Genomic DNA, 60948 nt, shown 5'->3' with positions numbered 1-60948 from the left:
TCAGTAGTTCTATAACAATTCGAACGTTCCACCGTTGTGTTACTATAATTTGTTTGTGGGGGAGTGGGGACCTTAACTTGCCGTTTCCGGATACATCCTTTCTGCCTTGGTCATACGCCCCCATGTACCCGGAATGGCTACAAAACGGTGTTCATTATGTTATCCTGCCCGAGCTCACCGATCGAGATGATACTGATTAGGAGGAAAATTAATCAACTAATCAGCATCGGAAATGGGGTTGTGAGACCATGGCATTCATGCAACTATGCAAAGAGATATAGTAAAATGGAGCCAGCTTGTTCCCGGTGACGTACTAACGTGATTTCTTTCGTCTTAACAAAGTACTATAGTCCATTATTGCATAGTAGAAAATAGGAGTATTCTAGTGTAGGGATACAGAAACATGTGGTACTTGTAGGCGCTAAATCCACTTGTCGACGTGGATGCTCTATGTTTCTCCCGCGTGCCAGTGAATAATTTAGCTACAAAAAAAACGCTAGCGATCCAATGAGACCCACTCCGTTTTGCCGTTGGGCTAGCTTAGCTTGTTTTTTTTTTCTTAATCTTTGGCTCTTTTGGTTTCTTCCCAAAAGGGTATCAACTAGGAGGAGGAGGAACTCGGTGGTCCTCGCTCTCGCTGCCGCTGCATGCTGCAATATACAAATAATAATGATTGTATTAACAAAGATATCTGGTGACAAAAATCTAGTCGAAAACCCAGACGATTAGCTCGTGGTTAACGAACTATGGCCGCGTTTAGTTGTTTTAGAAAAGAAAAACGTATAAAGACACACATTTGAAGTATTAAATGTAGACTTATAACAAAATAAATTACAGATTCCGCACGTGAACTGCGAGACGAATCTGTTAAGCCTAATTAATCCATCATTAGCAAATATTTACTGTAGCACCACATTGTCAAATTATGACGTAATTAGGCTCAAAAGATCCGTCTAACAATTTACATGCAAACTGTGCAATTGATTTTTTTATCCACATTTAATACTTTATGTATGTATCTAAATATTTGAAATATTTGGTGTGATGGAAAAGTTGAAAGTATTATGTTTTGGAACCTGAGAAATCTTGTGGTTTTCAACCGCGACGGTGTTTGCCGTATGGGTGGTATTCGTGAGCAGCGAATGCGTCCAAGGCGGAGGCGACAACGAGCAGCAAACAGCGCGCGGCCACCGTCGTCAAACTGATGACGCGCGCCCCCTGAAATCCCTGCGATGAAATCCCTTTTCGCTGCCCATATCTGAACCCCATGCCCGTGCCTGCTGCTGCAACCTTGCACGCGCGGTGCTCCCCTCCCTCCTCCCCTCTCCCATCTGCATGCGCGCGCGCGCGGCTGGAAGCTTGGATGGATTAGCGGTAGCACATGGTGTCGCGCCGGCGTGTCCCTGGCTGGCCCGCGGCGCGCGGTGCGTGCGACCAAACCCACACGCGCCCCCGGCCCGCGCGGCATGGGATGGGAGGAGCCAGCCAGCGCCCAGCGACACGCAACGTGCGGTGGGAGGAGGCAGATCTTCGCCTCGCCCGCTCGGGAGGGAGAACGGACTGATGCTCCGGAACTGATCAACCATTCACAACCGTCTCGCTCGTCGTGGGGATAAAGATTTGCAAAAGCTTACGGTTATCTTAGTTATCATGTATGATAATTTTCTTAATTATTAAGTATACTATGATAACTATATGATTTTCACGGTAACCAATCATATGGTTACTATGATAACCGTTAAACCGTGAAGGACGATAACCGTACCTAAAACGGATTAATAAACTATGCTATTATTATAGTAACTATTAAATCTTGGAGCGACGGTAACCATAACCGTACCTAAGACGGTTTAATAAACTATGGTATTATTATGGTAACTATTAAGTCAGTGACGGTAACAACACCTAAAACTATTTGGAAAACTCTCGTTGGAATCTAGGAGCAGCACGGTAAAATATTTTGCCACGAAGCGGCTTTGTCTGATCCGGATGGTGAATTGGTGGTGGTAAAAGCAGGCATCGGCAGCGGCAGCAGGTGAGCTTTTCGCGAGGTGGAAAGACGTGCTGCTGATTGATGAACCGGCCGGCGACCTGCAGCGGCAGCTGGTGAGCTAGTGCGACCGCCTTTCGCCGCGGATGCCCTTTGAGTTTTGACTCGGATGGGAAGGGAGGCAGGTACTAGTACTAGCTCGGTGTTGACCGCTGGTGACAAACATGAGCCACATGGGAAGTGGTTAGTACTAGCTCTAGCTCGGAGAAGTACAAAGGGCTTGTTTGGTGAGGCATCTATAAATCGGGTGCAGACTATTATTTCATCAAGTAAATCGAATATGTTTTACTAAGTAGATAAAAATATTTTAGTCTTTTAAAAAAACTGAAACACAACTAGATCACCTCATAGAACATTTTGCTACAACATATAAAACAAACAGTTTTCAAGAAATCAGATGTTGTTTTAATCTATATAAAAACAATGTTTTAGCAAATTGCGAAATAATGTTTCAATTCACTGTAACATTTGATTTTACATAGTGAAACATCACGAGTACACTAGCTAAAATATTGTCGGTGGAAAAAAATAAAAATGGATTCCCTTAATTAATAGAGTGTTTCCGTAATATACAGGTAATCTGTTGCAAAGGTGACTGTGGTGGGGGCGCTTGGTGGGGGGCGGCTCACGAGCATGGGAGACGCGGCAGAGCGCGGGAGGCGTGGGCACCCAACTTTCTCTGCTGCGATCGGGCACGGCGCGTAGGATTTTCCCTTGTTTGTTTGCATTGCAGCCATGTTAAACTATTGGCAATGTTAAATTATGGACAAGTTTTTGCCAATATTAATATTTTGATAATATTTGTGTGCTATTGATGAGTATCGATAGTAAATCAAACATTACTAAAATTACTGTTTAAAATACTAATATTTTTGGTATGGCAAGTTTTTTCTTCAAACCAAATCAGCCCAAAATGACTGCTACTGTTCTAGCGTGTCAAACTGTGAAGCGTTCACTATCAGTCACAGATTCCAGTACTAGAAGTACCAAGTACCAACAAGATGGATGGAAATGGGGTAGAAATCGTGGCCGACGGATCACGCATTCATGCACACGCAGCTGGAAGGTTGGAGGGTAATAGTTCTAAACAGGGCACCTTTTGGAAACGAAATTGTTGACGGTAGGGACTTTTGTCTGCTTGATCTAAAGCTTAAACCGCTAAGACGTGACTTTGCAACCATCTAAACAGGGCATTTCGCGTCCTTCAACTGTTCTACTAATTATCTATCTAGTGCCTTCTTTTCTTTCAGACTATGATAACACATGTTTTCTTCCCCTCTTAGTTTCTGGATAATATTGTTTTTTTAGAGCATAACTAATAAATATTGTTGTGATGTGGTACCTCTATATGTGGACAAATTATTCTATAGAATAGGTGGGATCACAACAGCACGTTACTACAGATGCTTGCTCAAATTTAAAAGGAATTAACAGACCCTGTGTCGTTTTAAGAGAACCTAATTAAGAGAGATAATTAAGGATCCTCTTCTAAAGAACATAATCAAGATTTAAGCGAGAATGCGAGATACACTGAACGTGTGTTGCTCCTTGGCCCATGCATCTCCTGTGTGTATCGCCAGGAGGAGGCAGCAAGACGTGACAAGGGAAGCACGTTCTTGCTTGCACGCACACACAGCCAGCCTTTAAAGTTAGTAGCTTCACGTGGTCCGATGTAAGAACGTACGTCGTTTTGGGCAGCGACACGTTCTTTAAAACACACTTTAACTTCTTTTTACTATAAAAATATTTATTGAAAAGTGATATATGTATACTTTTATGAAAATATTTTTCAAGACAAATTTATTCATATAATTTTTATATTTTCAAACTCAACAACTTGAGAGTCATTCATGATTTATATTTTTAAGGGTTGACTTAAACATTATCTTCCATGACTTCTCTACGAGTATAGGGGAGTACACGGGAGATCTCATCTCGATACGTTGCACCACCTCTGTGGCTTCTTCGGAATGTCATCGTGGTTAGCAGTTGCCGCATCCTGCACACACACGCATGCATGCATCTCGTATTAACCTGCAAAAACTCGGATTTGTCAACGTAAGATTGCTGACCAGAGAGAGGTCATGTCTGAGATTCAGAGATCTCAAAATTAATTAATTGGCCCCTTTGTTTGGCTCGAGTTGAGCTGGGATCGACATCATATGCGTCGATACTCTTATAAATACAGCTGCGTGTAGGATTACATGGTTAGATATTGTCGACATTGCTGGAGGAATTGAGCAATGCTTGTTTATACCGGTTTGATGTTCTTGTAGCCTCGCAAGGGCACAGTCCTTGTCACGAATATTTAGACTATTTTTAACCCAAAAACTATTTATTAGTTTCTACATTTATCCTGTCATACAGGTATTATGGTATTATGTATAGAAAGTATATATCCAATGGACTTCTCTATTTTTATTCACATATTTTTCTTATTTTCATTCCTGCTTCTGGTGTAGAAATGGGTTCTTACATAAGAAATGATTTTTCATCTTTTCATCTCTATGCTCCTTAACTCTCTTGTTACATTTGATTTTTCTTATGTAACAGTGGATTTAAAGCTATGGGTACTAGATGACATGTAGGGTCAGGGATGGCCTTAGAGGATGGACAAATTGTCAGTAATATTTCTATTATTTTCTCTATTTTAAAATATAAATACTTAATTGTAGAGTGTTCCACGTAATATTACTATAAAACTATGCCAATTATGTCGGTGGATAGGAGGTGAGGGTTGTGGAGATGCGATGTATTTAGGATCTTTGTCACCACGAAATGTTAGAAATATCTATCTTTTGGAATACAGGGAGTGTATCGTTTTTAAAATGTACTTCTACCACTCTACTTGGAATTTTTACAATTTGGTCATTTTTAAAAACTTATTTCACAATAGACCCTTGTAAAAACTTATCCTATAATTTTTTTTTTGCACGTCAGAGTCGCTAGTGCCGTGATCCAATGAGACGGCACCAACATTTCTGGTGTTGTCCCCTGCCATCGTGGTGGGCCGACGCTGACGTGGCAGGGGGAGCGTGCCAATAAAATACTTCTACCACTCTCTAATGTATTCTAATTTATTCATATAAACTATAGATATTTATACGACGATACATAGAATTGAATATTATCTGAAAGAGTTCTATAGTTTGTTGAGGAAAAATCTCGTAAATTCTAAAAATTAGTTAAACAACTTGATGTCATAGTAATTACTAGTGACTAATGTAAAAAAAATTACTAAATAATAATATTAATATGTCACGATTACTACTACTTCCTCCATTTCATATTATAAGTCATTTTAATTTTTTACAAAGTCAAACTTAGTTAAGTTCGACCAAGTTTATATAAAAATTATTAACATCTACAACATTAAATTAGTTTCATTAAAATAAACATTTAATATATTATGATAGTATGTTAATTTTTATTTAAAAATATTTATCTATTTGATTAAAAATATTAGTTTAAATAACATTTATGTAAAAAGGAGTAAAACGATTTAAAAAGGTTAGAAAAGATATAAATATCTCATATTTCCAGGTGGCCAAGTATCAGTGCTTAATTATGCCTAAGAATCGTGATGGGTGCCTCAAGGATATTTCCCCGTCCACACCATGTCGAAATTTTGATGCCTATGTAAGAAATGAAATTACCCTCGCCATTTTGATGCCTATGTCGTGTGTGGTTTATCCTCAGTAGGGGTGAAAACAGTAATAAATATTCACGGCTGACCGACGTTCGTTTCCGACTTCTACCAGCCGAGCCATATAGAAATGGTAATCGATCGAAACGGAAATAGAAATGGTAAACAAATGGAAATCATTTTGCTATTATAACGATTGTTTCAGTATTCTTGTGAAAATTACTGTTTATTTATAATATAATAATTATCGTAATTCTAAATATGTTGATATTTATTAGGTATGTCTCTACTTTGACCCACAGTTTAGGGACTGATTAACTCTTCAATCAAATCCCTAACTTGAGTGTGTGGCTAAATGAAGTTAATTTATAATTGATATAGTATAAGTTCAAATTTATTTATACGTATCAAGTTAAAAATATGTTTATATAGTTTAACATTTTTATTGAGGACAGCTAGCGCACGGGATACCTGCAAGACTAAAGTCACGGGATAATTAACACTCGATAAATTAATATATCTTTCCAATCGTGTCACATGTTGTCCACACGATTCCTCGTTACTTTCCCCTACCGGATCCTCCTCGGTCTCACGCGCCTCCGCGCGCGATACCTCATCGGCGGAGCGCCGCCGCGGTTAGCCGGAGCAGCAATGCCCTCTTCCTCCAAGATCCTCTTTGGTATCGTGCTCCCCACGTCTTGAACCAATGCTTAGCGATGCCGAGAGTGACATCGGTTGCGGCAATAGTAGGGAACAAGGATCGAGTCGAGGGGAAGGGAGAAGAGTAGTAGGGAACAAGGATTGAGCCGAGGGGAAGGGAGAAGAGGAGAGAAGGCGTGTGGTGCGTGATACCTCGTAGCCAGCTATGATACCTGATATCTCGCAACCAATCATGATATCTGATACCTCGTAGCCAACCATGATACCTCGCAGCTAACCATGATACTTGATACCTCGCACCTCGCAGGTATCAGGTATCAGGTTTGATACTTATGGGCACCAGCCATGATACCATAGTTACTAAGTATGGTACCTATAGTTATTAAGTCTGATACCAGATGTACTAGATATGGTACCTACGAGGTACCGACTGTAAATAATACATCGCGCGACATACCTGCACACACTCTAGCAATGAGCATGATGGCTCACCATCACGTTGCCGCCAATGAAAGCTCCAAATCCAGAAGCTTCATTGGTCACTCCCCTCCATCACCACCAGCAACGCGCTTAGAATAAGGAGGCCGAGAAGCTCACGCTGGTTAGCATACTTCCCGACAACCTCCCTCCTTACTGGTTGTCTCCTTCTGCCATGGGAGCTAGATCTAATGGGTGCCTATGCCTCAAAAGCATGAGACGGAGGATGAGGCAATAGGACCTTGTAACCAACGTGCACTCGGGGTAGATCCAACAGTAAGGGTGAAGGGGAGTGGATCCGTTTTCGAGGGACTGCTTTGATGCCGCTATGCCTGCATAGATGAGCTCTCTACAACATAGAGGAGGAGGGAGAGAGAAAAAGGAGGACTACATAGGAGAAGCGGAGGAGAAAGACGCAAAATCAGAGAGAGAAGGCGAATAGATAAGAACGAAGCTTTACCCACTTATTCTATTTTCACGTGATACCGTTGACTATTTTTCTCTTTTTTATTTGTCGTCGGTTTCCGATTTGTACGGACATTCTTCAGTTTTCGGTCTCTGATTTTTGTTTTTATTTCCAGAATTTACCATTTTCGATTTCGCTTGGGGGAAAAATATGGATGTGAAAATGATTTTGGTTTCTTTCAGCCCGTTTTATCCGGTAGCCCTAAGTTAAGATATGAGTGACCCCCCTCCTCGTCAGTCGTCACTCTGCCCTTGCGCGCCGCCTCCGCCTCCGCCGACGCCGATCCCCATCTATCCCGCGAGCGAGCACGCCGCCGTCGTTCGTCCTGCCGCATCCTGGTGAGCGCATCCTCCGCCACCGCCGATCCCCATCCATCGCGCGAGCAGGGTCGCCGCCGTCGCTCGTCCTGCTGCTTCCGCCGCATCCGTCCTCTTTCCCATCTCTCTCTCTCGCACTCTACCCACGCCGGCCTTTTTCTCGAACTTGCGTTAACCCTAGCTTCTGTTCTAGAAATTTGCCTTAACCTTAATACTAATGACAGTTTGATGGCTCCCAAAAAGGTTTGGGGGTTCAACTGAACCCCCCCATGTCCTATGTTAGATCCGCCACTGGTAATTTGTAATCAGCAAGTCGCCGGTCAGTGGTCGGACTGATGGAGGAGGGAGTTGCATTTCTTGGAAACCATTTTCAGGGAAGGTTGAGATTGAGCTTGGATGTCTTGAAACTGTGTGCTTATAAAGAGAAAGACCGATATATCGCATATCATCATCAGACATTTCACATAAGTTACATATACACTTCTGATTTCTGTAACCTTCACCAAATTGAGGTCAATATATATACTACATATAGCTAGTGACTTGCCTTCAGGAAAAAAAAAAAGAGCTAGGCATGCTTACATATAGGTAGTACAGTATATATTTTAGTAATGAATATCGGCATATTGCTCCCAAAAGTATCTAACATTCAGACATCAATTCAGGCAGCAAAGCCTGCAGGAACTTAATCATGTGTAAATTATGTAAAACAGATTTTGTAGGAAGCTGGAAAAAGGATGCAAATTCGTTGAGCCTGAAATGTTATAATAAGTAGGGTAATTATATGCGCATCTACATTTTCTTCTCATTTCATTTCATTTCTTTCTGTGGGCATATTGGGGCAGGGCTTGGGTCGGCGGTGGTGACCCAGAGGCGAGGCGGAGGCTCGGAGGCGGCGTGCATCGGAGGCGAGGTCCACGACCAAGCGGTGGCGGCGTCTTGCTGCGTCCCCGCCCTCGGTGGCACGGTGCGGAGGTGCTGGCGTCCTGAGAAGAGGTGACATTCTTCCTGTTATGAATTTTGCACTTGAATTTGCGTGGGTTTGGTGATCACGCATGATAGTATGTACTGTGTTGAATAATGCTTTGTGAACTGGAGAGGGAAGTTATAATTAATTTTCTATATTTTTGGTTGATATGTAAATAGAAAGTATATGTAGATGTTGCTTACTATTATAAATAGAATTGTCTGTGGCGATTACTGCTTTTATAAATTGATAACTTGCATTGGTTTGCTTATTAGTGTGCTAAGTTTTGAATCCCTTGCTAATTTCTCATGTTGGGAAATCATGCTCTTCTGTTTAAACGCTACCGTTTCAGGATGGGGGTTACTCTTACTTTGATCTGGGCCTTCAGTAATACTATGTGCTTTCTCTATATTTTGTTATCATTTGTGTAAGGCATAATGCCAGTCTACGGGTTGATACACTAAGGCTTTATAACGCCATCCAACTGTTCTACAAAAATCATTGCATGCTGCTGTTTTTTTACTAGCATCTATTTACCTTCATTGGGTAACAGTTTGGTCTTGATATCATTATCGCGTGACTGATAGAAAAGCTAGGCTACCTTTGGCCTCTTAATCTACTCTCTCATATAGTTTACTTCTGATCAGGTCCAATCGCTGGTAACTAGACACGCTCCTGTTGGTCACCGGATCTTGTTGAGCAGGTGCATCCACTGCAATGATTGCCCTCAGCTCATACTCCTCTCTGGCCTCCTTGTGGTCATGGGTCCTGGAACATATTGCACCATGCAAGCTCCTCTGTTGAAGGACAATGGAAGAATAACTGGATCACTTTGCAGTTGAAGGGCTGTAACCACAGCACTTCAGTACTAAAACTCGCACTACTGAGCACCTGTAGCTCTGAGCTGGTTAGTCCATCTTTAATCCATAGCATATTTGGATAGTGTATACAATCTTTAGAAATTGTCCATGTTCACACCATACCTAGACTATTAATTTGCTATGTTAGTGGAGGCTCTAAATTATTTGGAGCTCAATGCCATACCACAATGGTAAGTGCTTTAACATGTATGAAATTGTTGTTTGAATGACAATTAGACACAAAATTTGCCAGACTTAAAAGCAGATGAGATATGTGGTTTTGCCTTTTCATAGTTTGATTCTACAATATGATGCCTTATTTCCATGCAATTAGAATCTGACTAACATCGTATGATTATTAACCACCTTGAGAAAACCTAGATCTGTGTATTCTTATCTTTGCCAATGTTATATTCTCAGACAGCAAAAGCCATTGGAGGTTTCCTTGATGACACCTAGTTGTTTCATAAATTTATTTAGTTGCACCCTGAAGCCTCCAATAGCTATGAGCAATAATTTAAAAGTAGTATCTCTTTTATTTATGCAATTAGCCAGTTCATCTTATTTTTCCAGTGAGCATTTTGCTTATTTTGGTTACCAAAGAGACTTCTGCTGTTCCATTTTTTTCCAGAGTATATGACCTCATTTTTGAAACAGACTTCCTGGTTAATGTGTGGGTCGGCACTGTTGAAAAGTTTTTGTGATGGACAATGCCTCGAGTGAAGATAATTTGTTGAGGGACAATCTTGTTGATCTTAATGATGATTATACTGAAAATCAGATGGCATTTGATGTCAACAGTGAACCAGTTGACATGAATAATACTTCCAGCAAAGCGAATCTGGAAAATAGTGAACCTTTTGTTGGGATGGAGTTTGAATCAGAAGAGGCTGCAAAGGTGTTCTACATGGCTTATGCTAGTCGAGTAGGTTTCTCTGTGCGCATTAGCAAGTCCCGACGCTCAAGGAATGATGAGTCTATTATCATGCGCCGTTTTGTGTGTTCAAAGGAAGGTTTCCACCACAAGAAGCAAACTGACACTGGCAAGAGAAAGAGAAAGCGTGCAATAATAAGGGAGGGTTGCCATGCGATGATCGAGGTTAGTCAGAAATATTATGGGCGGTGGGTTGTGATCAAGCTCATCAAGGAACACAATCATGCTGTTGCAGCTCCAAGCATAGTGAGATACGTTGCGCCTGAAGAATATGCACAACTAGAACCTTTTGCAGGAATGGAATTCCCTTCTTATGAATCTGCCCAAACATTCTACTATGCGTATGCTAGCCGTATGGGCTTTGATGTACGTATCAGATTATCCCGCCGTTCACCAAAGGATGAGACATTTGTAATGCGGCGCTTTGTTTGCACAAGGGAGGGGGCTACACCGTGCGAAGAAAATGAGAACAGGAGAAAGAGAAACCGGGGTGTTCCAAGGGAAGGTTGCCAAGCGATGTTTGAGATAGTGAAGAAGGATCAAGATAAATGGGTTGTTTCGAAGCTTTTCTTGGCACATACACATGAGCTGGCCAATGTACCAAACAAGGTGCACTACATTCAGTCAAACAGTGAGGTAGTTGTTCTTGCAAAAAGTAGTGTTCTTCGAGAGAATTCAATTGCTCCAACCTTGAATTCACCTCTAGCAGACCTAGGGAGGAATTTTGAAAAGCAGGCGACAAATGATCAAGAAATAAGAGAACCACGCCGTAATGCATTTGGGTTGGATGATACGCAAAAGCTTCTTGGATACTTCAAGCGGCTGAATGCCGAGAATCCCACATTTTCATATGCATTTCAAGTCGAGAAAAATGATTGCTTAACCCATGCCTTCTGGGCTGATGCCAAAGCAAGAACATCGTATTACTATTTTGGAGATGCCGTAACACTCGAGACATCTTTTGTTGAGAATAATGACCTTTTGCCATTAGTTATGTTTTCTGGTGTCAATCATCACTTGCAACGTGAAATGTTTGGTTGTGCATTATTAACTGATTTCACAGAGGCTTCCTACATTTGGCTCTTTCAGAACTGGATTGCAGCAATGGGTTCACACCATCCTACGTCACTAACAACGGTTTATAATGAAGCAATTGGTTCAGCAATAGCAAAAATATTTCCACAAACGCACCATCTGTATTTTACTGCAGACATATTAAAGAGATCCAAGGACATTTTGGCTGACATATATTTTAGGCATGTTTCTTTTGAAAGAGAATTTTATGTGTGCATCAATGAGCCTGAAACAATTGAAATGTTTGAGTTAAGTTGGAAGAAAGTCCTTGATAAGTATGACTTGCATGACAACTCATGGCTCCAGTCTCTGTACAGAATTCGGCAAAAATGGGTTCCTGTATATTTCAAAGGTGTATTTACTGCTGATCTTTCAGCATCTCAGAGACCTGAAAGCTTGAGAAACATCTTTGAGAAGTACTTCAACAGAAGAACAGCTTTACCAGTTTTCATTTCATTGTTTGAGCATCTGATGGCCGGTTGGTCAGAAAGAGAAGCTGTGGAGGATCTGGCCACATCTTTTACCAGACCTGTCCTAAGAACCCCCTCAAACATGATGAAACAAGTGTCAGAAATATACACAACAACTGTGTTCAACATTCTTGAGGAAGAATTCATTGGATCTTTAGGCTATTATATCTCTAGTCTTGACAATGATGGGTTGATTGCTGTGTATAGTGTCACAAAGGAGGATACTGAAGCCACATGCAGAGTCAGGTATGATACTTCTGGCAATATAGCTAAGTGCAGCTGCTGCAAGTTTGAGAGTTGTGGTATCTTGTGCCGGCATATACTAAGAGTATTCTTGGCCCTTGATGTACGCACCATACCAGATGTATACATATTGAAACGGTGGACAAAAGAAGCAAAGAATGGCTTTGTGTTGGACGAATGCTTGCGGTACAGTGAGCTTCACCGTGATGCCCTTAGATATGCAAGGGAAGGATCAACGTCTGGGGAAGTTTTTACCTTTGCACAACAAACTCTTCAGGTTGCTTTTGCTGAGGTGGTTCAAATGAAACAGGAAACTTTTAGCCAATGTACAATCCGATGAACTTTGATGCTATACAGATTGAGTAAAAGATAACTCTTCCAGTGCCGCCCTGGTTATCTTGTCGATGAAATTTTGCATGAACTTCCTGCTTCTAAGTAACATATGTGTTCTAGAAAAGGTTAAAATGTGCTTTTGTAGATGTAAAAATGATTTCAGAGAGAGCCTCGATTTGCTGCCGCTTCGTTCCTTAACCTCATATCTATACCCTTTTACCGCTCAAGTAGCAAGCAAGATTTCCAGATAATATGAACAGTTAGTATAGTATACTCTATATAGCCTGGTCTGATAATATATAAACAGCCAGCCTGGTGATTGGTGTAACAATTTGTGATGACATCTGCATAACTTGAAAGATGGAAATACATAAAGTAATTTTAAAACAAAGGTCATGTACAGATTTTAAAATCTTGTCAAGTCAAAACGTACAGAAGGCGAGGAAAAAGAGTGATTTACTATAAGCATGATCATCCTTTTTTTTCTTTCATTTTCTAACAAAATTGAAGTGCTGACACACAACGCGCACACAAACCATAGAAAGCTTGCACTCCTCTTCCACTGTGTTGTGTACACAAACCATAGAAAGCTTTACATTCCTCTTCCATTGAAACTTAAAAAATTGGCAGGATCATGTTCTTTAACAGAATGCCACATTTTACCTTGGAGATAAACAGAATTGTGCTCTTTCTACACGCTAACATGTTGAACTGAAAACACTTGGTTGAAGACAGGCAGCCAAGCCACGAACCCACGAACATAGGACCCCCACTGTACCAAATATTCTTGTGTAAAGAAACAAAAGCTTCTCTGATCCACATGGTTCCATTTCCCCTCTCAATTTGTTTAAGGAAAAGTGAAAAGATTATCACTTCTACAGGGGATGTCTAAGCTGCGCCGTACAACTTTTAAGCGGCAAAGCGTGCTCGTGTGCTGCTAAAGCCTGACGATGAGAATATATCTGATGCTGTGATGCATCTTGCATCATGCTGGCACAATAGCCAAGAAAGAAAAGTATCAGAAGTGTGTGTGACATGTCATTAAAATATCGAACAGCAAAGGCAAAGTGGAAGTTACGTGATGTCGAACATCACAATACAAACTCCCATGCACTAGATCACTGATGCACAAGACAGAAGAAAAGAACATTCATGCGAAAATACTGGGATGATAACTTCGATGTTATTCATTTCATAGAATAATCGCAACTCAAAAACAACCAGAACACGTATTTTTTCTGGTACCCTCATCAGGCATCTGATTAAATTTGAATAAACCGAACATATGTGTCCAAAATCACAAGTGAGAACCACAGGTAGCAATAGGTATTACAGTCTTTGAATAGAAGAAAATGATAACAGATAGGCCGGTTGAAAACTTTGTCCACGCTAATGAAGAAACAGCAACAAAAAGAGAGAAACAAGCAGGAGGACGGCGATAACAGCTCCTCTTGGCTTAGCATTCTTGGGTCCGAAGAATTAGAAGCATTTCCTGTGCACAATGGATGGGCCAGACTCGTCGTACTCAGCCTTGGCAATCCACATCTGCAACGGCAAGCAACATTGTAAGCAAATTGATCAAGTTCATGAGGTAAACACACTACATTGCTGCATTTGTATATTTACCTGCTGGAATGTGCTGAGAGATGCCAAGATGGATCCTCCAATCCAGACACTGTACTTCCTTTCAGGAGGGGCGACCACCTTGATCTTCATGCTGCTAGGAGCCAAGGCAGTGATCTCCTTGCTCATCCTGTCAGCAATGCCAGGGAACATAGTGGTACCACCACTGAGAACGATGTTGCCATATAGATCCTTCCTAATATCCACGTCGCACTTCATGATGGAGTTGTATGTAGTCTCATGGATACCCGCAGCTTCCATTCCTATGAAGGAAGGCTGGAAGAGGACCTCAGGGCAGCGGAAACGCTCAGCACCAATGGTGATAACCTGTCCATCAGGAAGCTCGTAGCTCTTCTCCACGGAGGAGCTGGTCTTGGCAGTCTCCATTTCCTGGTCATAGTCCAGGGCGATGTAGGAAAGCTTCTCCTTCATGTCCCTCACAATTTCCCGCTCGGCCGTTGTGGTGAATGAGTAACCACGCTCCGTCAGGATCTTCATGAGGTAATCAGTGAGATCACGCCCAGCAAGGTCGAGACGAAGGATAGCATGGGGGAGAGCATATCCTTCATAGATGGGGACAGTGTGGCTGACACCATCACCAGAGTCCAACACAATACCTGGGAAAAGGAAATTCAGTTATTCACAACTGTAGCACATCAAAATGTCAAAGCACTCCATGCCAACAGAATTAGGATGTTCAAACATGATTCCATTTATGAGAACTGCCTATGATTTTATTTTGAAAGCTATTATATAGTCTTGCTGTATGACAATTGAAGATTGCAGAACTAAATCTCATCTACATGTGAATGTCAAAATTAAAATTCATCCTCACAGCCTTTTAGTTCAGTGTCGAATGTGCTCACCTGTGGTACGACCACTGGCATACAGAGAGAGGACGGCCTGGATGGCGACGTACATAGCAGGGGTGTTGAAGGTCTCAAACATGATCTGGGTCATCTTCTCACGATTGGCCTTGGGGTTGAGAGGAGCCTCGGTGAGGAGGACGGGGTGCTCCTCCGGGGCCACACGGAGCTCGTTGTAGAAGGTGTGATGCCAGATCTTCTCCATATCATCCCAGTTGCTGACGATACCATGCTCGATGGGGTACTTGAGGGTCAAGATACCCCTCTTGGACTGCGCCTCGTCGCCGACGTAGGCGTCCTTCTGGCCCATTCCGACCATGACACCGGTGTGGCGAGGGCGGCCGACAATGCTGGGGAAGACAGCCCTGGGCGCATCATCTCCGGCGAACCCAGCCTGACACAAACCACCTCAGTTTTGCTACCAAGAAATGCAGCATTTCGGTAAACGGAAACCACCCTGAGATCCAAACAGCTTACCTTGACCATACCAGTTCCATTATCGCAGACGAGGGGCTGGATATCCTCGGCGTCAGCCATCTTCTACCTACAAAAAAGCTCCGCACGAGGCTGCATTTGTCACAAATCATGAAAAGAAAAACTACCGATGAACAATGCTGAGGGATTCAAATTCTACCCACAAAAAGAAGAAAGAAAGATCTAGCACATCTAAGCCTGACGAAGCAGCAGAAATATATAAAAATATAAACCATAGTGCCCTTTTCCCCTCTTCCTGATCTTGTTTAGCATGGCGGAAATTTTAAACCCCCCATCATCTCCCCCAACAACGGCGGATCGCAGATCTACATCCGAGAGCCCCATTCCCCGCGAGATCCGGGCCGGATCCACGCCGGCGAGAGCCCCAGCCGCGAGATCCCGCCCCTCCCGCGCACCGATCTGGGCGCGCACGAAGCCGCCTCTCGCCCACCCAAACTACCAAGGCCAAAGATCGAGACCGAGACGGAAAAAAAAAACGGAGAAAGAAAGAGGAGAGGGGCGGGGTGGTTACCGGCGCGGCGGCGGCGGAGGGGGAGGGGGGAGGAGCTCGTCGTCCGGCAGCGAGGGGGGAGGAGGTGGAGGTGGTGGTGGTGGTGGTGGTAGGGTTGGGGGGATGGGAGGAGAGGGGGGGGTATGTATATAGTGGCGATGGGGGGCGTTTCTTTGGAAGCGGAGGGAGGGCCGGCCTCGTCGCTGGCTCGCGATCCTCCTCGCGTTTCCGGCCCCCACGACCCGGACCCACCTGCTGTTTTTTCTTTTTCTTTTTTTTCTTTCTTTTTTTTTTTTTGGCTGCGAGACGTGCGGTGCGTGCGGACAACTCACGGTGATAGTGGGGGGGTGTGGAGACTATTGTCCAGTTGGCTGGACTGGGGTGGGTTGGGTTGGGTTGGGTTGGGCTGGGCTTGCTATGGATCGTGGATAGCACTTTGGGCTTTAGGAACTTTAGGGGTTGTTTTTGTAAATGTTTTGAGTCTAAGTTTATCTTTTATTTTTACTAGAAAAAATACCCATGCGCTGCAACGGGGGAAAGCTATTTTAATCTTATTATTGTTCATTGTGAGAATTCGCCTGAATATATATTTTTCTCAAAAATTATGTCAAATTAGCATATGGGTTTTTTTAAAGATATTTCTTATACAAATCCCTCTGTATTTACAAAAGCAAACGAACTTAAAACCCGACTCAAATACAGATATGCATTTCCAAAAGCGAATAAACTTAAAAACCAATTCATACAAAAATGACGTATCAAAGTACCGACAAAAACATCCTCAATTTTTATAATAGTAGAAAAGAGTAAATTTCACTTTGGGCCACCTTTTATTACCGATATTTTACTTTATACCACCTTTTAACTGATGTTTTCACTTTTGACCAGGTAATCTTACCTTTGTTTTATTTTGGACTATCCCGACTCTCTTCTCAAGCATATGAATGACCTCGAGTATGCTAGCTACTATTCGTCGATAAATCTCCTTAGCTGTATGTAGACCATTTCTTTGACATGATAAATTGGATGTAGATGGAAAAAAGATTTGAGGGTGGTCCAAAGTGACAATAATAAAATTACTCGTTCTAAAGTGAAACATTGGTTGAAGGGTGGTCCAAAGTAAAATTTACTCTTTATTTTTTAAAGCGAACTTTGTGTAAGGCGATGTTTTTTACTCCCTAAACTTCGCTGGTTATGTACACCATTGTTGACATAGAGGCTAGGTTTTAATCGCTTATTTAAAAAAAATATTGTGTCAATATGATGTGTAGTTCAAATTTAAGACGTGAATAACATCTGTGGTGATGTGGCGAGAGGTGAGTGCACAATAAGTGAAGACTTGAATAGTTTACTATAGTTCCTACAAACCAGAATTTAGTAACTGCACACCGTTGACGATCCTTAAATATTGAATCAGGAAGTCAATTTTCGTTTAAAAGCAAATAAAATGAAACACCAGACATAGTGATAGGGTTTATTACTGACCATTTCTATAAAGTGTAATGAAATATTTGTATGCATATGATTATGTATGAAAATACATCCAACAAGGAAGAAACATATCTCTAGCCAATCAGACGCGATCACACGGATTCATTGGCCCACCTATAAGAGGAAAATCGACGCAATTCACCGATTATACATGCCAAGGTTCACATGACAATGACTCGGGCAAAAAAGATAGTGAAAGGCGGCTGAGGGATATCGGCCGAACCACTCTTACACGCTATCATCTCTACTTTTCACGTGGAGGATGCTCATTAAATGTTTAAGACGATGTGGTGAATCGACCTCAGTAACCATTATTAACCGTCTATAAATAGTGTGATCTTTCACTCTCTCAAGGTACACAACTCAAATGGAGATCTCTCACATTCATTCGAGGTATCTCTCTCCCGTAGCAACACACGAGCTTTCATATAGTTTTTTAAACACATTACAACCACATTAACCCTAAGACTCAAGAGGCACACATAACACATGATCAAAGGTGACATAGGAAAATTTTGATGCGATAACTATTCTACAAAATCTGCTGTAATAACTGTGCTCAAGAAGAATAAGACATATGATACGACAAGGGAACTTATATGGAGATGGTAAGTATGTGAGGAGTAAGTAGGAGGAAAAATTCTCCATGGTGGAGTAGTTGTTTTCTAAGACGTGACATGCTTTAGCAGCTAAGCACAACATTACATTGAGTGCTTTCAGTTATGTGTCATCTGTGAGGAAACGAAATTTGCTGAGCTGCAAACAAACTGTTAAACTATTACTAGCAACCTTACCATTGAGTATTTTTTTTTACTTGAAAATTGTTTCGAATAAACAGCAATGTCCCACTGCCACAAACAGAAATCGTGAAAGAATATCACAGTCGCCCGGCTCAGTTCGTTTCAGCAAATCGGGTGAGATTTTTTACAGCACGAAAAGTGATTGATTAATTAATTAATTATTAATAACTACTAAAACTTGAAATATAAATTTATTTTATTTATTAAAATTTTGTTTTTTCGAACGGTCAAGCATTTTCTGACGATTTATATATAAAAAAAGTACCCCATTTTAAAGAGTAAACGGGACCAAACCTTACAACTCATTGTGAATTAGAGAAAACCAGACGAAAACCACAACTATCACACAACACCATCAGCTAATCTAAGTTACCACAATAACTAGAACAGGACATCCGACCTCAACACCCTTACAACCAATAAAAGCCGCTAACAAGTCACAAGCTGGACGAATATATAGCTCCCACACACTAACATAATTGAAAACTTGTATCTTACCCAAACCGTTGTTTAATAGTTTTAAAAAATATCTACTTGAAAAATAAGAAAGTAAGGGGTTATTTAGATTAATATCATTTTAAATCATAGCTTTTTTGTAAAATTGTTAAGTATGTGTATCTATGTAGTTTTTTTTACCAAATCCTGGTAGTAAATGCATAAGAAATCATGCTAAAACTTGTAATATTGCATCGCCCTATGGTTTATTTTGGCTAGCACTAAGTATATTTATATGTACGCACTAGTAGACTATGGCCTTATTTAGTTTTCAAAAACATCACATCGAATCTTTGGACACATACATGGAGTATTAAATATAGATAAATTAAAAAAATAATTGTATAGTTAGGGGGGAAATCGCAAGACGAATCTTTTGAGCCTAATTAGTCTATGATTAGTCATAAGTGTTACAGTAACCCACATGTGCTAATGACGGATTAATTAGACTCAAAAGATTCATCTCATGGTTTCCAGACGAGTTATAAAATTAATTTTTTATTCGTATCTGAAAACCACTTTCGACATCCAATCAAACGTCCGATGTTACATCTAAAAATTTCTTTTTTGCGAACTTAAACAGGCCTATAATAGGTAGGTAACCGATCGCAACGTTTCATGACGGAGACAGGAATCGTGAGAAAGAATTCCAAAGCGATCGAAGTTTGCAGACTTGCCGTTCAGTCACAGCAAAAGAAGCCAAAAACTTGATCAAATTTCTGAGCAACTCCGCCACTCTTCTCCTCCGATGGCCACCGCCGCGCGGCTCCTCCCCAAGATCCAGTCCCCCGCCTCCCCGGCCGTCGCGGAGGCGCGGAGGCGCCGCCCCTCCAGTCTCCGATTAGGTGAGTGGGTGGGTTCGCGCTTAAGCTGATCTTTCTTGTCCTGATCGGCCGCCGGCGGCCGGCCAGGCATCCTCATAGATTATCTTGCTCGCGCCCGCAATGAATGGGATCGGCGGATCGCATGCAGGGGAACTGCTTGGGCGGGCATCCCATCCTACCTACCGAAAAATTCTACTACTCGGTAGTGATGGTGAAAGATTGATTTTGTGTGTGTTTCCTGTTTAATACAGTAGACTAGGAACTTGTACAGTTGTACTGTTGCCCTAACCATCTATTCGTCCAAGATAGCCATGTGCAGATTCTTATGTAGGGAGCTGTAATTGTTAAGTATGTTGAATGGTGTATCAGGAATGGAAATGAGCCTAGAATGTGCAGTGTTGCTTTCATGTTTGTTCTGTATATTTCAGAAACTTCAGAGGCTATTTTAACTGTCTTTTCTCCTTTGCAGGAGTTACTAGTGGACCCGCAAGAACTCTGAAGCAAAAGCTTGTTGCTAAGAGTGCTGTTTCTGTGGTGGAAGGTGAAAACGCATTTGATGGAGTAAAGCAAGATACTAGACCAATCATAGTTATAGATAACTACGATAGCTTCACGTATAATTTATGCCAGGTAAAGGGAACTTACTCATTGCATTACCACTAAATGAGCCTTTCTCTCAAAAGTATGATAACTCTGCCAATAGACCATTTTATTGTTCTTGCCATGTTCCTCGTAAAGACCGTTTTATCTTCAGTGAGTTTATTTAGAAATGACTTAATTGGGTATCTTTGACTTCTTCAGTTATAATCCTTGGTAACACCTTTATTTAGTGTTTGAACCATGCAAATGATTAACAAAACGAGAATATCCTGTTTGATGTTTCATAAAATCCAAAGTGCTTGATGGATAATTGTAGCTTCACAGAGAAATATATCTAATTGGCTTTTCTAGCAGAATAAACCATTGTCTTTGTTGATTAATCACATCAACAAACAAAGGACACGTTGTAAATCAATTTGTAGTATGGCATAGCATACATCAATCTTAGTTCTATGGCGCATCAAACAAACTCGGTTTCATGGAAATCAGAAAACAACTCTAGACCATGCTAAAAGGATAAATTACTGACTGAATGATACGAACCTGGAGTTTATTCCTCAAGCAAATATTCATCTATAATTTCCAAGTCAGTTCTATAACTTTAATACATGTCCTAATTAAGTTCCTTTTGAGCGGTCAGAAACCAAGTGTATTATCTTTATTGCTAATGCAGGTCTTTTGCATTTCATTACTTCTTTCTAATAAATTAGAATGGAAAAATTTAGGATTCCAGATTCAGAACGGAAGATATTGTAGAAGAAAATAAAAATAAATTAGGATTGAAGATCTTGACCTGCCTAAATCAACAGAAACTAAGGATCACAAACCTGCCATCAATTAATAATGTTATATGTGAATGTAAAAATGATATCCGACTTGCAAAATATGCAAAAAGAAACTCATTAGAATCTAAATGAATAGGCTGTTACATATTAGCATAATAAATGACTTCAGCTGGATTGCAGTGAACATTATAGAATTTCTCTGTTTGCAGTACATGGGTGAGGTGGGAGCTAACTTTGAGGTGTACCGCAATGATGATATCACCGTGGAAGAAATTAAGAAGTTAGTAAACATCCTTGTTACTTGTTAGTCCAAATTCGCACACTAATTTTCTGATTTCTATCAAGAAAATCACCTGCAGCATTTTGCTTGTTCCACAGGATTTCTCCTAGAGGAATACTCATCTCCCCTGGCCCTGGTCAGCATTTCTATTTGCTGTTTGCAATTCCATTCATAGCATATGAGATAATATAGTGCTCAATGTAATTACACTCTGTTGCATGGCAAGCCTAAGATTTTCCTCCTTTTTCTTTTGAAAGTGCAGGCACACCTCAAGATTCAGGAATATCATTGCAAACAGTTCAAGATCTTGGACCTTCTACACCTTTGTTTGGGGTTTGCATGGGTTTGCAGTGTATTGGGGAGGCATTTGGAGGTTCGTACATGCAGAAGTTCTTCATTTAAGTACTGCATTTAGACTTAACCCTTTCTTCCTGTTGCTTCATGAAAATCTGCTGCACATTTGTAGGGAAGGTTGTTCGTTCTCCTTATGGAGTTGTGCATGGGAAAGGATCCCTTGTTCACTATGAGGAGAAACTTGATGGAACACTGTTTTCTGGTCTCCCAAAGTAAGAACCCCTATGATACAGTTGACATCTGTTTGGGTTTAATTGTCAGATTGTGCTGTCCATATAACCTTAATCATCTTGAACCCTGTTCATAACTAATGCTGAGCCATGTTTATTTCCAGAGTGTTATGCAAAACTCAAGAAATACTTAGTCTACTTAGCTGATTCATGTGACCAATTTATATTCTTATGTTAATGTTGAGTAGTAGTAGCTACTATCTTGAAAAAGTAAATTTTCGTTTTGTAACTTCAACTAATTGTCCTGTAGCCCATTCCAAGCGGGAAGATACCACAGCCTTGTAATTGAGAAGGATAGCTTCCCACATGATGCCCTGGAAATTACTGCTTGGACAGACGATGGGCTGATCATGGCTGCTCGCCACAGGAAGTACAAACATATACAGGTTCACTTCCACGCGATATACTTTTAACAATTTCATTCAAATCATCACCTCAATTGGGATGTAATCCGGTCAAACATATTATATGAATAAATGCAAAATATTTCTTCTGACGTCATGTATTTCATTTCCATTATAGTCTCCTACAATAGCAAAAAATGGCTGTTAAATGGGAGTCTTTAGCGCCTTGAATCATGTCATGCTAGGAACTTGTGTTCTTGATATCTTGATTTTCTTTTCATGTTCATAAGCATTCCTGCATATGTTTCTTTGGTGTTCATTTTTTGGGTGGTATTCAATATGCAAAATATGTTGGTAGCCAAGGGAAACAAATTAGATGTCCTTGAGCACTGGCTTAAATAGGGATGAATTTATATAAGCTGATTGAATTTAGCATGTAAGCAGGCAAAAACAAGCAGACTACTGCTTACAGACTTTTATCATTATCATTAACTAAAACTGCATAAACTCCAAGATGGTTACCATTGATCATAATTTGCTTGTTCACATTTTTGCCGATGCTTTTGCATACATTCTCAGGTCGAAAATCAAGCAATATGTTTGTTTTTGATACGTTGCATCTTTGCCTCCTAAACTTGTAATGCAGGGTGTGCAGTTCCATCCAGAGAGCATCATAACAACAGAAGGGAGGCTCATGGTCAAGAATTTCATCAAGATTATTGAAGGCTACGAGGCCTTGAATTGCTTACCGTGATCCATTTGAGTCGAGGTTCTGGTACATGTATTGATTGATACGGCTATCACAGGATGTAAATCATATTAAATAGTCCTAAAAAACATCTTCAATGAAAATTACACTGCAAAGCTGTACGATCAACTCTGTATACGTCTTGGTTTTCTGTCGGACATGCAAACTTCTACGTCCTATATTATCAGTTGTTCAGTTTGTATCTCAGGCTCACATTTTTATTCAAGTTGAAATTTATTTGTAGTTACCATGGAATAATAACTCTCACAAAAATCAGGCTGCTCGTCCAAGATCTGCAGCAGACTTGCATTGTTCAGCGTGGCAGGAATATGAAATTGGCATCAGCCTAGCTACTAATCATCCACTTTATCATATTTTTACTGCTTATTGAACAAAAGAAAGCAGTATGACAGGGCCAAACAAATCTTGGTAAAGTTTGAACTAGAGCTAGCTAGGATTCCTCATTCAATTTCCAGACATCAAGTCATAAAACATTATACATCACCCAAGGCCCAAGCAGCCCAAGTGTTACCAGGAACTAACAGCTGCACATTAGGCTAAAAAAATATCCATTTTACATTGAAGCTATATGCCCGAAAACTGTGTAAAAATCATAGATCTCTGCGATCTGCATAGAGCCAGGAGAAATTCGTTTTGCAAAGAGTCTTCATTGAAACCCATACACTTCGGACCAAATATACACACTAATCTCCACTATCTGGGATGAAACTTTGTAGGATCAACTAGTTGGCCACAAAATGGTACCTGGTGTCCACAAAGCTCTCAACATCCCAAAGGAAGGATCCAAAAGTAACAGCCTCTAAGATCAGCCTTCTCAACCCTGCGAAACTTATCCTGACATGTTCATCCTTGGAAGAATCGACTGTGCCTTCAGGTGTGATTACAATCTCTGGTTTACCAAATAGTGCCTCAGTGTGCTTCTCGATGATGCCAAATGCCTCCTTGGACCTGATTGTTGCGTAACTTTGTAGGGTCTCTGAATCAAATGACATGACATACGATCTAAGACGGCATGGCTTAACAGATTGGCTAGGTCCGCCTGCACTGAAGTTAGGGGAAGTCCATGATGCCATCTCTGGATGTGAAGTAGAAGTCTGGGGTGAGGGCCTTGAGTCCGTTGTCATAACTTGGTTGAGCTTGTCTTCCTCTTCTGATCCCCAAGGGAGGGTCTTCATTGACTTCTCGAGCTGAAATCTCTGATCGACTCTCTTAAGGAAGTAACCATACATCACAGAAGCAGCATACACCTGACCAACTCGGAGTTTACTTATGGCCGCAACAGTGGCATCAGCTTGCCGCTGCCCCAGGATGAGAGCGAGGTGGTTCTCGATCATTTCATATGCCTCCTGTGAATGCATCTTCTCAAGTTTCCCTTCCACAGATTCTGCCCACTGATCAACTCTTCCAGAAGAACTGATAGAGTGGGAAAGAGCTGGAACCAAAGAAACACCAGCTTCAACAAACTTCTGGACAACAAGTGCATAGAGTATCTCCTCCAAAGCCCTCTTGCGCTCCTTTTCCTTGACCTCAGCAATCCGCCTATATTCCAGAAAAGAAAAGGGGGAAATTTTAGCCAAAATTGCAGGATATTATAAGAACAACTTGAGATATAACTCTCACAGTCCCGTCGCACTATGACAAAGCTCAGATTTCCTATCTAACTCAAGCCCTCCTTTTCCTTTTGAAATGAACCCAGTAAACTCCAACCATGAAAACTAGGAATATTGTTACTCCGAAAGCAATTTTAAACTGCAGTATATGGACTTTGATAGCTCCATCCTAATAAAAAAAGCCAGTACAGTTTAACCCTCAATCTATGTTCTTAATTCTTTATATGCTATTTAAACCTGCTTATGTTTAAACACACCGTTAAGTGTCCATGAGCTACAATATTTATCACTGCTGGAGGCAGCATATCGGCTGGCCTAGACAGCTTGATAGTTGTACAATTACTATGTAACAGTCTGTATAACTCGGGCACTTAATATGCAAGGGGATAGCTTAGAATAATCAATTTTACCAAATCTTATCTTGATTACGGCTAGACCTACAGGAAATGACAAGGAAGCCACCATTGCAAAGGAACAAACAAACAAACAAAAGAAAGAAGTGTATACCTGTACAGCACGATGTCGCCGTCCGACGGCGCGGGCTTGTCGCCGCCGTTGTCCTTGGCGGCGTCGCGGTCGGTCTGGAGCTGCTCGAGCTGCTGCTCGGCGGCGGCGGGAAGCAGGTGCGGGTGCGTGGCCAGGATCTGCGAGAGGAACTGCCCCACCGGCGACTCCATCTGGAGCGGCGCGATCGACGACGACGGCGGCGGCGGCAGCGACTCCGGCCCCGACGGCGACCACGACGCCGCCCTCACGACGACGCCTCGCCTTCTGCAGGTGAGCTGCTGCCGTCCAAGACCCTGAAGAAATCAATCCATGTCAAACATATCCAAAAACGAGCAACCCATGTCAAGAAATCAATCCATTTCTGCCTTCAAACACCCCCCAGAATTGAACTCCACAAAACACGGCAAAAAAAAAGAAAAAAAAAGAAATCGAGTCAACAACCCAACACATCAAGATCTGATTTCTCAACTAGAACAGCGCACAAGAATTCGTCGCCACCAAGAACCCAAAGCAATTAACCACAAACCACTACCCACACAGCGCCACACCTCACCGGGATTCACTCCTTACCTTGACGGCGGCGACACCGCGCCTCCGGGCGAAGGGGAGCGAGGTAGCACCGGGAGTCCCAGGCCGCCGCGAGGGCGCGGCGGCGGCGGGCGGCGACAAGAGCGCCGCGGCGGCTGCTGCTGCTGCCTCCATCGGGGAACAACCGACGCGCCGGGATGCCGGGTCGAATTCGAGGGTTTTTCGCGGAAATTGGGGATCCTTCTGCTGCCGCGGCGGTGGTTGGTTGGTTGGGTTGGGCAATCGAGGTCTCTGATGCATATATAGCGAAGCCGCCGCGCTCGCTCGCGGCGGTCAGACTGGCCCAAGTACGCAACACGAGTCGCCGTGCTCTCCACTTCTTTCTTTCTCGTGGTAGAAACGGGAGGCCGAACTAAAAAAAATGTTTTTTTCTTCTTTCTCATTATTTTTTTTCATTAGAAAAAAATAGTTGCTTGCTGGTCTTCTGTGGAAAGAGATGGATTTTTTTTCTTTTCGGATGAGAGGAGAAGGATGGTTTTTTTTTTAAAAAAAATCTTGGGTGGTGAGAGATGAATTGCAACGGAGTCTGGAAAGGTCTAGAAGACGCAGTTGTCACGGGAGGTTTTCTTCTTCTCTTCTTTTTCGTTAGAACCAGCTGGTTGATAAAGAAATGGAGCTGCAGGCCTGCAGCTACTAACATTCTTTAATGTGAAACTGGGAATAATCAGTTAGTAGTTTACGGGTATATGCTAGCTCTCGGCATTAACATAGTCAACATTGCTGAAGAAGTAAATTATTAAAAAATGTTTATAATTGATGAATAAATTATAGGGACTCATGCTTAGTACACATCATGCTATTACAACCAAATAGAAAACCGTGAAGTCAGGAATTTGTTGTGTTGACATTAAGCAACTCGTGAACAAGACTTTAGGATGGAACTATGGTGGTAACGGCATAGGGCGGGTAGGGATGGTAGATTTATTTATTCAGAGAAAAAAATATATGTTTGTATTTATTTTAAGGATTCGTTAGACTTCCGCCCAATAATCAATTGTCTAAAACTAAAAGTGCACATTGTTAAGTCTAAAATTACATTGCTATGCAACATGTATTTTTAAGTTCATTCTACTGTAAGGTTTTACTTTATTTTTATTTATGATTTAAAATTTTCATGTAATTTGTATATTTTTATGAGCTATAAGTTTGCTTCGATCATGCAATTTTGTAAAATTTGCATATCAAAATAACTTATTGTTTTATCTTTTATATATAGAAGAGACTTTGTTTAGACAAGTATAACAAAGGAGCGATAAGAGAGTCGCTAGATTATTACTATCATCTAAGGAATAAGAAAAGTACGTACCTAGAATTTTTGAAAAATTCATATGCCTGAAATCCATGCACTCCTTTTATTCTACTCTACTATAAAGGTACTCAAACACTTCTATCATCGAATGTATTTTTGATAGTCATATGTTCAAATTTGTAAAATCTATTTTTGATAGGCATATTTTAATCCAACAACATATCCTTTTAATGACTTTCTCGAATTTAATGCGTGACTCTCTATTCTTCCGCACATAATTAGCTACATGGGCATTGAGAAATGTAAATATTAATGAATCGTTTGTTTACGAGGAATGACTAGTAGCATGTTTAAATTGATAATAAGTATAATTATTTATCCTTATTCTGTGTGCCAAGATGAAATATGACTATCAAAAGTAGATGGAGTGAGTATACAAATATACTTAAATCTATATCGCGAAAAATCTCTAATTAGTAGCTAATACGTGGGATTTTTTTTCTTATTTCACACTCATCCTACACGTCCAGGCCGGCCAAGACAAAAAAAGGATGCGCGCCTCTCGAGTCCGTCCGAAGAGATCTCCACCACCCGGAGTGACGCCCGCCTCCACGTCGCCTCCGATCTCCACCCAACTCGATTTGCCTTCCTCCGGCGGCGACGCGACCTGGCCGCTCCACAGCCTCACAAAACTAGCTCCCCACCGATCCCCATCCCCCGCACCCGCCTCTCGATCTCTCTCTATCTCCATCCGGCAACGACAGGATCGCCGAACTGGAATGAAAGATCTTTTTCCACCGCGCTCGCTCGTGCGCCGTGTCGTGTCCCCGTCTCCTCCCTGTACGTGGCTGGCGTTGGTGAGCTCGATCGGCCGGCCCGGTGATTCCTCTCTTGACGTAGTACGCTGCCGGCGGTACGATTGCATGCAGGAGGCTGTGAGCTGTGGCCGGTCGTGCGGCCGGGGGCATCGTGAGGCAGGCATCGCGGCACGAGCGCGGCGTGCGCTCGTGTGCGCATGTCCGCCGGCCGGCCGGCCGCTGGGAAGTTGGGCTGTTGCCGGAAGAGATTAGTGGTGATCCGTCGTTAATTTGGGCGATTTTTCATGCGTTTGAGCTTTTCTTTTCCTTTTTCGCTTGCATCTGAATGTGGACGGATCGTGTACTCACATGACCGCGCGAGTGGCGCGACCGACCGACCTCATCTATCTGGGATAGTCAAGAAATACAAGCATATATATAGTTTTTTTAAGAAAAATAAAAGAGAGCGTAGAACAAAGTAGTCTGAGCCATACTTTATATTTATAAGTTTTTCGAGAAACGTAATTTTATATGTGTGAAGCGAATAAAGGTGTGTTTAGTTCACGCTAAAATTGGAAGTTTCATTGAAATTGGAACGATGTGACGGAAAAATTGGAAGTATGTGTGTAAAAAAATTTTGATGTGATGAAAAAGTTGAAAGTTTAAAGAAAAAGTTAGGAACTAAACCAGGCCTAATTGGTGATAATAATTAGCTAAAAAAACAATGATAAGATGGTATCAGTTTGCTGGAGGACTGGAATTTGATTGGATGGATGGGTGGGCCTAGTTCATCTTGACTGAAGGATCCCATATTCCCATTGGCCATTCTATCCTAATGGAATCACGGGTTATAATTTGTGGCGGATGGATTGCACGTTTGCACGTATTATAGTCTTGACCGATAGAAACGACACCTCTTTCAGGGCTTATTCATTTCATAGAATTTCAAGTCAAATGAATAGAAAAAATAAAGAATTAGGATGTCACATACACTCCATTTCTTAAAGATTTTTTTTCAAAAGGTCTCACCTGATGGTAAGAATCATATGGAATTAGCTTGTAATACTACAACCCTTATGAATTTGGTAGGATTTCTATGAAACGAATGATGCATACAGGAAAAAAAATTCTAAGGATTCAATTCCTACAATAATCCTATGAAAATTCTCTAAACTGAATGAGTCCTTAGTAGCAAGGCGACTCATGTTGGGTACGCCAATGCGCGATTAATCGCTAGAAGTCATAGATGCGCGGTCGGGAAAAAGCCCACTTGCATGTCACAATTGCGCGAGCGCTCAGCTCACGTGCGGGTGAAGCCACGGGCAAGGATATAATAAGTAGCTAACCAGCAAGATCAAAATAAGTCACCTAACAAATGAGTTCACAATTTAACCACTTACACCCTTTGGGTGTGTTTGGGTAATGGGAAATGAGGGTGGGATTGGGATTGGTAAATGATTGAAATGTTATGATTAAATGAAAGAGGGAGAATGAATGGTTAGAATTTAAAAATGTCTTTTGGTGGGTGGAAAATCATTTCCATGTTCCATTAGCCAAACATTGCCTTTGTCCGGTCTTGTTGAGCCTTGAGGCTAGCTTGGTTGGGTAAGCTTGGCATGGCTTCACTGTGCCCATCACAAGAAAAATAAAATACCAACTAAAAGGAAAAAAATCTCTAAAAAATTATGTGCATAAACTTTATACATAGAAATATATATATATATATATATGGTAAGACTATTCTACACTCAGGGTATAGAATTGGAGCGCTCGCTCCCCCTCCCAGGAGGGGGCTCGCTCCTCCTCTCCCCTTTTTTTCTCCCGATCCCACCTCCACCCCTTCCCTTTTTTGAGAGAGAAAAAAATAAAGGAAACATTTGCCTTCAATGGGAATAGAACTCAAGACCTTCAACTCAAATTACCACATGGCACTAACCAATAGACTATTTCTCAGTTGTGATAGAGTTTTCTTAGTAAAAACTTATCTTCTTATATATCACGAAATATAGTAGCGCGTCCGGTTACTACAAATATATAGGTTCTTATTACGGCCAAGTGACTAGTATTGCTGGGTTAAAGCCTCACATACTAACCATATACTTGTTACTGCACAAAACTAGAAGTGTTACTACACGGTAGGTGCATGTTACCACTTTCAAGTAGCTATGTTACTGCACGACAATTGTAGTTTTACTATGTTATTTTGACGAGATGAAGATCGAATAGGTGGGCTATATGTAAAGTCTGTAGGTGGCTTTGAGCGATGTCTGATTGATGTAGGAGCGTTTTGAATAATTTTATACATTTGGTAAAAACCATGTTACTGCATGTATATGCCCCTTCTACTGCAAGGTACACATTCTGTTACTGCACGTGGAGGGTTAAAGTTCAAAGTGCCAATCTTTGAAAAGCAATATCTCACAAGATATATATTATTTTTTAAAATCGTTCCCACCATGATGCTATAGTGTTACTGTATGTAGAGGGTTAAACTTCAAAATGCATCTACGTACTCCCCTCTTCAAGAAACCGTTCTTCCTCCCTCTTCTCAAGAAAACCGGTTTCCTCCCACCAATATAGCGTTACTGTATGTGTAAGATGTGACAGTAATATTGTGGTGAATTACAGTAAATCAGGAACTGAAACAAAAATATATAGGTTAAAAGTCTTAGATGCTAACCATATACTTGTTACTGCACAAAAGTAAAAGTGTTACTGCACGGAAGGTACACGTTACCACGTGTTTATGCAGTAACACTACCCAAAAAATACAGTAAAACGCAGTGTAGTAACATCGTGATGTGATTGTAGTAACGTACAACAGATAAGTAGTAACAAGTAATAGTATAGTATTACTATTTGTGGAGAGACAAATTGAAAAAAAGTCAAGCTTTGAAGAACAATATCTCCCAAGTGATGTAAGTTTTTTTAAAACCATTTTCACCATAATGCTAGAAAAAAAGAGCTTATCAAAAGTAGATCCGTCATGACTATATTTCAACTATATTTTAACGTTGTTACTGCACGTAAGACACAGCGTTACTGCACAGTGGTCGTCGTGTTACTGCACCGTCCTGGGACGAGAGCTGAGAAGAGATGGGTGGTGGGGGGAGTTAGTAGGCGGGTTTGACCGGTGGGAGGGGCCTTTGACCGAGGTGGGAGGTGGTATAGAATAGTTTATATATATATATATATATATATATATATATATATATACGTATATATATATATATACGTATATATATATATATACGTATATATATATATATATACGTATATATATATATACGTATATATATATATACGTATATATATATATATACGTATATATATATATATACGTATATATATATATATACGTATATATATATATATACGTATATATATATATATACGTATATATATATATATACGTATATATATATATATACGTATATATATATATATACGTATATATATATATATATATATATATATATATATACACGTATATATATATATATATATATATACACGTATATATATATATATATATATATATATATATATATACACGTATATATATATATATATATATATATATATATATATATATATATATATATATATATATATATATATATATATATATATATATATATATATATATATATATATATATATATATATATATATATATATATATATATATATATATATATATATATATATATATACGTATATCTATATATATATATATATACATATATATATATATATACGTATATCTATATATATATACGTATATATATATATATATACGTATATATATATATATACGTATATATATATATATATATATATATATATATATATATATATATATATATATATATATACGTATATATATATATATATACGTATATATATATATATATATATATATATATATATATATATATATACGTATATATATATATATATATATATATATATATATATACGTATATATATATATATATATATATATATATATATGTATATATATATACGTATATGTATATATATATATACGTATATATATATATATACGTATATATATATATATATATACGTATATATATATATATATACGTATATATATATATATATACGTATATATATATATATATACGTATATATATATATATACATATACGTATATATATATACACGTATGTATCTATATATATAGATATATATACGTATGTATAGATATATATATATATATATATGTATATATATATATGTATATATATATGTATATATATATATGTATATATATATATATATATATATGTATACTTTGTCCACATTATATATAAACTTACGTATACAAAGTTTATTGTCTAATTCATATTAGGTACGTGATAAATGAAAAAGGGGATGAGCCATTTGTCGTGTGGCCCGCGAGGAATGTGCCAAGCCCATGAAAAAAACCCAATCTCGAAAGGAACTGCCTATCTATTTATCGATAAATTTACTTTTAATAATTTAGCAAATATAAATATAGTGTAATTGTGATGTAACTTTATCGTAACCTACATATAACTATAGTATAAACTTGTATGTAAATTTTAGAAGTCTCATATTAGCACAGTGGCAGCCCTTCATCAAATCCCCCACCCAGCGAATGCAGTATTGCAGTGCGATTTTTTTTCCATCCTCACATGCCCCAAAAAAAAAATCTCGGAGCAAATCCTAATGGACAAAATTATGTAACATAGGGCTGGTTTGGTTTGAGGCCTAAATTGGCCTTACCAATATTTGGCAATTTCAATAGTGTTGGCCATTTTGGATTGGAGCCAAAATGTGACCTTACCAATTTGTTGGTATCTTGAATAGTGATAGTGTATGTTTGGATTGTAGCTAAATCATTGGTAATGCCTATTAACAATTTGACACTAATCTAGAACTTTCTTCTCTCTATCATCAATATTTGGCTTTAAATTGGTAGCAATTCAAATATGTACCATACATCTCTACCCTACCAAAAAAATTGGTAGTGCCAAAATAGACCAAAAATTTGGCACTACCAAAGATTTGGTAGGGTAAAGAACTTAAACAGCCCCTTAGTATCTATTTAGTTTGAAGCCAAATTTTGACATGCCTAAGAAAATAGGCCATTTTAATAGTTAACTTAAGCTATTTTGGTTTCAATCCAAACACAACTTTGCCTTGCCAAAATTTGCCAAGCCAAAATTTGCCATTGATAAAAATTGGTAAGGTCAATTTAGGTCACAAACCAAACCAACCCATAGTTACATGTAAGTTATAATTTAATTAATCTATATTTGTATTTGATAATTTTTTAGAAGAAAATTTATTGATAAATATATAGCAAAAAAGCCAAAAATGTCGATGGCCAAAAAAAAAATCCGATCCCCCAGGCAGGCCCAAAACGGAATGAAGGCTGGTCGCACGCTCTGCCGCCAATTAGTGATTTCGGCCCATGTTAGCCACGATGCCTCTGCGCGGCGGTGGTTATGTAAGCAGCCCGTGTTAGGCCCAAAATTTGGCCCAGCCTACCAGCCTACAGCATAGTACTCCCTAGTATTGTACTAATATGCCAATGTTGAGGGACCTTCGGTATACTTTTCCGTAGTACTGTACTAATATGCCAATGTTTCAGTGAATGCCCTTTGCCCGTCGGCCGAGTTTGAGCAGAAGCTGTGGCTTCCCAAAATTCCAACGAGCGCTCTCTCATCATTTCCGCTTCATGGCAAAGTATTCTGCATATAAATGCACTGCTTGATACATATTCTGTACGGGATGGAAAAAACGAGTGCAAGTTTTAATCAGTGTCCTAATCACAGGTTTCGCCTTCCTTGTTCACATCCATACACCGATGGTACATTGATATACAATACTGCTCAAATTCTAATATACTGCACACAGAATGACACAACAAAAAATTCTCAGGTTATCAGGTTTTTCCAAGATGCTGCACCCTGCAAACATGTCTTCTGTCAACAGTGGGCTGGAGCCGAAAAATCGTGGGAGCTGTACAGGAAAAAAAAATTGCTCAAGATTCCAATAGCCCAGCAACACACCTGTGGCTCCGATAACAGGAGGCCGGACATGTCACCCTAAAACTTATGCTTCTCCTAGCTTAAAACTATAGCTCTTGGTCTCTGCCGATAAAAATACATGTACACAATGAAGGCTCCGATCCTTTCTGTGCAATGTCGCCTTGAGTGCAGGCTCTCATTCAGATCGCATCCTCTGTTGAAGAGCAACAAAATGGAGAAGAATTTTAGCCGCCTCAGTTCACAGTCAGTGCTCATTCTTTACTCTCTTGGTGTACAGCAGAATGCATCGGTTGGTGTCAGCTGGAAACGCATGGGCCCAAGAACTTCTGTACTGCCTGGAAGAGCTGCTTCTCCTCAAAGGGCTTCGAGACGTAGCCATCCATCCCGCACTTTGTGCATTCCTCGTGGGTGGCCTGGATGACATCAGCGGTCATTGCCAGGATTGGCAAGTGCCATTTGGCCGTCTTTGCTGCGATTTCTGAACCCGATTCGCTGTCGTCTGCCTGCTCATTTGCCTTCCCTTCCATTGCTCGTATTTGCCGAGTTGCCTCAAATCTAGCACATGAAGCAAAACTATGTTGATTAAACGAAGACAAAATAATGACATGGTTTGACATTACTTGGTTACTATTCAGAAAATATAGGAACAGAGATGTCAATATGCAGCAAGTGTTCAAGAGACATAAGTTAATTGGTCATGAGGGTGTTAGCACACCATTATGTTCATTAGCCCAAGAACTGCATATTGCAGTATGATGGTTAAAACTACAATGAACAAATGGTAACTGCACGGATTTTAGACCTTCTGATATTAATATTTAAAGTACTGTTTGGCATAATGCAGGACGATATCAGGGCTAATGTCTTTGAAAATTTTCACATAATGAATTAGACACGGCATTTTTCGCACATAAAAAACTAACACAAGACTGACATTTTTACTAGTTATAATCAGTATTTGGCGTCAGCAATGTATATGCTTGTTTCCATTAACCACGAAGTGTGAATAACATTTTTTTTTTCTTCAAAAAGAGGCAGAAAGCCTGATTCATTGCGTGAATAAATTGATAGTCAACGAGGTGGCACTTATCCAGATGACATGTCACGCTTTGGATCATATGAAATAAAAGGCTCAAATTCAAAAGAAATAAATCTTGAACGGGACATAAGCTTACCCATCCATCTCCGGCATCTGAATGTCCATGAGACACAGATCAAACTTGTGCGGCACTTGTAGAAGGGAAAGAGCATCTTTTCCACTCTCCACACACTCCACCTTTGCCCCATATTTCTTCAATGTACCAGCGGCCACTCTGAGGTTTACCTTGTTGTCATCAACTACCAATATGTTCTTGCCAAGAAGCAACCCATGAAGAGAACCTGAACCATCACGCCCATGAAGAGAACCTGAATCGTCACGTTTCTCATGGCTCGGCTGTGTGATACCAAGTGCTTGGAACAGACAGGCCGCAAGTGCACTTGCTTTCAGAGGCTTTGGTATCACAGAATCAACTGCATGTATCTTCTTTACTTTGTCTGATTCTGCAGCAGAAAGAAGGAAAACCTTGGGCAATACATGTATGCGATCACTCTGTTTCATCTCCTGAAGTCTAGCATGTAAGGAGACATCCATCTGTGGTCCCCAGGAATCACTCTCGATTAGCAACATGCATGGCTGCTTCTTACCAATGCTGACAACAAATTTGGAACAAAACGAGTTAGATTAAAAAAAAAAACTGGGTGTCAAGATAGTTCAAATATCATCTGCAATCAGCTTACTAGTTATTTGAGAATTGTGGGGCCTTAAAAAAATGTTCTTTTCACAGATTAAAATAAAATCAATTTTCAATTAAATATATCACATTCGGTAGCGTAAAGAGAACTGCCGCAGAAGTAGCAATATACCGAAGTGATACAAAATAAAGGCAAGAACTATGATGGCCAAGTATTACCCAGTAATACTTACCAAAAAACAATCATTATCGTGTAATCATTTATACATAGAACAGTGATATTTGCATAAGAAGTTAGTATGCAAGCATGCTCCGTTTATTCTAATTTCCAGAGAAAAGTAGCCTATTAACTCCAGGATTTCAATTTTTTGAAAGGAATGTAGAAGATAGAAGTACCTGGTTAGAGAACTGCCATTTCTCCCAGACAACACACCAAATGTCGGATCAATGGTACCAACAACTTCAGAAGTGATTCCAAGCCTTTGCAAATGATACTTAGTCACAGTTGCTCTTACAGGTCTTTTATCAACCAATAGCGCAGATAAGCCTTTAAAACTGGACGGTAATGGGTGCAAAGCAACAGTCTTACTGTCACTAATAGCATTTTTGTCACACCTTCTCAGAACAGCAGTGAATGTGAATGTGCTCCCAACAAGAGGTCGGCTGACAAAGTTTATCTGACCACCCATTATTTCAACAAGACATTTGCTGATGCTCAATCCAATGCCAGTTCCACCATAGTTCCTAGAAGTTGAGCTGTCAGCTTGCATGAAAGGCGTGAAGACCCGGCCTTGGGCATGCAGTGGTATGCCTATCCCAGTATCTTCCACACTAACAACAAGAGTTACTTTATCAGAATCACTTTCATATGGCATTTCATTTTTCTCGTAAGAGAGCAAAAGCTTGAAGTTTTCCCAGTTATTTCGGCTATCAGCTGCTTCAAAACCACTTAAAGTGTTATGAGACCCACTGGTGGGTATAGCAATAGCCTCGTCTTTATGTCCATTCATCCCATTGACTACTGGTTCAATTTTTGCTTCTGTTGCAAGATTTGAGTGATCTGCCAGGTGAACTTGTACAAAAATGTGCCCCCGTTCTGTGAACTGCGACAAGGTAAATATTGTTATCTTGTGTTCACATTGAACAATAGTATACTAAGAAACAAGTTGCCTGATGTCATTGGTGAGAACTATTGGTATCGTTAAAGAAAATCATGAATGGATACAAAGGTTATGCGCATTTACCTTGATCGAGTTTCCCACCAAGTTTGTAATTATCTGACGAAACCTTCCAGGGTCGCCCAACAGGATTTCAGGAACTCTTTCAGAAACATATACAGCAAGCTGGAAGTTACAACATAGAAGAAAATCAACTGGGATTAAACAAAGTTAAACGTGCATGGTGCATGACGGTAATGCAGAGAAGTTCATGGAAAGAGTATCAAGCTAAGAGACTAAAAGATGTCGGTGGAACTAGTGCATGATATTTTCCTAAAAGAAATAATTGATGGCTGGCAGAAACTTAATACGTTTAGTGATCTTTGTCCAACCATGACCGAAATCAGTTTAACTAACCTCAATTCCTTTCTCTCTTGATTTTGAAGAAAATAACGAGATGACATCATCAAGGATGGACCTCAGGTCAAATGGTACTGACTCGAGATCTATCTTGCCAGCCTCGATTTTGGCCCTGTCAAGCACTTCGTTAATCAGGGATATTAATGCCTTTCCACAGACTTGGGCTGTTTGTGCATAATCCCTCTGGGTTGACTTCAGCTCTGTGTCTAATAACATATCAAGCATTCCTAGGGAAAAGAAACAAAGAGATGATTCCATTTTTTCAAAAGAAATGAGTTGCATAACATTAAACTGAATGTGTTGTAAGATCAAAGAAAATACCCAGCACGCCATTCATGGGTGTTCTGATCTCATGAGAAACAGTTGCAAGGAACTGTCATAAATGAATAAGAACCTTTTAGATATAACAATAAGCTTGCAATAGAAATAGAGAAGCAAACAACATCCAACTATACCTGAGATTTAGCAATATCAGCCGCTTCTGCCCGTTTTTTCAGCGCTTCCATTTTCCGGCAATCTTCCTTAACATTATCGTAGCGACTCCAAGCAGCATATATTATGTAGCCCACCAGCATACATATAACAAAGACCCCTGATGGTGTAGTAATTGCAGACCATGAAACATGAAGCTTGTTTCTGTATCTGCTCAGATTTATGGCCAATGGATGTTAAAAAAACCGATCGTTCTATAATATAAAATGGGAAAACCAACGATCAATTCACACAAATTTACCTGCAAACCATCTGATGCTTTCTCAATGGATCACCAAAATCCAACGTATAGGTGTGTGATGGTGAGGGAATACCAAGAGGAACCTCAGATCCATACATCACAAGAGGGTTTGAGTGGTTTGTGACATCATAAACATTGACCACCAATTCCTGGTTACCAGCTAACTGTCTCAACAAATTTTCTACTAGTGACTCCACATCAAATGCTCCTCCAAGGTATCTGCCGAACAAAAAGAAAAAGTTAAATGGAGCCATTCGTTGCACATGTTGTACTTAAAATACCACTGCAATTGCTTATCCATCTAGACATTTCAGCTCTATTAATGCAAAACTTTTTCAGCCAGTTATGAGTGAAAATGTTGCATGTGATCAAATATCCCTGAAACGCACACATTTCCACTACTAAAAGCATCCAACAACGACTGCAACAAAACGAAGAGCTGAAGGCAGTGGATTCCAGACAGAAGAGGAATCAGTTGGAGAGAATAATCTTCATTCAGAAAAGTAAAGTAATCCCTCACCCTGCAGTAGCAGCAACACGATCCTCCACCGCGGTATCATTTGGGAGATCGACGAGGTAGACAGGAAACGTCAAGACAACACCCAAGTGATTCGACATCAGCCGGAACGGCCTCGTGAGGACGGCCTTCCCTGTCGCCCTCGCCCTCAAGATGTTCTCCCTGTCCTCCTGCAGGCCGAAGCACACCCAGCAGCACAGTTCAGAGCAGCGGACATGGCGATAACCGCAGCAGCAGCTGCGAAGCTGTAACCCAAGAAACGCACCTCGCCGGACATGACGTCGAGGCCCTCGATGTAGGAGATGGTCTCCTGGGAGTAGATCACCGGGGCGTACTCGTCCTGCGCCGGGGACGGCTCGTGCTTCATGGTCTTGATGATCCACCCCTGCTGCCGCTCGAAGCTCTCCCTGTCGGCGTGCACCACCCGCTGCGCGTACGCCACGCCGCTCAGCAGCGGCCGCTCGAAGGACGTCCTCGCGGCGTACACGGCGAACGTGTCCTGCACACACGCGCACGCACGCACAACACATCGAAGAAGATTCATCAGCCACACAGCCAAAGAAATCACTAGTACTACTACCAACAGAAGCAAGCAAGCACAATCAATTCACTCCCTCCCAACAAAAAGTGCGCTCCATATAATAGCAAGAGACAGCAACAGTAATCCATGGCTTCCATGGCTGACACGGAAGGTCACGGTAGAATTAAATGAAGCCGAAGAAGCAGCAGAGCGAAGTACACGGGCAAGATGTGGAGTAAAAATCGAGGCATTATCGCAATTAACCGCGGGGGGCAAAAAAACAACAGATGCAACAGGATCATCGCGGCGGCGGCGGAAGAGCTCGTCGGAGTTCGGGCCGACCTGGTCGAGGGCGGGAGGGTGCTTGTCGTAGTGGAAGGTGGCGACGAGGATGGCGAGGGCGTGGACGTGGTTGACGGAGACGGCGAACTGGTCCTGCAGCATGCGGGCGCGCTCCTCGCACATGCAGACGAGGGCCTCCTCGGCCTTGTGCAGCGCCGCGCGGCGGAAGCGCCAGTGCAGCCCCGCCCAGAGCGCCGCCGACGCCAGCACCCACGCCACCACCGCCACCGTGCTCAGCTTCACCTTCACCCTCCACCACCTCCTCCCCTTCCCCGCCTCATCCCCCTCCACCGCCACCGCCGCCGCCGCCTCCCCTCCTCCTCCTCCTCCGCCTCCTCCCACACCCATCCCACCCCAATTCACATGCGCCGCCGCCGCAGCAGAGAAGAGAAGGCCTCTCTCCCTCCCCTCTCTCTCTCTCTCTCTCTCTCTCTCTCTCTCTTTCTCTTGTGCTTGTGCCGTTCGTGTTCGTCGCAGCTTTGGTGGTGGTGGTGGTGGAGGTATTTGGGAGCTTTTTTTCTCTTGCGAGCAGCGTCGCGTCGACGAGTGAATCGAATTTCCTGGATTTCCCGAGATACGCCGCGCCTTAAAATAACCGGGATTTATTTTTATCTTTTTTTTCCTCTTTCGCCCCCACCTCGCCGGCGGGGCCCACGGGCCTCCCGCCTTTTTGCGGCTCCGCCCCGCCCCCTGACGCCGCCGCTGCTGGTCAGCTGGTGCCCCGTTGCTTTCCTCCCCTATCCCACCACCACCGCGGCGACACCGCCGCTGGCGCCCAGGCGCGCCGCGCGGCCAGCCAGCCGGGCCGACCGCCTCCGGGGAGGTGGTTCGGCTGGGGGATCGGATCGCGCGGTCGCGACCGGGCGGGCAGTGGTTGAGCGAGCTGTGGTTCGGTTTGCTTGGATCGCCGTGCCTTGTGCCTTTGGCGGCTTGCCTGGCACTGGCACCCGGCTGTGTGGGTCGGGGCAAATCCTGGCAGGTGGGGGCCCACGTGGTCCCGTCTTGTTTTTAACTATTTCCGTTTTCTTAGCTTTTTATTTCGTATGACACCGTTGACTTTTTTATTAACGTTTAATCATTTATTTTATTTAACGTTTGATCATTCATATTTTTATGTCATGCTTAAAGGACATTTGATGACGAATCAAGTCATAATAAAATAAATGATAATTACATAAATTTTTTGAATAATACGAATGGTTAAACGTTTAATTAAAAGTTAACAGCGTTATACATTAAAATATGGTGTAGTAAAATTTAGCTTAAAATATAATAATTTCTCCACCAGTATTTTTTTACTAATCAATCATGAGTCACGTATCTTCACTTATCAACTAATCACAATCTCTCTCAGTTTAATTCTACCTATTTTTAATAATTATTTCCAACTCTAAACTTTTCCTATTTACATTGCAATTAGATCGTTTGGTTATTACTGTTTGTTAAATTTGTTTATTCAAGTATTGATTGTATGTGTTATAACTGTCTAGATAAACTATTATAACAATCTGTTTATAATTGGATAGAAGACACTGATGCATCAATACATTTTTTTGGAGAAAAACAATTATGGGCTATGTATCTGGATACATAATCAGTAGTTGTTTTTTTTTCAATAGAGAGTGTGGTCAACAATGCTGTCTCCATCTGTCACAGGCATCGGACAAATCTCGCCCGATTTACTTTTCTGCTACGATAGCACTGAGGCCGTTTTTAGATTTAATTTTTTTTTAAAAAATATCACATTAAATATTTGACACATGTATGAAGTATTAGATATGAACGAAAAAACCAATTACATAGTTTACATATAAATTATGAGACGAATCTTTTAAGCTTAATTACGCAATGATTTGATAATGTGATGCTACAGTAAACATTTACTAATGACGAATTAATTAGGCTTAATAAATTCGTCTCACAGTTTACAGACGGAATCTGTAATTTGTTTTGTTATTAGTCTACGTTTAATACTTTAAATGTGTGCTAGTATACTTAAAAAAATTGGCTAAGGATCTAACCACAGCCTAAACCTTTTTACAGGAAAGGAAAAAAAGTGAGATAAACACGATGCCTTTTTGCTCGTTGTTGCGATCACTGATCTTTCTTACGGGAAAAAGGATAAACACAATTGCCTTTTTTTTCTCGTTGTTTGTTATCTTGTCTCTGCGAGCACATGGGTTTCATTAGCGGCTATTCTTGTTTTTCAAATTTTTCTTTTGAGGTTTGTGAATAGTTGCAACGTAATGGAGCAGCAGTCAGTGACTACGTGTCACAGCTTTCGGAGGCGTAAGCTCGTTTTGATGGCGATTCGAGACGATCTCATCAGCCACCAACTGTGTGTTATAGTAGTAACCAATTTTTAAGCTATTTTTAAGCTGATCCAAATCATTAGTTCCAGCAGCATAAATAGGTGTAAGGTCAATCATTAATTAGCTGGAGAATTATTTATCACTTTCTGCTCCGAAAACACGGCAGAACTGATCATCAGGCAGCACGAGCACTGTTTTTTAAATTTTTTTATAGCGAAAAAGGTGAAGAAAATAAAAAATAATAAATGGCACATTAGCACGCACTACACAGTACAAGCATCTGTTCACATTATTTTTGACGCGGCGCATGCATGCGTGTGTCTGGTTTAGGCCACATGCCTAAGTAACCGATTAAACAACGGATCACTGTGGGTTAAGGCTGTATTAATATAGCTAACCACAGCCAACGTACTGTTCGGTCCGACCGGATCGGATCCCATTGTTTAGTTCCTTTTTTTTTTTTGTACACATTGACTTTGCCAACTTGCGTACTGTCTCACGTACTATGTATATCAGAATCGTATCAAGGTCGTTGGCCCTCCTACGTAGACATTGTTCACGTATGCGCTATTACGCTACATTGTTTACTCTTCACTTGTGCATACATAACTTGTGAAAAAAAAACATTTCTAACTTGTCACAACGCTAAACAATGTAAAGTTCAAGGTTTACATTGAGGTTTACAATGAAAGTTTAAGTTAAAAAGTAGTATTAAGTTTGGTATAAAAAATGGCTGGTATTTTTCGTATAACCGGTATTAATTTAGAGCTGTTCGTATATAATATACTCCAATGTTTTGTGTGTCATCATTTATATCAGCTCATAGCTTCTGTTCACACACGCAGCATTGAGTGATAAAACCTCGTATCCGCCTGCAAATGTTGCAGCGTAGTACAGCAGCAGCTGCTGTTCTCTTTTCATGTGGCCTTCGTTATGGGTAGGCTGGTGGTGGAGTAATAATTTTTGTGTGCGGGAGTGAGTCATTATTAATTACTGCCGTGTTTAGTTATAAAATAATTTTTTAAACTTCTAACTTTTCCATCACATCAAAACTTTGCTACACACAAACTTCAAACTTTTCCGTCACATCGTTCCAATTTCAACCAAACTTTCAATTTTAGTGTGAACTAAACACAGCCTATAGTGAGCACTCCCGCCCTAATAAAAGGCCAGTCTAGATGATAATTTAACACCATATAGAACAATAAATCTGAATAACTTGGTTCTTTCTTTTTTGGACGAAGGGATTATGTCAGTTGGTTCTTTGCTAGTGCTGTAGTAGAATGGCAACAAATAATTTATAGAGTAAATTAATTTGCTTCATCAAAATGGATGGGCAGCCTAGCATGGCGGATGATACTAGTACCATTCTTTCAATAGCTTGAACTGACATGTGTGACACATTTATAGGCTTGTTCACGTGCTTTTGGAACGAGCTATAGTATTATTTTTCAAAAAAAAAAAAGAGTGAAAACAACTTATAGTAGTATGATATTATAGATTATACTTCCTCCGTCCCAAAATATAGCTACCTGTCCAGATTCGTAGTACTATGTGATGTCACATCCTGTATTAGGTAGTTATATTTTGGGACGATGGTAGTATTGTTCCAATCTTTCTACTGTTTTTTTTTAATTATGTATGTTGTCATCGTTTCACCAAAATCATGTTTCTTTGATATATCGTGGTTGCATGATTATGAGACGGCTATAATAAAACATGAACATAAGTACATAATTCCTAATTTGTGCCACCTCCATGTTTTCTTTTCTCAGGGCAGTCCTTACTTCAAGGACCTTAGGCCATCTTCAACGCAAGGAAACCCCCACCATCCACATGGACAAAAGTGACTAGAGACCCAGCTAGGGATATGTCTCACACAATGCAAGTCATATACCCATCTTATTTTTTTTGCACTGCAGCACCTATTAGTCGGTCACATTTTACATTTAAACCCTTAGATTATTTTTATTTGTATATACATCCATTATTTACAGTATACCTCCTAAAAATCACAGACATATATAAACATCAACCCCTCTCTCCTCCCCATCTCTCCCAGCACCTCCTCTCTCTCTCTCTCCAGCTCTCCTTCCCCAGTGCCGCCACTCTCCCCGGCCCTAGGCGGCAGTGGTGGCGACAGATCGAGCTCCTGCGGCAGCGGATCAAGGCGCGGCGGCGGCGCATCAAGGCGCTACGACGGCGGATCAAGCTGCTGCGGTGGCAGATCGAGCAGCGACGGCGGTGGATCGAGCAGCGGCGGCAGCGGATCGAGGCTGTGACATCCCGGTCCAGGGCTTAATAGGATTAATAGAAAAATCATATCAACAAGTTGCAACTTCTTTTCCGGAAGCCGATCTCTAAAGAACTCTGAGGTTAAGTGTGCTTGGTCTAGAGCAATTTAGGGATGGGTGCACACGAGTGAGGACAAAGTGTGCAGAAAAGAATTGTGTTGGTCTGTGAGGGTAGTCTATGACCTATAAAAGCTGTCAGATGTAAGTGGGCCTGGCCTGGGGGTGGCAGATCGAGCGGTGGCGGTCACGGGCGAGGAAAAGCTGCCAGATGTAAGTGGGCCTAGCCTGGGGGTGGCAGATCGAGCGGTGGCGGTCGCGGCTCCTCGCCCGTGCCTCGCCCTAAAGCTGCCCAAACTATGCGGCCCTCTGCTGGGGGTCGCGGCGCTCTGCCGGGGTGCAGTTCCAGCCGAGCTGGCGGGAATATTCCCCTCGGGTGCTTTGGCGGGGTGCAGTTATGGCCGAGCTGGCGGGAATATTCCCCTCGGGTGTGGTGAGACCACGCTCCACGCTGGAGCGTTGAACATGGCCTTAGGATAATGAGTTGGGAGTGGAGAAAGAAATGCCGTGACATTTGGATGGCATCGTAGCATCTAATTGTCATTTTTTTATATACTAGGAATTCTACGCGCCTATTGGTGCTTGGGAAAAATTTTAGCCCTCGAATCATATTAAGTGATGTTATTTTAGACATATGCTGTGAATTCTTTAGAACTTAGTTTAATTATTATATAGAGGTTGAAATTAATAAGTGTCAGTCCTAACACGAGAACTTCCAAGGTTCTGTTTATAAAAATTCAGCAGTGTCGGAGTTAACTCTTATAACTGAAAGAAATAACTTATGATTTTAAAAATAAAATTGGAAAAAATGCCTGCAGCTAATAAGCTAAAGAGCAGAATAATGGAGGTAGTCTTGAATGGACCAGCTAATGGTGTTTTTTTAGTATTATTTATCTGGTGAAACTCACAGGGGTGAAAGTGCAAACATGGGCATTTGGGAGATATTGGAGATGGTCTTGAGCCTCGGCCTTGTGCGCCGTTACCCATGGGGCAGAAGCTTTTCGAGAAGCCTCGGGCTTTATGCGGATTGTGTTTTTTTGGATGGTTTCTTTTCTTCTCTGTATTTTCTTCTTGTAGATATTTTAGATTTATCTTCAAATATTAGGGTGACACGTGGACCAATAGGATGGTTAAGAATCGACCAACTTGAGAATAATTGATGGTACTTGTAATAAATACCTACATATGTGATTGTCATTGGCTTTGACTTCAAACTACTACTTCCATAGAAGAATATAAACACATCTTGATTTTTGCACAATTCCAACTACTTGTTCATATGAACCATCCACTTTCTCATATCAACTAATCACAGCATTAATTAAAAAAAATTACAGACACGCTTATATCTCTAGACGGAGGGGGAGTATGTTACACGAAATTAGAGATGAAGTGCTAAAAAACAGTCCAAACAACTACTCCGATAGCTATCGATATACTGTACATCAACCATATAACTGTTATCGTGATACACGTTGACGGCAAGAGGACTTGAAGAGCAAGGCCTTGTCATGTTAAGATTACAAGAGGAACAACCATTTCCATCAGCAAAGAAGTTGTAACTATCATTGTCGATTTCGATGGCAATTGAAGTGTTAATAGTTTTCCTAGGCCATCATTATATCGACTTCCTTGCAATGTGTGTTTCCATGTGGAAAATAAGTATATTGGGTCCCATGATTTGTTGAGAATAAGAAGATGCGGGGATAACTATGGAGTAGTAACCAATGGATGAGCAACATGTTTTGGGATTACACGCGAGAACATAGAGAAAAGGGAGAAGTTATTAACTATATAATTTGCCCTAACACAAAACTACCATAATACAGATTTCTTTTCTTCTAATTAGTAGTATTATTATACATGTGGTCAGCAATTTTCATGCTCCTTGCCCTTTTCAATCTTCATAGATCCTATCTACCATGGAACACACCACCAATCGTAATATCACATCTCCTGATGGCCTGCAATTTTTTTTACAATTAACCCAATCCAATACATGAAAAATCCTTGCATAGCCTGCCAAACACAACCTCACTCACCAGACAGTGATTTTATATTTTAGATTTTGATGTAGGATTACTTCTAATAAAAAGACACCTAAACTTATTATTAGTTAGCTATTCCTTTTTCTCAGTTCTAACTACTAATGAAAAAAATTCAAATAAAAAAAACTTAAACTCACTGTTAAAATTAGAGCTAAAAAATTCAAAATGTGTGAGTAGATTCTAGCCAAAACTATACATAACAAGCACACAGAGAAAGAAAAGCCAATAATAAAATGCCATATAAGGTTTATTTGGGGATCTTCCTACGGCTGAAGATTCTTCTAGAAACTGCAACTAATTTTGAGAAGCTATAGTTATATAGTTATAGAATAAAAAAATAAACTAAAAATCAGAATAACCTTTATAAACTCTTATTAACTAATTTATCACAATTGTTAAGCTCCCAAAAAGAGAGCGGATCACGAGGTTTGGAACCTTGGATTCTCAACCCCTTTATATCATATTTCACGCGTACATTTTTCAAACTGTTAAACGGTACATTTTTAAAAAAATATATATAAAAATTGCTTAAAAAATCATATTATAAACATAACACAGCCGACTGGCCGAACGGCCAAGAGCCTCCCCTTTCCCATCTTAACGCGCCGCGTCCACCCGAGCCGGTTTCTGTAGCCTCCTACACTTACCGTCACCGACCGCGAAAAAATTCCCCCAAAACCCTAGCGGCGGCGGCGCGCGCTCCCCTCCCCACCTCCGCCGCCGCGGCGTCGAGGCAGCACCGGAGGGCGATGGCGTCGACGGTGCTGGAGGCGACGCGGGCGAAGCACGAGGACATGGAGAGGCTGGAGCGGCTGGCGGTGCGGGAGCTGCAGCGGGAGCCCGCCAACGCGCGCGACCGCCTCTACCAGTCCCACCGCGTGCGCCACATGCTCGACCTCGTCATCTCCACCTCCGGCAAGCTCGTAAGCAACCCCCCTCCTCCCTCCCCCCTTCCCTCAGCCTAGGGTTTTCCCGGTTGACTCATGGATGCACTAGATTTTGTTTCGTTCTGAGCTATGTTGCAGCTAGGGTTTGATGATTTCGCATGTCGGTGCATCTGTGATGCTTAGGTTTTGCGATATACTCTGAATCGGGGCTACTTAAGGTGGACTCGGGGCTGCAGAGTTGTTCTAAGATAATATTCTCCTTTTGTTGGTTTGGCTATGCTTATACGTATTAATTCATTGGAGATGGGAATTCTAGCTAGGCACATGGATTTTTGGGCCTTTTGCCTGCCAAAGTCTAAGGCAAATGTCATGGTGATCTTAGATGATTGTTTCCCTGCTTGTTTTGCCTCAGTTTATGTTGTCTGACTGTCCGACTGAGAGATGCATAATGGCATAATTAGTCATTTTTATGCGGTTACATTTTGCTTTTGCTAATGTGACTACATTTTACATAGGTGGAAATCTACGAGGACAAGGATAATGCTAGGAAGGATGAGATCTCCAACCATCTTAGTTCCACAGTGCAAGCTGAAATCTTTCCAAAGTTCTATGACAGGCTCAAAGAGGTAATGATCTATCATATTAGCCTGACTGTATCACATAAATGCATATAATTTGGGGGTATGCCATCGAATTAGGACAGCTGAAAATGATAAACCACTTATGGTGCACTTCACATGCTAAAAGAGCATCACACGCCTTCTCTTCTATTTTTTTTGTCCCTTTTAGTCTGTTTTGTGTACCAAAATCTGGCTAACCGATAACTGAAATGATTTTACAAGCTAAACTTTGTTTTCCAAACATTTAAATGGTCAACAAGCAAAACAATTAGTAGAACAGAATTTCGCTCACCAAGAGTCGTCTTTATTGAACTGTCTGCAACTCTGCATATTGGCTATATTTCCTGTTATGCACACCTTGTTGGTCCTGCTTGTTTCCTAATTGTTGCCCTGTGACCATCTATCCTCTGTGGTAAACACATGCCATCCAAACCAAAACCATGTTTGTGGAGGGCTATTCTTGGTGCATTTGTTCCGTTTTAACTTCTAATCTGTTTACTTGTTTCATGTTTGCAGATCCGTGATTACCATAGGCGTAATCCTTCTGCCCGTTTCGTTAGTGCAACTGATGATTTCGAAGAGCTACTAAAGGAGGAACCGGCTATTGAATTCACTGGAGAGGTATTTAACTTGTAACATTTTTTTCCTTGTAATCTTGCCTTTGTTTATCTTCGTACTGGTACATCATAATGTATACCATGTTTAAACTGAGTACCTGTGAACTTATGTTGACTATGTGTGCTCTGTACACTTCAATAAAGCAGTTTGCTCTGAGTATTTAGAAATGATTGGGGGCATACAAAGCATGTTTATATATAATTCTCTTAACAGAAGTTGGTAACTCCGTTACATAGGTTTGTTTTTAACCTTGATTGAATAGTCATACATATCCAAGATATTTAAATGATCGATAGAGTCCTTGTACTTCATTAAGTCCATCAGCACCTTCCACCCCTTTTAACTGCAGTAGTCTTGAACTCGAAGGTATCTCCATTGTGATACGTGTATTTTAATTTCTGCAGGATTGTTTGATTCCTCTTGTAGGATCTCGGTGGTATACATGGTAAGATTTAGGCAATGATACCATTATGGCGCAAGAACCATAACTTGAGAAATATTCTTTGCTATTCATGTTAAAATCTTTACTGACCTGGTTCTATGCACACAATGTACTTCTAATCCAACCAGAGTCGCATCGCATGTCCACCACTGTGGTTGTCATTGCTATGTACTATTTTATCATTGCTGAATTCAAGTATGCTAATGGTTTGGTTCTGCAATTTAATAGGAAGCTTTTGGCCGATACCTGGACTTGCATGAGCTTTACAATGAGTTCATAAATTCCAAGTTTGGAACTCCAATGGAATACTCAGCATATGTTGGCACCTTTTCTCATGTGGAGAAGATGGCACAAAATCTGAAAACCTCCAGGTATGCTGTATGCATTTTTTGCTTAGACCAAAAACATGTCCCCTGACCTGAATTTTGAATTAAGAATGTGCATGTCATGCTGCTTAGGTCTGTTTGCTTTCTTTTTTTTTTCTTCTGGTGGAGGTTTAGGGTAGAAAGGACCTTACGTAATTTTGGAATAATAGGACTATATGTGCTCAAGTATTTGCGTAATTAATCGTAGTTTACTTCTTTATCCTGTCTAGTATTTGTTTCATGCGTTCTGCATTGTTTTGGATGTAGTACTCTTTTTTTAGATATGCAATAATATGAGTTATGTAAAGGTTGTTTATTTATAATTTTCTTAAATATGACAGGCAATACAGAGAATACCTGGAGCATATTTTGGAGTATCTGACATCATTTCTGTATCACACAGAACCATTGCAAGACATTGAGAAGATTTTTGCAAAGGTTCCTATTCCCTTTACTTTCAATTTTGAGCATCATATGTTTTAGTTTTATTATCCTACTGACTTCTATGTAATGACAATGTATTCTATTTAAGAGTTCAAGCAACTATTTCTAGTGTTTTTAGCTAGGGTTCCTCACTGTTATTTTCACTTTTATGTTCACGTAGACACTTCATTCCTATGTAAGTTAGGCATTTCACACAATAACAAGACAACAAGTAAAAACTAACAAGCAGTACACTTTGTTCAGTTGGAAAGCGAGTTTGAAGAACAGTGGATCAATGGTGAAGTGCCTGGATGGGAGAGCAAGGACCCAGAGAAAGAATCTGCACAAGAGTCAGTAATAGACCTTGATTACTATACCACTGTTGAAGAGCTTGTTGAGCTGGGCCCAGAAAAGTTGAAAGAGGTATGACTTGCAATACGTTGTTATTATTACCTTTTTTTTCCTGTCCTATTATTCAACTTTCGTTGGGCTTTTGTACCCTATTGATTGGTTTTGGTTTTTGCCAGGCTTTAGCTGCTCGTGGATTAAAAAGTGGTGGTACTGTTCAACAGCGTGCTGAGCGACTTTTCTTGTTGAAGGTAATTAATGTACTTTTAAACCTGGATATTCAGCTCATCTTTTTTTAAATATTTACCAAATATTCTGAACTTGTCGATGATTATATCTTGCAGCATACACCCTTGGAACAATTGGATCGTAAGCATTTTGCCAAAGGTTCACACAGTTCTGTCTCCAATGCTACTTCTAATGGTAACAATTTCAAGGATAATTTGAAGAAGGAAATTGCTTTAATGGAAGTAAAGATGAGGCGCCTTTGTGAGCTACTAGATGAGGTCAGCTTTGCCTTGCTCTATGTGTGGCTGTATATATCTTTCCTTTGATATGGACTTGTATAGCTGCATTATCTAATGACATGCTTCTCTTTTACTCCCTCTGTCCCACAAAATATCAACCTAGTACCTGACTTTGACATATCCTAGTACTATGAATCTGGACATATATCTGTCCAGATTCGTAGTACTAGGATGTGTCAACATCATCAGGTACTAGGTTGGTTTTTTATGGGACGGAGGGAGTACTTGTGTAGTCAATCTTTATATATTCTACTTCGGCTTTGATAAGTGTAACCTACTGGGATTTATTAATCCATGCTGTATAGTATGATCCTTTGAATTTGTTAGATCTTCAGGATGCTTTCTTATCTTGATTGGCTAGAAGTCTAGTAGTCTGATATAGGGTGTGTTCGCTATTCCTGGATCCCAACCGGATCCCTCTGCATGGAAAACGGAGCGGTCCATTAGCGTGTGATTAATTAAGTATTAGCTATTTTTTTTTAAAAAAATGGATTAATTTGATTTTTTTTAAAGCAACTTTCATATAGAAACTTTTTGCAAAAAACACACCGTTTAGCCGTTTGAAAAGCGTGCGCGCGGAAAACGAGGGAGAGGATTTGGGAAAAGGGGCATCCGAACACACCCATAGCATGGTATTTCACTCTCATGTGTGGTGTACTGCATAACCAGTGCTGTAAAAGGCACAAAAACGGTTATCTAGGCACTTAAGCATGGAATACACGAATAGCAAAGCAAAACCACCTGAGTATGCATCAGGAGCATCAACTTTTCACAAGATGCTTGTTCTGCTAGGCAGTCATGAAAACCTTAGATTTTGTGCACAAGATAATTAACAAACATATTAAATTACATGTAGGAGAAGTTAAAAAGTACTCTGTTTTGTTCCTTACTACCAAGAATATATAGCAAGGTTAACACTTGTAATTGCTGTGTTTGCTGATATCATGATATCCCATATTTAATGTGTGCCTATATTTTTAATACACCATTTTTATGTCCATAATGAAGTTAACCTGTGCTCATGTTTTGATATATCTTATGCTATTTATGCAGATCATTGTACGGACAAAGGAAAATGCAGAGAAGAAGCTGACTCTCACATATGAAGAAATGGAAGCAGAACGAGAAGAGGTAATCTGCATGCAGCCCTCTTAAATTCTGTTTTCTGATCTGCAAAAGGCCCTGATAGTAGAATAAAGGTCAAAGGTCATGTTGGGTCATACATTTTTTAACAGAGGGAGTAAAGATATGTTTAGTTAGAATTTTAGTTATTAGTGTGATACTTCGCTTCTAATTTTGTCCAAGAGTTCACAACTTGGTTCTACTTTTCCTCTATTTTCTTCTCCGTACTTCACAGAAGTAAAATAATAATATTCTACTCAAAGTACTGAACCTTTTGTCCTTTGTATTTTTTTCTATAGGAAGAAGTGCAAGCTGATAGTGAAAGTGATGATGAAGACCAACAAATCTACAATCCTCTTAAGTTGCCGATGGGTTGGGACGGCAAACCTATACCCTATTGGCTATATAAGCTCCATGGTCTTGGTCAGGTAAATATCTCATTGGTTTATATCTAAAGATTATTTAGTTCATGGCTGTTTTGCTAAATCATATCTTAGTATTACCAATGTTTAGAGCTGCAAAATTCCTGTTTTGCCAAAACAGAATGCTAATTTCTATAGACTACAAATGGTATTTGCATTCTCACATGCTCCATTTATTTTTTGTATTTTTATTCATTTTTCAATAATACCCTGAGCTTCAGCATTGGTGGCATCATTTTCCCATACAGTTCTAGATATTTACATATGATTTTAAATTGTTAACATATCTTAATTGCTATGATTTTTTTGTCAGGAATTCAAATGTGAGATATGTGGAAACCACAGCTACTGGGGGCGACGGGCTTATGAGCGGCATTTCAAGGAGTGGCGCCATCAGCACGGGATGCGCTGTCTTGGAATTCCTAATACTAAGAACTTCAATGAAATCACATCCATCCAGGTAAATCATCACTTTATGCTACCTGTACATCCACTGAATAGCTTAATTTGTTCTCTCAGAAATTTGAGAGAAATGAGTACTTTGCTTAATCTTCCCATATTGGCTGTTTTTATACATGTTCTCAGAAATTACTGTTGCTGCGAATGTGGTAAATTGGTAATGGAAGGGGCAATTGACACCTCTTATTTCTGTTTTCAGGAGGCAAAAGAACTCTGGGAGAAAATTCAACAACGACAAGGGCTGAACAAGTGGCGGCCAGACCTAGAAGAAGAGTACGAAGATCAGGAGGGAAATATCTACAACAAGAAGACCTACACTGATCTGCAGCGCCAGGGCCTGATTTAGAATCCCTGATGCGATCCTAACATTTTGGCCCCTATGGGCTGCTGCTGAAGTGGTTGGCCATTTGTTCTATTGAACTTCGTTGACCTCTGGGTAGTTGTAGCACTCGATACTTGTAGCACCATGGGTACTCCATTGCTCAAATGTTTCTTTTCTACTACATGGTATATTGCACTATATCCCTGTACCCTGTTTGACCATCTGGTATACTGTTTGCACAATCCAGGGTTAAATCGCCATTGTGTCGGAGATGTCGGAGTCAAACTTTATATCCAGAACACTAGAATGGATACTTCTAGAGGCATGCGTCCTATACATCTAATTTTGATAGGTTTAAACATGATCTAGAATGCGCACACAAAGATTATAAAAAAGCATAAAAGGCCAAAGAGAAAAAAGAGAGGAAGGAACGAGGGTGTAGTTTTCAATGTCTCGATGTTTGGTCTCCAAGACTAAAATGTCGCTTTAGTGCCAGCCATCAACGCTGATAGGAATTGGGATAAAAACACAACAAATATGTCGCAAATCAGCAGGCCTAACCTATCCCTGCCAATTGCTTCCAACTACCTATTTATAGTTTTAGAGAACGCCCAATTGGCAGTAAAATACAGCTACTACTGATTGGCCTCTCTAGGGTAATTTTCGCATGGAGTCACAACCCGAATCTATTAAAAACTCAAAACGACAAAATCCAGAGTTTATAAGAAGAATACTTAAATCGTGTGGGCAGGGGGGGAACCCTGCAAGCAACACAGCATATTCACAAGCAAATGAAAGTAGGCAGAGACAAGAGTTCTTGTGCAAGGTTCAATGCTCCCATGATGAGATCGAGATGTCACTTTTGCAAGATGATGAGAAGATCTCATGGCCCACCACTAATTGGGCAAGCTTTGAATTTTCGCTCCTGTTCTGTGTGCTCCATGTTGCATTTTTTTCCCTTTAGGGAAAAGCTAGAGAGGGACCCAATTTGATATGGCTTGTTTCCTGTCTGCCATCAGAAGAGGCAATTTTTTGGATGGGTCAAAATCACCTCGGAAGGTTATCCGGGCTAAATCGGACGGCTGCACACAGATAATAGGGAGCAGGTAACATTGTTTTGTTCTTCAATTCTGCTAGAAGCCTTAACTTCTACTACATGCCAGTTAAGTACTACATCCATGCATAAATATATGACGTTGGTTAGTTTAATTTTGAGCTAATCAACGTCAAACAAAAAATATGGAGGGAGTAGTAAGTGTGGCGGTAGAGTTATGGATGTATAAATTTTACTTATCAGATTAAATTTGTGAACACATGTGGTGATTTGTGTGCGTGTACGGTCTTCCGTGTAATTTAAAAAGGGATTGCCATTCTTCATCTTCAAATTAGGTATACTTATAACTAACTGCCCATGTCAAAGTAGCATTTACATCAGCGAGAAAACACTGCCATGACACTAGAATGGAGTAACATGTCCAAAACTAGGGGTAAAAAGAACGGTTTACACCATCATGACAACTACAATTGAGTAATATGTCCAAAACTAGGGGTAAAAAAAAGGGTTTTTTCAACCCATGGTAAGAAAATAGAATCCAAGTAGTTTTGGAGGCTACCAATGGCAGAGAGGTCAGTCAAAACGAATGAAAAACAAGAAAAATGCGCAGATATACCGTCAGAAAAGGAACGTGACCTTCGTGCTCAATGCTAAGGACCTGTAGAAAGTTTTTTCCAAAAACATCACATCGAATCTTTGAACATATGCATAAAACATTAAATATAGATAAAAATAAAAACTAATTGCACAGTTAGGGGAAATTGCGAGACGAATCTTTTGAGCCTAATTAGTTCATGATTAGCCATAAATGCTACAGTAACCCACACGTGCTAATGACGGATTAATTAGGCTCAAAAGATTCGTCTCGCGGTTTCCATACAAGTTATGAAATTAGTTTTTTTCATTCGTGTCCGAAAACCCCTTCCGACATCCGGTTAAACGTCCGATGTGACACCAAAGAATTTTCATTTCGCGAACTAAACGGGGCCTAAGCCAAACTATCTATCGATCGGCACCGACTTACAATTTTTTTCTTTAATCTTTACTTACAAACAGAAGCTATTCTGCAAATGATTTCATTAGCAAAAAGAAAAATCTTAATTCTTTGTTAATTGTTAGTCATATCAGTACAAGGATGTCGGGATTCTTGCCATGTGAAGAGAAGTACTCCCACTGCAGGACTGGCTGATTGTTGGCAGGTGGTAGTACAATTATTGGCCCATTGCCAGCACTATCATCAGACCAGATAGTCCTGGCTAGATCATAGATCACCGGTGCTGTGCATGCATTGCACGAATCTCTGTTGCTGCTGCTGCCACTCAGCTTAAAATTTTCTCCCCAAATAATTATGATCTACTAGGAGTAGTAGCAGTAGTGCTCCTTAACAGGACCCACAAGACTAGTGCTACTGGTATCAATTATACTACAGGAATGAGTTGAATTGGATCAGATTGTGGCTATCTTTGGGGGAACTTCTCCCAGCTGAAAAAAGCTGCTTCTGCTAGAAGCTGCTCTAAACAGTCCACAGCTTCTGAGAATCTGTAGTTACAGATTCTGAGAAATGAACTAAGAAGCCAGAAATTGGAGAAGCTGGGTTTCAGAGCTTTTCCATATTCTTAGCAGTTGGCTATCAAATAGGGATGAAAACGGAGCGGATAGTTTCCGTCCGCTCCGGACAAAAGCGGATACGGATACCTTTCGGATCGGATAATTCTCGGATAGTTCGGATACGGATACGAATACGGATATTTTCTCCCGGATACGAATACGAATATGGTACTAGGGTTTCCGTCGGATACAGATAATAATTCGGATATCCGGTGAACAGTGCTATTCGGATATCCGCAGGACCCACGAGACATACCCCATTTCTTTCTAACTCTATAACCTTCAATATAACTTTATATAACTTTATAGATTTTAATAGTAGTTTATTTCTTAACACTAGTCCATACTATTAATATTATTTAAATTTTAAAAAATATTTATAAATTATACCTCATTTTATATAAAATGAGCTAATTATATATGTTGATATTTGTTTCCATTAGAAGTTGAGTTGGTTTTCGTGTTCCGAGAAAAATTTGTTTCCGTATTCGTGTCCGATCATATTCGATTCTTATTCGTATTCGAGATAATCCGTATTTGTTTCCGCATTCGAGCTATCCGTATTCGTTTTCGTATCCGGTAAAAAATATGAAAACGAATATGGTATGAGCATTATCCGTCCGTATCCGCTCCGTTTTTATCCCTACTATCAAACAGCTGTTTCTTAGAATATAAAGCTCCCCAAACAGGCTATGTATCCCTTTCAACATGGCTAGAACTGCTGATTGCAGAGAGTGATCAATCTCAGGCACTCTCATGTCTGTCAAAAAAAAAAATCACAAGTCACTGGAGAATACAAGTGTTTCTTCACAGTGTTGAAAGATTTGCTGATCTAGTGACTGGCTGGCTGGCTGTTGAATTGTTGATGTAGCGTACTACGGATTGGTAATTTTTCATGAGGGAATTGTGAACTTCTGGTTACACGCAGTAGCAGCCGCTGAAAATGCTCTGCCACTGATGAATGCTTCAGGAGTGTAGCCATTCGAGAGCGGTTTCTCGTCGGTGCCAACTGTTCCAGACTTCCAGTCTTGCAGAGTGAGTATGCTTTCTCAAACCTTTTTTGTTCGAAAGGTCCGTGGCATCCAGAATAAATTCTATTTACCAAGTATTTGCTATGAAAACTTTGTTCCGATTTAACGAAAAATACATTAAAAATCTATTGTGCGCCGAGCAACTAAAAATTTACTTGGATGTATGAAGTTTCACTTTTAAACCCTAAAAGAATAAAATTTAGTTCATTTCATTGAACTGGACTAACTATCAATGACGTTCATATGTTTTTTTTCACAAGACCCCAAGTAAAATATCCGATTCTAACTAATTTCTATCATGTTAATTGAGTGCATCATTCGATAATTAGATAACTAGTATGTATTGTACCCTCGGTAATTTTGTTCTGGGTTTGTCACTGCCAACTATTATTTGTGGGCCGACCTAAGCCCCCTCCCTATCTATCTATTATATTATTAAAGAAATAGAAAAAGGAGCCTCCACGTTCACTCTCATGGCCTAGAAATTCTCACAATTAATCAGAGAAAAAGAAAGGCAGAGTCCATATAGAAATACAATTTAGAAATAGCTAAAATTCGGAATTAAAAAATAAGGAATATTAGAAGAGGAGACTAGAGTCCATATAGAAATACAATTTAGAAATAGTTGAAATTCGGAGTTAAAGAAAAGAAATATTAGAATAGGAGACTAGAGTCCATATAGAAATATAATTAGAAAATAATTGAAATTCGGAATTAAAAATAAGGAATATTAGAAGTAGAGTATAGAGTTCATATAGAAATACAATTAGGAAATAATAGAAATTCGGAATTAAAAATAAGGAATATTAGAAGTAGAGTATAGAACCCATATAGAAATACAATTAAGAAAAAAAAAGAAATTCGGAATTAAAAAATAAGGAATATTAGAAGTAGAGTTCAGAGTCCGTATAAAAATACAATTTATAAATAACTAAAATTCAAAATTAAGAAAAACATGGGAAGAAGAGTTTAAAGTCAATATAGAAATACAATTTAGAAGTAATTGAAATTTGAAATTAAAATTTAAAGAATATTGAAATATGAGTTTATATAGAAATACAATTTACAAATAGATGAAATTCAGAATTAAAAAATAAGGAATATTAGAAGAGGAGATTAGAGTCCATATAGAAATACAATTAAGAAATAGTTGAAATTCGGAATTAAAAAATAAGGAATAATAGAAGAGGAGACTAGAGTCCATATAGAAATACAATTAGGAAATAACTGAAATTAGAACTAAAAAAATAAGGAATATTAGAAGTAGAGTATAAAGCAAATACGATTAGGAAATAATAGAAATTCGGAATTAAAAATAAGGAATATTAGAAGTAGAGTATAGAGTCCATATAGAAATACAATTAAGAAAAAAAAGAGAAATTTGAAATTAAAAAATAAAGAATATTAGAAGTAGAGTATAGAGTCCATATAGAAATTTAAAACTAACTAAAATTCGGAATAAACATAATAAAATGAAAATAGTGTTTAGAGTCCGTATAAAAATATAATTTACAAATAACTAAAATTTGCAATTAAGAAAAACGTGGGAAGAAGAGTTTAAAGTCAATATAGGAATACAATTTAGAAGTAACTGAAATTTGAAATTTAAAATTAAAGAATATTGAAAGATGACTTTAGAGTCCACATAGAAATACAATTAGAAATAATAAAAATTCAGAATTAAAAAAAGAAATATTAAAAGACGAGTCTAGAGTCCATATAGGAATATATATAATTTACAAAACTAAAATTTGATATTAAAAATAATTAATAACTAATACGTATATAAAATACAATATAAATATTACACATTAGTAGTTTTGTAGAGTTATTGCAAAATTTAAAATTATGTTGTCATTGTAATATATTTTAATAATATAATGAGAAAACAGATATATATATATATATATATATATATATATATATATATATATATATATATATATATATATATATATATATATATATATATATATGAGAATAATATAATGATGCTAGCCGCGCAATCTGCGCGGGCCACCATGCTAGTTTATAATAATGAAAAATGTTAGTATTGAGTTTGCAAAGTGTTGCCGTAGATTCCGCTCTACCTGACCTCTTCATTTCTTGGTGTTCCTGTCAAAAAAAATTTCCATGTCGATAAGTCAATTGTCATCGCATAAATTGCTAGTATTGTTCTGATGCTACTGATTCTTGCAACATGGCACTGATTCTACTGCTTGGCCGGGACAAGATAATCTGGTGATGTCTGTCTAACGTTCTAGAAGGGCACTCTCTTCTTTTAACCGCCCTTTGGAGAACAGGATTAGCCAGCATTATCTCACTGTCAGTCAAAAACGGCGAGATTATGCACTCCCGATTGGATGGAATCATGCTTAGCATTTGTTCCTTTTTTTTTACTTTACTTGAGAGAGAATCATGCCGTCAATTTCAGGAAAAGAGAAAATTGACATTGCCTTTTTTGTGTGGTGAGAGTAGGACAGGAGGAGCACAAGAATTCTGTGAACTTGAACCGGTTTAGGTTTTGAGTTCTGGCCTTCTGGGCGTCCAAACTTTGGGCCTTTTCAATTTGGGCTTTTGAGCAATTTTTGGGCCCTTCTAGCGAGTCCTTATGGGCTTTATTTTGCAAAGTAAAAGGCCTAATCTTCTCAATTTTGGGTTTCTCTCTATTTTTTGGAAAAAGTTTACTTGAGGTCCCTTAACTTGTCAACGAATTCGATTTTCATCCTTCAACCGGAAAACCAGATACAGCGGGTCCCTCAACTATCAAAACCGGTGCAAATCAGGTCCCTCAGCGGTTTTGATGGTGGTTTTGGCTGATGTGGCGCCTACGTAGCCGGTTTGACTTATTCCTCATCCTATGTGGCGATGACGTGGCATTGGAAGCAAAATACAAAAATAAAAAATAAAAAAATGTGGGGCCCACATGTCAGCCAAACAAAATGAAAAAAGAGTGGGACCCACCATCCTCTCTATCCACGGACGAGTGGACGACGGGAAAGGGAGCGACCGACGCCTCCTCTGATCCTCTCTCTCCCTCCTGACATCCTTCCTCGCTGGCCGGCGAACGTGCACGGAGAGGGAAAAAGGCGTTGGCCGGCGAGGGGGGCGGAGACGGCCGTTGGCCGCCTGCCCTCTGCACGCGGATCAGCCCGCCCTGGATGATCCTCCGTTGCAGCGTCTTGCCGCCGTGCGGCCAGTCGAAGGAGTTGACGGCGTTCAGCGTCGCCGCGTCGATGTAGCTGTCCATGCTAAAGCTGATCGGCGTCCGGTGAGACCTCCTCAAAGCACACGTAGCAGGTCACGCTACTTCCGGGGCACGGTGGTGGCGGCACCATGGCCGTGCCGCCGCTGCTGTTCTTCTCCTCCGCCTGCTGCTGCTGGATCACGACGCCGGCCTCCCTGAGCATGTGGTCCAGGATGGATTCCATCTTCCAGCTGTGGTGGATGAGGAGAGGGCGCAAGCCTGGTGTTGCTTTATGTAGAGCAGGTTCATCACCATGGACATGTCTTGTTGCTGTGTACATATATACAAGGGGTAGAGCATGTCAAGAAACACAATGTAATTTGTTACCAGTACTAATTGCTATAGCACAAGCTGCAGAGAACAATGTCAGGTAAATTATAAACCTCAACTTTGAGCAATGTCAGTCAGGTGGAGTGAATCACATTAGTACTGGTTCAGCGTCGAAAGAGTTGACGGCGTTCAGCGTCGCCGCGTCGACGCGGCTGTCCATGTTGAAGCTAATCGGCACCACCTCATCGCCGACGTAGCATGCGTTCCGCAGCGACGCAAGCAGCCGCCGCAGCGACTTGGCGCGGTTCTGCGTGATAATGTTCACCGAGATCCGCATCCTGTTCCAGTCTGCGTGAAATCTATAGATCGGTTAGAGCTTTGATGCAGTTTTTGGTTGCAACAATGGCGGATGAGAACTTTAAGGTAGAAGAAGCTTACTGGGCAGCGAGGTGGGGTGGAGGGTGGCCATCCAGAGAACCTTGGAGATGGAGTTGCCGACTGCGACACCAAGCTCAAGGCCAACGGCGCCGACCTCCCGGACTAGTTCGTCTGCACCCTCCTCACTGTCATCCACGCCATCCTCCTGCCGCCCTCCGACTTCCGCAACCCTAGTACTGCGCAGTGGGCGGCGGCCAGCGGCTGTCTCCGCCCCTCTCGCTGGCCGATGCCTTTTTCCCTCTCCGTGCGCGCTCGCCGGCCAACAAGGAAGGATGCCGGGAGGGAGAGAGAGGAGGCGTCGGTCGCTCCCTCTCCCGTCGTCCAGTCGTCCGTGGATAAAGAGGATGGTGGGTCCCACTCTTTTTTCCTTTTGTCTGACTGACATGTGGGCCCCACATTTTGTTTTTATTTTTTATTTTTATATTTTGCTTCCAATGCCAAGTCACCGCCACGTAGTACGAGGACCAAGTCAAACCGGCCACATAGGTGCCACATCAGCCAAAACCATCATCAAAACCGCTGAGGGACATGCTTTGCACCGGTTTTAATAGTTGAGGGACCCATTATATCTTGTTTTTTGGTTGAAGGACGAAAATCGGATTTGTTGATAAGTTAAGGGACCTCAAGTGAACTTATTCCCTATTTTTTGGGGGGCGAGGATTCTATCTCGGTTTTTATCGTTGAGCAGTGCTATGCCTACTAAGAGCAAGTAGCCAAGTACAATAGCAGGCTAAGTCAGCTATAAGCATATATGAAAGAGAGAAGAGAGGATAGAGAGGAAATCGGACTACAAATTTGTAGCCAGCTGCAACACGACTATTATATGAATAAGCTATTAGATTGATTATAAATGATTTCGAACCAGTAA

The 60948-nt window shown here is 40.3% G+C and overlaps 6 protein-coding genes across 9 annotated transcripts; 3 read left to right on the top strand and 3 right to left on the bottom strand.

The window, feature by feature from the left end:
• The first annotated feature begins 7538 nt into the window (after nucleotides 1-7538).
• LOC4333920 (protein FAR1-RELATED SEQUENCE 5) lies at nucleotides 7539-12550 on the top strand. 3 transcript variants are annotated; one of them, XM_066308718.1, is made up of 5 exons: nucleotides 7539-7637; nucleotides 7860-7995; nucleotides 8462-8612; nucleotides 9231-9490; nucleotides 10101-12550. In XM_066308718.1, exon 5 carries the CDS (start codon nucleotides 10147-10149, stop codon nucleotides 12502-12504), a length of 2358 nt encoding a protein of 785 aa, XP_066164815.1. In that variant the 5' UTR covers nucleotides 7539-7637; nucleotides 7860-7995; nucleotides 8462-8612; nucleotides 9231-9490; nucleotides 10101-10146; the 3' UTR covers nucleotides 12505-12550. The 3 variants fall into 3 exon arrangements, with proteins under 3 accessions (XP_066164815.1, XP_015632988.1, XP_066164814.1); XM_015777502.3 differs by lacking the exon at nucleotides 7860-7995; XM_066308717.1 differs by lacking the exon at nucleotides 7860-7995 and having other exon boundaries at nucleotides 10075-12550.
• Nucleotides 12551-13661: 1111 nt separating this feature from the next.
• On the bottom strand, nucleotides 13662-15526 carry LOC4333919 (actin-1-like; the record flags this gene model as incomplete). Of its 2 annotated transcripts, none has more annotated exon segments than NM_001402243.1 (4): nucleotides 13662-14042; nucleotides 14124-14737; nucleotides 14987-15380; nucleotides 15464-15526. In NM_001402243.1, coding segments are annotated over 4 exon segments (1134 nt in total). In that variant the 3' UTR covers nucleotides 13662-13976.
• A 3853-nt stretch (nucleotides 15527-19379) lies between these two features.
• LOC4333918 (anthranilate synthase beta subunit 2, chloroplastic-like) lies at nucleotides 19380-23172 on the top strand. Its single transcript, NM_001418594.1, has 8 exons — nucleotides 19380-19602; nucleotides 20051-20211; nucleotides 21176-21246; nucleotides 21345-21382; nucleotides 21509-21619; nucleotides 21713-21812; nucleotides 22081-22216; nucleotides 22821-23172. The coding sequence occupies exons 1-8, from the start codon at nucleotides 19506-19508 to the stop codon at nucleotides 22926-22928; spliced, it is 822 nt and encodes a 273-aa protein (NP_001405523.1). The 5' UTR covers nucleotides 19380-19505; the 3' UTR covers nucleotides 22929-23172.
• Nucleotides 23173-23347: 175 nt separating this feature from the next.
• LOC4333917 (UV-B-induced protein At3g17800, chloroplastic) lies at nucleotides 23348-25937 on the bottom strand. Its single transcript, NM_001418592.1, has 3 exons — nucleotides 25631-25937; nucleotides 25061-25353; nucleotides 23348-24482 (listed from the first exon to the last, which is right to left on the bottom strand). Exons 1-3 carry the CDS (start codon nucleotides 25886-25888, stop codon nucleotides 23666-23668), a joined length of 1368 nt encoding a protein of 455 aa, NP_001405521.1. The 5' UTR covers nucleotides 25889-25937; the 3' UTR covers nucleotides 23348-23665.
• A 7548-nt stretch (nucleotides 25938-33485) lies between these two features.
• Nucleotides 33486-39753, bottom strand: LOC4333916 (probable histidine kinase 4). The gene is made up of 11 exons (NM_001418591.1): nucleotides 39167-39753; nucleotides 38570-38803; nucleotides 38308-38474; nucleotides 37788-38006; nucleotides 37510-37696; nucleotides 37376-37427; nucleotides 37052-37281; nucleotides 36722-36820; nucleotides 35874-36580; nucleotides 34920-35435; nucleotides 33486-34299 (listed from the first exon to the last, which is right to left on the bottom strand). The coding sequence occupies exons 1-11, from the start codon at nucleotides 39512-39514 to the stop codon at nucleotides 34041-34043; spliced, it is 3018 nt and encodes a 1005-aa protein (NP_001405520.1). The 5' UTR covers nucleotides 39515-39753; the 3' UTR covers nucleotides 33486-34040.
• A 6753-nt stretch (nucleotides 39754-46506) lies between these two features.
• LOC4333915 (splicing factor SF3a60 homolog) lies at nucleotides 46507-52702 on the top strand. Its single transcript, XM_015777617.3, has 12 exons — nucleotides 46507-46800; nucleotides 47280-47390; nucleotides 47901-48005; nucleotides 48673-48815; nucleotides 49151-49247; nucleotides 49497-49655; nucleotides 49760-49831; nucleotides 49925-50086; nucleotides 51161-51238; nucleotides 51529-51657; nucleotides 51965-52111; nucleotides 52310-52702. The coding sequence occupies exons 1-12, from the start codon at nucleotides 46627-46629 to the stop codon at nucleotides 52454-52456; spliced, it is 1524 nt and encodes a 507-aa protein (XP_015633103.1). The 5' UTR covers nucleotides 46507-46626; the 3' UTR covers nucleotides 52457-52702.
• Nucleotides 52703-60948: the final 8246 nt, after the last annotated feature.

The sequence above is a fragment of the Oryza sativa genome, chromosome 3, assembly GCF_034140825.1.
Source record: "Oryza sativa Japonica Group chromosome 3, ASM3414082v1".
Taxonomy (NCBI): Eukaryota; Viridiplantae; Streptophyta; class Magnoliopsida; order Poales; family Poaceae; genus Oryza; species Oryza sativa.
This window is presented reverse-complemented; position numbering and strand designations above follow the sequence as displayed.

Coding starts and splice junctions, on each gene's coding strand:
- LOC4333920 (XM_015777502.3), top strand. CDS start 10,147: ATGGACAATGCCTCGAGTGAAGATAATTTGTTGAGGGACAATCTTGTT.
- LOC4333918 (NM_001418594.1), top strand. CDS start 19,506: ATGGCCACCGCCGCGCGGCTCCTCCCCAAGATCCAGTCCCCCGCCTCC. Junction 19,603..20,050: donor CCCCTCCAGTCTCCGATTAG/GTGAGTGGGTGG, acceptor TCTCCTTTGCAG/GAGTTACTAGTGGACCCGCA. Junction 22,217..22,820: donor GGAAGTACAAACATATACAG/GTTCACTTCCAC, acceptor CTTGTAATGCAG/GGTGTGCAGTTCCATCCAGA.
- LOC4333917 (NM_001418592.1), bottom strand. CDS start 25,888: ATGCATCAGAGACCTCGATTGCCCAACCCAACCAACCAACCACCGCCG. Junction 25,354..25,630: donor GCGGTGTCGCCGCCGTCAAG/GTAAGGAGTGAA, acceptor TGATTTCTTCAG/GGTCTTGGACGGCAGCAGCT. Junction 24,483..25,060: donor GGCGACATCGTGCTGTACAG/GTATACACTTCT, acceptor TCTGGAATATAG/GCGGATTGCTGAGGTCAAGG.
- LOC4333916 (NM_001418591.1), bottom strand. CDS start 39,514: ATGGGTGTGGGAGGAGGCGGAGGAGGAGGAGGAGGGGAGGCGGCGGCG. Junction 38,804..39,166: donor ACCCTCCCGCCCTCGACCAG/GTCGGCCCGAAC, acceptor GCGTGTGTGCAG/GACACGTTCGCCGTGTACGC. Junction 38,475..38,569: donor TCGACGTCATGTCCGGCGAG/GTGCGTTTCTTG, acceptor TTCGGCCTGCAG/GAGGACAGGGAGAACATCTT.
- LOC4333915 (XM_015777617.3), top strand. CDS start 46,627: ATGGCGTCGACGGTGCTGGAGGCGACGCGGGCGAAGCACGAGGACATG. Junction 48,006..48,672: donor CTATTGAATTCACTGGAGAG/GTATTTAACTTG, acceptor GCAATTTAATAG/GAAGCTTTTGGCCGATACCT. Junction 52,112..52,309: donor ATGAAATCACATCCATCCAG/GTAAATCATCAC, acceptor TTCTGTTTTCAG/GAGGCAAAAGAACTCTGGGA.